Here is a 72,089-nt window from a genome sequence, read left to right as displayed (position 1 = left end):
TATCTTCTAGTACTTTTATGACTTTGTACATATATAGTATATGTATCTATCTAGAATTCATTTTAGTAAAATAATTAATAAAAAGGTTTAAGTATATATATTTTTTCTCCAAAACTCTTTTATTACTGTCTTGAATTGATATCCTTTTCAAATTTTGTAAAATTCACATTCACTTGGGACCTTTCTGAATTCACTATTCTTCTTCATTATTTTGTTCTTGTTTTTGAGTAAACTATCTTTTTAAAAAAATTTATTTATTTATTTTTGGCTGTGTTGGGTCTTTGTTGCTGCACGTGGGCTCTCTCTAGTTGAGGAGAGTGGAGGCTACTCTTCATTATGGTTCATGGGCTTCTCATTGCAGTGGCTTCTCTTGTTGTGGAGCACAGGCTCTAGGCATGCAGGCTTCAGTAGTTGTGGCATGTGAGCTCAGTAGTTGTGGTACACAGACTTAGTTGCTCCACAGCAATGTGGGATCTTCCTGGAGCAGGGCCCAAACCCGTGTCCCTTGCATTGGCTGGCGGATTCTTAACCACTGCGCCACCAGGGAAGTCCCCTTGACTAAAGTATTTTTAAGTTTAGAAAGCCTTCCATCCCTGACCAGATTTTTAAAAATTATGTCTATTTTCTTTTGTATTTATTATTTTATTATATTTACCTCTTCAATCCAGTGGAAATTTATTTTGAAACATTTAAGATTTCCTAAGCATTCCTCTTATTAATGTGCTGGTCCAACTTTTATTACTCTAGAGATGAAAGGTACCAAGTCCATCAAGTATTTTTCTTCCTCAGACTTTTCTTAACAGAATATATTTAGCAGGAATTCTTAACAGTTTCTTGTGCATGATCAGTCCATAGCCTTTATTCCAAAACTTAACACAGTATTTTGTTTCCATCTGTTATAAGGATGTTGTAATGGTCATCTAAATGTGATGGGTCTTCAGGTAATCAGGATCGAGGGGGAGGTTGCCAGGGCATCTGTGCTTATACGGCTGTTTGGCTTAGAATTCTGGTTGAAGACATTTTGAAAAAGTTACTCTTTTTAAATTCACCAAAAATTTCAATGTGGAACAATCTATTAATATATAATATTTATATAAACATTGTTAATTGAAATATTAAATGTTATTTTATTCTGTTGATTTTTATTTTATAAGTATAAATATAGTATATTTATTTTATTTCTATTGTATTATGTTCATATAAATATTAAATTAATATATGGATCAAACCTCAGGGCTCGTCATCTACAAAAGACACAAAAACTGCTTTTCAATCAAAGGAATATTCAAATCCTAAATTCTAGGATTGCTGTCTCATTTATGTCTTTTTGAATAGTATTTCCCACTCCCATAAGAGGTGTTGGAGGGATGGAGGTACACATTTCTACTCTTTGTCTCTGCTTTTCCTTGGCTTCCTTCAACCCACTTGTCTTTAGTTATGTCATTTTCCATGAGGGAGCCAATGTGCAGTGCAAGTGACTGTATTTGAACTCCTTTGGATTGGCCTTGCGTACAAATGGACCCAACGATTCCTGGCATGTAGAAGTCACCCATTCACTCACTGGCAAACTAGGTCATTCATTCATTCAAAAAGTTCTTGTTAAACATCTACCATGTCAGACACAGCACTCAGTATTGAGGATAAGACAGTGAATTAAACACACTCCCTACCTGCAAGCAACTCTCAGTTTATCCCCCTCCCCCCGCAAGAAAAAACCCAGCAAGCAAGCAGGCAATTACCATACAATAAATTAAAAGGCAAATCAGGAGTAAGCAAAGTGAAGAGTGAAGTCAGGCAAGGCATCCCTGAGAGAGTGATATCAATGCTGAGCCTAGAAAAGTAAGGGGGACTTAGTGAGGTAAACTGTGTGTGGGGGAGGGAGGCGGGGCAGGTGTTGTTATAATAGTCTTCCAAGCACCAGTTAAGGCTAAAGAAAAATAAATATTTATTACTTTATTTTCAGTCCTAATCATTCAAATAGTAAAGATCCTTACAACTATTTGCAATTCATGTTTCAGGCTGTTATGTCTAGAAGCTATGATTCTTTACTCATCATATATTTAAAATCACTCCGGGAAGAAGAAAGAGGATTTAAGGGAAGTGCTAGACACTGAAAAGGCATTTAATCCTTACAACATTTCTGTTATGAGGACAATGTTATTATCCTTACTTTATAGATGACTCAATCAAACTCAGAAAGCCAAAGACCAACTATCTTGTAAATACCACAGTCAAACTTTGAATACAGGTCTGTCTGGTAAACCTCAAAACCCCATGCTTTTCCTCCCATACCACACTAATGTCGTTTTGTAATTTTAGATGGTGACCTGGTGCCCTATCCCAGATTCTAGGGATAATTTTATTGCAGTCTTCTTTATTTCATTTAATAGATAAATGAAGACAAAGAACTAAGTAACATTGTTCTTCTATATCATAGCTTAGCACCTCAATTTTAATATAATGAAATGTAGTTTAGGAAATGGGAAAAGAAAAGTTTTCCTGAAATATAGGATAAATTTTAAACAATTTTTAAGAGTCCCTATGATGTGTCTTCTGTGGAATTTACCTCTCTTTCTGAAAAATTATTCACTAAAAGTGATTCAAACATGAGATAGACCTTCTGTAAGTCTGTGCTTCTGCATTCATAAATTAAAGCTGGCTTTAGCTACGTTAGCAGAAACCTGAGTACAGTAACTTGTTTAAACAGTAGGAGGTTTTTATTTTTCTCCAGTAATTAGACATCAGCAAGTAGTCCAAGGTTGGTTTCAGTGCTCAAGTGAGTCACTGAAAGCTCAGGATCATTCTAGCTTCTATGATTGCAAAATGGCTTTTGCACTTTTGGACACTGAGGCTAAATTCCAGCAGAAGCAGAGAAATAGACCTAAAGCTGGTGCCAGCTGAATCTATTCCCTCTTATCAGGAGAACAGTTACTTTTCCAGAAGCCCCAATTAATGGACTTCCATGTATGTCATAAAGCCATTAGAAGCCACAAGACAGACTGGGAAATCAAGCTTTTCAACTGAGCAAAGTACTGTCTATATATTATTAGGTTCTCTTGATTAGGAAGAAAGGAAAAACACATATGATACACTCTGAAATCAGCACTGAGAAAATCAGCTACACAATCCCAGCAATGCGATGGTCCTAAAGCAAAACTCAGTCATAAAAAACGTTGATTTCATTATCATTATGAAATCTATTAGAAGCTAAGAAGAAAACACATTATGAATATCTTAAATAAGACATTAGATATTATTAAATATATTTAATAAGTATTAATAAGAGTGTATATCATTATAACACTGTTAAGAGTTTGCTTTTATGCTTTTTTTTAATGAAAGCATGAAAGACATTATAATTAGAGGAAAGAGCATGGGTCCACTCTGTTCCTTCCTAACTATCTGACCTTAGGACATTCATGTAGTCTTTTCTCTCAGGCAAGTGCAATTTCATTGCCTATAAAATGATACCAGATCAATAAAATGAGCAATAGAATTAAACCAGCATTTCACAGAAAAGGAAACATGACAGGTCAATAAACCAATGAAGGAATGCTCATCTTAGTTATCAGGATAATGTAAATTAAAATCACAGTGAGCCATCACTTTGCACCCATAAGGCTGGCTAAAGTTAAAATCTGGCAATATCAAGTATTGACAGTGACATAGAGCAGGATTGTCAAACTCCATCTCATGGGCCAAATCTGGCCTGCCACCTCCCTTTGTACAACCCATGAGTCAAGATGGTTTTTACATGTTTTAATGAAAAGTGTAAAAAAAGACTATTAGCCTTTCATGGAAAATAGTTGCTCAATTTTGCTACTTGGTGCTAAAGCCTAAAATATTTACTACGTGGCTCTTGACGGAAAAAGTTTGCTGACTCCTGCTACGGAACATAAGAAAATAATTCCCTTATACTGCTGGTAAGAGTGAAAATGACACAACCACTTCGGAAAACAATATTGTGTTATCTAGTAAGATAAATAGGTGCAAACCCCAGGACCTAGCAGTACCCTGGAGAAACACTTGCCTACTTGAATGACACTGTGTACAACTGGGAAAAAAAAATAGAACAAATCCAAATGTCTACCAACCACAGAATGGTAGAATAAAGTGGAGTACAACACGCAGTGAGTACTGCTGTTGACACCAACATGGGTGACTGTCACAAAGAAGGCAGCAAGCAAAAATTCTAGTGTAGTTCTGTCTACTAAAAACAGGTGAGAAACATTTAATTTTAAAATTTCTAGCAGCCATATTAGAAACAAGAAACTGGTGAAATTAACTTTAACCATATATTTCATTCAACCTAATATATCCACAGTTATTATTTCAACATGTAGTCAATATAAAACAACATGTAGTCAATATAAAACAATATAAAAAATATGGCCACTTGCTGTCATATTGAACAGCACCATTTGAGAAGATGCAAACAGTAAATTCTATTTATAGTCCATCATCCAAAGTAAGCAAAAGTAAATTTTGTATTATATAGGGATATATGATATGTGGTAAAACTACAAAGAAAAGTGATGGAGTGATAAACCCAATATCCAGATGGTTGTGATGTCTGGGGTGGAGGGACTGAGATGGAGGGCTGGTTCTGGGGGACTCAAAGGTGCTGATAATATTCTATCTTGTAAGTTTGATGGTGGGTGCATGGATGCTTGTTTTTTTTAATTAAATATATGTCATAATGATTATTTTGCCACTATTCAATTTTTCATAAAAATTTAAAAATAAACCCCTGTATCAGGTGCTTGCCTCAGAGAGAAGTTCTAATACAATCCCTTGTGCAAAAACTTTTTGATCAGTAGAACAGAATGTACACAGAGACAAGTTGGTATCTATTATTGTTTCTTATAATTTTATAATTGGAAGGTCCATATGTGCAGAAGCTGCCACAAGGTAGAGACTTTAAATAGAGGGAACTGAGCAATACAAGAGAATGTAAACTGTTAGTTGATACCCACAGAAGAGGAGAAATGGAAAAAAAATCAATGAGGGAGAAAGAAATCTGCATAAGTGGCAACAGAGACATGTGGAAGTCTTGAAGGGTGACCAGCTGTTGCATCTCTGAGATTTGTCAAAAAAAGACTTGTGGGGGAGAGTCAATTGACAGGAAGCTGTCATGGAGGGCTGGGAGGGAATGGGGAGGTGATATCCTCAGGGGTGGGATGGAGAGCAGTAAACTATACTGGGAAAGAGCCCAAGGCAGATGCAGTACTGGAAGCCCGTCCTAATCTGCTGCACAAACTGTCTACACACACAGAGTTGCAATTGGCAGCAGGAGCACGTTCTTGGCAGAGTTAATGCGGCTTCTGTTTCTGGCTCTGCCACTCTCCTGTCTTACCATCTTCAGTAACTGGCTCTGCCACTCTCCTGTCTTACCATCTTCAGTAACTGGTTTGAGGCAGAGGAGCTGAGCTCTCTGCAGTGCATTTCTTTCGCTATTAAGATGCAGGGATGAGAAAACCAGAGGGTGCACAGCCCTGTAATAGGAGCAGAGAGCTGTGTGGATACCAGGTGGGCCCCTTCCAGAACCTGTCTCTGTGTGGGCAGGGGCAGGAGCCATAGTCAGGGATTCGGGCCTGCCAAGGTCTTCCCAAATAATTTGCCATGGAAGTATTCCAAAGGGGGTAGAAAATGGTGTCCCTTTGGAAGATCACATGTTCATACAGCTACTAACCCCGCAGAAACTTGGTTAAATTTCATTTCAGGCTGTGATTTGAGAGAACACTGGAAGACATGTTAAAAGAGAAGAAATAAAAATATTTTTTTGATGGTCACTATTACCTGCACATGATAAAGAGTCCTTAAAAATCTGTGCAAAGGTGCCTGCAGACAGTGTTGCGGGTTCCTTGGGAATATTAGTCAGAGAATCTGCAAAGCAACTGACACCACAGTTTAGTGTTAAGCCCTCTTTGACAAGCTCATATCTGCCATGTCGTCTGCTTCTTGAGTTTCTCACAGAGGAAAGCCACTGATTAAGGCAGGCACTCAGCAAAAATGAGTTGATAGAAACGCCTACATAAGCGTGAGCCAACATGCACTGTCACCTGGCATATTTGATAAGCCCCACTGCACACCACCAGGAAGTGGCTTAAGATGTATGATTTCACTCAACCTTCAGAACACACCTGAGAGAGAAACCACTTGCTCCATTTCAAAGATGAGGAGACTGGCCTCAGAGAGGAGTGTCTTGCCCCCAATAAGATGCTGAGCTGGGACTCGAACTCTTTTTTTTTTTTTTAATTTTTATTGGAGTATATTTGATTTACAATGTTGTGTTAGTTTCAGGTGTACAGCAAAAATTATTTTTATTTATTTTTATTCTTTTGGCTGTGCCGCATGTGGGATCTTAGTTTCCCAACCAGGGATTGAACCCATGCCCCCTGCAGTGGAAGCACGGAGTCTTAACCACTGGACTGCCAGAGTTCCTTCAAACTCTTTTTAATCCATCGTATTTCAAAGTTCACACTTGTCTCACTGCATCATGCTATCTAACTCAATTTATTGAACACGAGCTTAGTGCAGGTTATTACATACACTTAACTCTTACAGTCATCCCGAAGGAAATGTACTTGTAATATTATCCTTATTTTGTAGGAAGGATGAGAGGGGTTATTTTTAAAAGCTGGTTCTCTATAGAGGCAAAGACAATTATTAATAATAATGCACTTACTGAAGAACTTACAACATGGCAGGTGATAGTCTAAGCACTTTAGCATGCATTTATGTATTCATCCCCAGAACAATTTTTTTGAGATAGGTATGGTTATTATTTCCACTTCTCAAATAAGGAGAAAGAAGTATAGAGAGGTTAAGTGACTTATCCAACATCATCCAGCTAGTGAAAAGAAGAACTGGAAATCAAACTTTAATGGTCAAACTCCATTAGCCAAAGTCCAAACCACACCACCATACCTAATATGTGCCAAGTGACCCTTGATGCTTGAATTGAAGGAAAAGACCCTACATAATTACTCTTCCCTTTACCTCCTTCCACACATACTCTCTTTTCCTAAACCCATCTATGTACTGTGAAGGGACACAGGAGAATTAGAAGAGAAGTAAACAGGGCCCACAGGTTTGATTTCTCTGTGTCCCTTCTTCCTCAGATGATTGGTCTAAGGCAATCACAACAATTTTAATTCTGACAAATGAAATGTAAGAGGAAGTCTGTTGGGTTGCTCCTGAGAAAGGATTCTGCTCTATCCATAAAAAGTCACTCTTTTTTTCTGTATATAGTTATATCTGCATGTGATGCGTGGGACTGTGATAAACATCTTGTTACCAGACTGAGAATGAAAACAGCCCTGAGGATGGTAGAGCCAAGAGATGGAAAGAATCTGGATCTTGATGACATTCTTGAACCACTGAAATAACCAGGAGGGCCTGCCCTACCTCAGGACTTCTCTTATGGGAAATAATAATTGTCCTTATTGTTGAGCTATGTTGAGAAGGGCTGCCTGTTATTTGCAGCCTAAAACATCCTGACTGAAACAAAGGCTATTCTCAAGTAGATGGTAGAGTCTGGAATGATAAATTTGGCTAGAAGGAAGATCATCCTTAATGTAAATTGGAGCAATCTGCCTCAGGCATTATGGATCTCCCTATCACATTAGTGTGTGAACAGGGGCTAGGCTACTGTGTGTAGAACAAATACATTAATTAATATAGGAGGTTGGACCAAATTATCTTAAAGGCGTCCAACTCTAGGTTATCTTCCATAAGCAATATAAATAAAATCTGCAAGTTTTTTATAATTTAGAGTTGCCAGAAACAAGCATACATTTTTAAGAATTAGGAAAAGCCATATGTCATAATTTTAAGACAGCCGGTTTTTATATTCATATATTAACAAATAATCTAAATAAATAAGCTATGGAGTCCTGTTCTGATGAGTCACTGAGGATCTTATTAAGTTAATCTGAGAGCAGTAGGATTTCCCAGGTCAGTGAAATGTCTTTCCTCCCCTTTCCTCCACTTTATCTTCCTACCAAAATCCCTTTTTAAAATACTGGTTGCTGTGTCTTAACTCCTTCCTTTTTCTTCTTGGCAAAGCAAAGCTAAACTCCAGACATCCTTCTTTCCTGAACCCAAGCACTTATCTGCCTTCCGCACACATATACACATACGTGCCGATTACTATCTGCATATTAGAATAATACAGATTGGATTCCATACTAGAATAATAGCCTCAGGCCTGAAAAGGCACATGAATCTGGTCTACTCACATCACATATTTCATATTTGGATCATCTGTATAACCTCCCAAGCCTAATTTGCCTATCTTTAGGCAACACCTACTTCTTCATCTGGTACCCTGATCCATTTTAAAAGTTCTGTGACTGTGAGAACATGCTTCCCAAGATTGACCAGAAATCTGTAGTTCTTTTTTTTTTTTTTTTCTCCCTTCATTGGTCCCAGTTCTTTTACCTGAAAGGCCACATAGAACAAGAACTCTCTCTCACATGACAGGCTTGGATGTGAGGTGTAGAAAGAAAAGTTCTTTTCTGTCCCCTTAAATGTTTACTTCTTCCAGATGAATATCACTAATTCCTTCTATCATACATCAGAGGACATTGTTTTAAATTTTCCTTTTTTTCCTATGATCACAGTCTAGTTTATAACAAAATCCTCCTGAAAGTGTGGTGTCCAAGGCTGAACACAAAGTTTGTCCTGAGCTCAATTTCTAGATACTTGGGATATATTTTGTGTTGGAATTTGTGTGACACGAAGGCAAATTCCTGCTGTGTGTTTGGCTGGCATCGGTTGAGTTCAGCCAATGAAAGGCACTGGAGGGAAATCAGAGTGTAGAAGGACTCTGTGGGTGCCCCATCTAGATCCCATTCATGGGCAGGGCTCCCACAGAGCTCTGTGAGGATTGGCTTCTCATGACTCATTGCTGCTCCTTTCTCCAGAGCTTCATCCTTGGCTGCATGAAAAGTCATCTAGTATAAGAGCTTCCACCCCACCCAGTGGTTACCCAACTTCCACTATCTGGCTGACATAGAAGCCTGTGTCTCAAGGTGGGATCAACTCTCATGTTCTACATCAGAGTGAAGCTAGATTCCAGCATATCCTTCAACTCCTCTCCAGCCTCATTCTACTTCCCATACTCTCTTTCTCCTGAGAGCATGCCTTCAATAACTCAAGAGTATCCAGATCACTGTATTAGGCTCTACTTCTAAGAAAAAAGTGTTTCGTCTCTGTTTCCACCCTGCCTCAGTGCCACCTCCCAGGCAGAAGTGGTATCTCCCCACCCCAGCCCTCACTGGGATCAGGACTCCAGCTCTCACTAGGATCAGTATTTCCATTTTCTCCCCTTGTCCATTCTGCCCTGGAGGTGATAATGGTTTCTTTATGTTGCTATTCTCTGGGTCCCTTATACCTCTTGTTTGTTTCTTTAACCCTGCCCACATCTCTGCAAGCAGTCTTATTAGATTCCGTTCATTGGAACCATCTATGGTGAAATGGCTTCCAGCTGGAATCCTGCCTGATACAGCTGGCCAGTGCCCATTCATCTGAAGGAGTCCTTTTGTGATATATTACAAAATAAGGTTCTCCTCAATTGTTCTTCTTTAATTATAAGGTAAGTCTATTTCTCCACTTTTTAAATCTAGGCTGGCCTTGTGACTTTCTCCGGCCAATGAGAGGTTAGCAAACATGATGCAAGCTGGGACTTGAAAAGTGCTTGCTTGCACACTAGGGCTTACCCCGTACTATTCTTGGGAACTCTGTGATCACCACGATGTGAACATTGTAAGCTAGTCTGCTGGATGACAAAAGACATGTAGGCCAGTCACCACATCATTCCAGCCTTCAGCCTGCCAACTGCTAGATAAGTGGGTAAGGCTATTCTGAACTATCTAACTACTGACCAACCTACTAGCTGAGGGCAGATGCACAGGCAGGTATCAGCCGTGCTTGGTCCAGACTGGAAGAACCACCCTGCTGAGCCATAGACTCAGGGCCTAAATAAATGGCTATTGTTGTTTTAAAATCACTATTTTTAGGGGTTGTGTGTAAGGTAGCAAATCTAACTGATACATCTTTGGCTGATACCAAATAAATCTTAAAGCTGAACACACTATGGTTATATCTTTTATTACTATTTTATTTATTAAGCTAATATATGTCTAAAGTTTTAGCATTACACACTTTGTTACATAGTGCCTCGTCTGATTCTCTAAACTATGCTTACATATAACCAACAGACAGCATTCAGCTGTTGTCAGCAACCCCAGGGTCTTCCTCAACTACAGAATCACCTCATCTAAGGTCACACCCTTCCCAGGATACTTCACATCTAGTGACTGAGCAAATTAGGAGCATATAGTAGGTCAGATCCTTCTGTACTCACAAAGGACAACTTCAACAGGCAATATTTATTCTGGAGCTGGGTTGACTTAGGCCTTTAGTCATTTTAGCAAAACAACCATTATGAACAAATGATCAACCTAATGTTACGTATAAAAAAACACTGGAAGGATATATACCAAAATGTTAATTTCTCACATCATAACTTTATATCATTTCCCCCCCACCCCGTGTACAACATTCCATTCAACCTGACCTCCTTTTTCTTTCCCACCAAGCTTCTTTCTGTCTCCTAGCATACAATAATAGAGCCAGGAAGCTCTATCCATGACTCTTTTTATGGCTGTCTCATTCTCATCTTCAAATTTCACTCAGATGGAAGTTACCTTAGAACCCCATCCTGTACCTTATCTAATGTACTATTACTTTCCAAAACACCACCTTATTTATTCTTTTCACACTTTTTAATCACAATTTATAATTGACTTGTTTCTTTATTTACATAGTTTCTTTCTCTCCACTGAAACAAACTCCACAAAAGCAACAATTTTATCTGTCTAATTTATTGCTGATGCCCAGTGCCTAGCAAAGCATTGGTACAGAGTAGGTATTCAGTGAATACTTTTGCAAGAGAAAGCTTTTTGTCTGGTCGGATTTTAGTTAATTACATTCTTTTGGAGGATATTCTATGTTCTTCAAATTTTCTAAAATGGGTAAATGTTATTTTTATAATCCAGAACAACAAACATTTTAAATGATATTGAATGAGCAAATAAAAAGCATGAGATCCTGCTCTCAAAAAAAAAAAAGTTTTCTGAATGTTATTTAAGGAGAAATTTGTACACTTGGAAGGAAAAGAAACCATTATGCCTTGTGGCTTGTGCTGTGCCCAATTGGAATGACAGGGGCAGTTACATCCTATCTTCTAATTTCATGACTGCATGTCAGCTCCTATGAGTCTTGATTGGGGGGCAGGCAAATAGTTTGGAGAAGTAAAGATTCTGTTGCTTAATATTTCTTTCTTATATATACTTTGGCAAAAAGAGTTTCCCAAAACTGGGAAAACCACTAACAACTGAAGGGTCTTCTCTCCTTTTATTGAATTAATCAGACAAAGTCAGTGTTTATCCATTCTCAAAGGACAGCTTCAAGAACCGATTTAAACTTTATGATGAAGTGAGTTTTTCGTTGTGACCCACACAAAGGAAACAAGGCTAATATTCACTGGGTGCCTATGCCATGGTATTTTTGCTAATCATTTAAAATATTGTTCTACATTTTACATATATGTTTCCTGACTTGGAGCAATTAAGTTATTACCTGTAATAACATAGCTAGCAGCCAGGATCAGAAAATGAAACTCTCTTAGACTTCACAGTTTGTATTGTATCCATTGCACTTTTCTCCTCTATGGAAGGAAGATCAGTCTACTGTTGATGATTTGGAAAGTTTTAACAAGCCACTTCAAGAGTTTTCATCTCACTTTGAAAACTTTATCTGAATTTTCCACCGAAGACCTCAACATATGGACACAGTTGAGGTGCTATACATTTGGTCATTCCTCTATTCTCCAATTTCATATCTCTTTAAAAAAACCCTACTTCTGTAATTAACTGTATTCATGCACCATGGCATAAAAATTGTATTCATGCACCAGCCTGCAAACATTTTAGCCATCACTGAGTATTTATAGATGCTTGTTAATTAAAATTGTCCTCAGATGAGATTTAATGTACTCATGATCCACATTTTCCTGTGAGTTCTAAGACTTTCTGATTGAAAAAAATAGAAGATAGAAGGGCTTTTTGGAAAGGCACCATCAATGACTTGAAGTTGCAATTAGCATAAAAAGCCAAATGAACACAGTATAATTGCCATCATAGAGAATCTTGGTGGGGGTAAACCTCATATGATACTAAAAGCATTTATTAATGATGACAAAAACCTCTTGATTTGACAGAAAATGCCATTTGCTTCATAGGGCCATCTTGCCAGCTGAAATTTGTTGAGTGAAATTTCATCTAAGCATAATGGGACTTGGTTGGAACCCAAAGTTAAAATGGGAATGTGGGTTTGGGAAACAGGTTTTGTCTGAGATTTCAGACACAACACTGGGGCAGACAGTCAAACCAGCCCTGGGAGTTCATTTGAGAAGCTACTGGAATGTCATAAATCTGCTGAGCTCCAGAAACAAGGCAGAGTCAGGAACCAGGAGTAAGTGAGAACTGAAGACAAAAATCTGAGGATCTGGCACAAAACCAATACCTGCTGAGTTTTCCTTAGGTGTTTGCCACTGCTTTAGCCAGATTTCATTGGCCTAGTTATGTGGTAGGACAAGGTAAAACCTCATTGCTAGAGAAACCCCATTGCTTGTAAAAGGTGACTGGTAGGAAGTCTTCAAAACATCAGATCTTGTCTCCCTTTGCTTTTAGGTTCTGTGTGGCCTGGTCCTTCCTACCTCTCCAGCTTTATCCTGAACCTTATTCTCCCCTTCACTCTCTATTTCAACCACAGTGCTCCCAACTTCTACTTCTTTCCACTCTCAAAGGAAGACTATCACAGTCTTCCTTCCCTACTTCATCTACTTAACTCCTCATCTGTTCTTTGATTTCAGTTCACGTTACTATCTTCTATTCAATGCAAGAGACCATGTTAATCCAGGAAGCCTTTGCTTCTATTCAAAACACACAAAAATATGGCAGATAAAATACAACAATTCTTTTAATAATGCATGCTTAAGATTGTACTCCCCTCTGTAATTGTAAGAAACAAGGAGGAGACTCAAAGCCATGGCCTCAAGTAGGAGCTAAAGCCCAACAGCTCATGGGTGGATCAGAACTCCATATTCATCTGAAGTGCTGGGATTGCTTCCACTTCCTTCTCTCTTCCTCCTTCCCTTTCCTTCCCTTTTTGAACAGTTCACTCCTGTAAGTATGAGATGGGAACCCAGCAGGTAAGATAAATATGCTTGGTAAAGAAGAGATTGACATGGTGAGCCAGAGAGGGGGATTTGAGCCCAAGAAGAGTGAGGGGTGTATTTGACCATGGCTGTTGAATCCTGAAAGGGTGAAGAGGGTGTCATGTGAGGAGGCTGATTCTGCATAGGGATTCAGAGCATGAGCCAGGTGAGGATGGCTTCTACATTTGGGAATGGCCTGTGTAGAGGGTCCGAAGTTAAGCAGGGTAAAGAAGTCATCTCAGTTGGGGGCAGGGGTAGGCTGCTATAGGGTGTTCAAGCCCAAGTAGGCTAGGAAGGACATATGCATTGGGGGGAACCCAGAATAGGGAGCTGGAATCCAAGTGTGGTGAGGGTACACACAAGGGTACAGCCTGGGGTGCGATGTCAGAGCCCAGGGTACAGCCTGGGGTGTGATGTCAGAGCCCAGGCATGATGAGGAGGGTGTTTCTTTAAAAAGTCAGCCTTGCATGGAGTGTCAGAGCCTGAGTGGGGTGAGCCTCCATGCAGAGGGTTGGTCTAGTGCTGAGTATCAGACCCTGAATGCATCCATATGGGAAGGATGCCTGGTTTGGGGTATTAGAGACAAGCATAGTAAGGAGAATGGGAGGAGAGGACAGCCAAGGAAAGTGTTGGAGTCTGTGCATACTGAGGAGCGTTTCCACACACTGGGAGAGTGTGACACAGGTTTCAGAATAAGGTGAGGGTAAGGAGAAGATTCAAGTGAATGGGAGGCAGCAGAAACCCAGAACAGGTTGTTGAACCCATGGTGGGTAAGAAGGACCTCTGCATGGAGAGGGAGAGGTCCATGGCAATGGGAGACTGGTAGCAACAGATGAATTGGTTAAATAAGAAAATATGTCATTTCATGTGTAGAACATTATACTTCTAGTTAATGTTATAAATCAATGTTACCTCCATAAAAAATAAAATGTTTGCTCAAAAAAATACAATTATTTATTTTGCTTGATGGAAAAAAAGAAAAGAAAATATGTTAAGGATAATGGAAGCCAGATAACTCACTGTTGGAGAAGAGAGTTCCAAACACAGACAGTAGTAAAATAGAATGGGACATTTATTGTTGGATTGGATTGGATTTATCAGTGTGAATTCATAGTTTTCAATATGTACAGACAGATAATAATAGATATGTAAAAAGCATTCAAATTTATCATTTTAAGACATTTGGGCCAATAAAAGCAAATAAGAAAAGACAAAAATATATCAATAAAGAAAGGGTTAGGGTATTAGTGTCCTAGATGAGTCAGAGCTAGTACTGAGCTTACTGCCTAATGCTGGGAGCCAAGGTTTGCCTTGGCTCCAAGTTCATTGAATAGAAATTAGAAACATCTCAGCAACTATCCCAGAATTGTGGCTCCAAATGAGGCAAACCACCCCAAGCCTCAGAAGAAAGAGAATTACCTGTGAGATAACTGATCGTTAGTCCGCACTGTGCCTTGCCTTGTGGTCTCAATTCAGATAATACATGTACTAGGGGAACTTCAGATAGAGAAATAAAATACTAGTCATTCAAATCCCTTACAACACAATTACTACTGTATCTTCTATCCATCCACATCCCCTGTGGTTATCAAATCCTCCCTTGACAAGTCTGCACTCCCTCATTTCCTATACATAGTCCTATTTATTCAGATACTATGAGAAGCAATTTCTCAATTATTACTAGGTTCCAGTCATTATTGAACCTAAACACCTGGGAATTTAGATCCAATTAGAATTTCTGAAGGAAAGAATGAGTTTGGAATTCAGGATGTGGATTTGAAGATGTCAGTGGAAATTCCAGTGGACTTCTACTGACAGATGGAAAAGTGAGAGGATGGTGGCCAAGACTAGAGCTATAGGTTGTGGCAATATTCCAGAGAAGAAAATGGGGATGATGATGTTGACGACACTGCTGATGTTGATGGCAACAATGATGATAAATCTTTATTTTGTATTTTCCATGTGTAATCATTGTGCTAAATGACTCATGTGTACTATCTCATTTAATCTTCACATTAAATCTATAAGGGACACATGCCCCATTTTATAGATGGGGAAATTGAAGGACTGAGAAATTAGTAACTTTCTCAACTGTTCACAGTTGATAAGTAGTAGAACCAGTATTTGGATAGTCTGACTCTAGATTCTTATTCATAATTTTAAAGCATTTTGTATGTAATATTTTTACAGAACAAGCAGAGACGAAATTATCTAAGGGCCAAAGACTAGATTTGAGGAGGAGGGACAGAAAGAGGCACTAGCAAAAGAGACAAAGAAGGATAAAACGGGGTGACAGGAGGGGAACTGGGGAAGACAATGCTCAGAAGCTGAAGAAGGAATGATAAGAAGAAGGGTTGATCAAAAGTGAAAACCAGTGCCCCAATGGAGGTTTTAGGGAAAGTCCATAAGTTGGTTAATTAATACCAGAGATGATCTCAGAGATGCTCATTTCAGCATACAATTTCATGTATTTCAAATCAACTACTTACTGTCTACTCTCTCTTTCCTTCTTTTCATCTCCTAAAGCAGCTTCAAGTCAATACTTCAAATAAACCTTGGCCTGGAACTAAAATCTGCACTTTTTTGCTCCTTAGCTTCTTCCGTTAATATGAGGGTGGGGACGTGGGACTGAAATGTTGATATCCAAGTCCCAATTCCAGAATAACCCCTGAAAAAAAGCATTTTCTCTAAGCCCGTATGGCAAAGTATGTCACTGGAACAAGGCACATTTCCCACAGTGAAGGAAAATGGTTGACCGAGTCTCTCTCTCTCTCTCTCTCACACACACATGCACACTCACAAGAGAATGAAATACTCTTCCAGGTTCTTAAATATATTCAAGAAACATTGTGATTTATAGTTTGTTTCTAATTCTAATTGAAGTAATAATAATTCTGGCCTGAACTTTATGGAATTAATCACTTTCCTAATCTCTTTGACATAGTACAATTTCACACAAAGTAATGATTCCTCAGAATAGAATCTAGAATTTTTTAGAGTCCTACTCTTTCCCTTTATCTATACCAGGAATGAATTTGAGCTTCTCCGTAAGTTACAAGGAATGCATTATTACTAGGGATCTCTAAACAGCGTTAGGATCCTTATCTTCAGTAGGATTCTTTGGAGTGATTTTTGAATTTTGGCAAAATTAGCCTTGGTCTTGACTGCCTCTGCCATTCATTTAGCTTTCACTACACACAGTCTCAGGAAGAAGGGGGAAACAGGCAAATGACCTTCAAAGATAGGGCAGTCCTGGTTAAGTTGGCAAATTAGTTACCATCCAGAAGAGGCCACATAGAGAAACAAAACCTGGACTCAGAGCCAAAATTTCACATGTCAAGACTTTCCTGCCATGCTATCCCACACGTCATGTGCTGGTCCATTCACCTGCAATCACCAGATGGTACTGCATTTGCTTAATTATCTCTCTTGTCCACTGGACTGTGGGTTCCATGATGATGAGGACTATGCCTGTTTTTCTTAGCGTTAATTTCCAGCCCCAACACAGTACCCAGCTCTCATTTAGAACCCTAGGCTTCCATGAAACACACTTAAACCAGGCCTCAAAAAGATTTACCCAGAAATGGCGTGAAATTACTTTAACCAACTGTGTAGCCTTTGGCAAGAAGCATTATCTTCTCTGAATGTACCTCTTCTTATAAAAAGAGGCCATTGGGCTTCCCTGGTGGCGCAGTGGTTGAGAGTCTGCCTGCCGATGCAGGGGACATGGGTTCGTACCCTGGTCCGGGAAGATCCCACATGCTGCGGAGCGGCTGGGCCCGTGAGCCATGGCCGCTGAGCCTGCGCATCCGGAGCCTGTGCTCCGCAATGGGAGAGGCCACAACAGTGAGAGGCCCGCGTACCACAAAAAAAAAAAAAAAAAAAAGAGGCCATTGATATGGACCCAACTATTTCAAAGGGTTGTGGTGAGATTCAATCTAGTGTGAGTGAAAGAGCAATAGATTTTTCAAACATGCTACACAAATGAGAAGTCTTATTACCCCTTTTGTCAGAATGCTTAACAGAGGATGTAGGCATTCACCAAATAATTATATCCAGCATCCTTTAAAGTTCACTCCAACTGTAAGATCCTATGATTCTATAATTCTAACAATCACTTCAATATTTTTGTAGTTACACATGCCTAGGTGCTCCTACTGAAGCATGAAAAGGAAACATCTTAAAACATTTCTTTACGTTAACTAAAAATTTCCCTCTCTGATGTAAATTTATCTCTAGGATTGTAACCCAGAGCTAAACCAGCTAGACTATTAATATTGAACATTTTACTAATTCTAAACCTCACATATGTAATAATGACAGGCTTTAATATAGTATATCATAATTCATAAAGTATTTTAACTTATGTTATCTCATTTAGTTTTCTAACACCCATTATAACTGTTTATATTTTACAGTTGAGAGAAATGAGAGTCTTATATGCAATGTTATTTCCCTGGAATTGTGTTGAAAAGTGGCAGGAAGAGGCAGTATCAGGCATTTACTTTTGAAACATCACCACTGATAATATTGATATATGTGCAGATTAGATTCAGAAAGTCCACTTCTCCCCACTACTTCTCAGGTTAAAAGTTTCTATTGCTGCTGTAACAGATTACCATAAACTTAGTGACTAAAAACAACACAAATTTTTTATCTTATAGTTCTAGAGGTCAGAAGTCTAAAGTGTTTCTTCTGGAGACTTAGAAGAAAATCTGTTCCCTTTCCTTTTCCAATATGAAGAAAATCTGTTCCCTTTCCTTTTCCAATATTAGAGGCTGCCTACATTCCTTGGCTTGTGGCCCCATCAAAGCCAGAAGCATAACAGCCCATATCCTCTCTTACCTCCTGCTTTCCTCTTAATAAGTATCCTGTGATTATATCTGGCCCGCCCAATAGTTCAGTATAACACCCCATCTCAAGATCCTAAACTTACACTTGCAAAGTATATTCTGCCATGTAAGGTAACATCTTCGCAGGGTCTGGGGCCTAAGATGTGAATATCTCTGGGAGGGAGAGAGTTATTCAACATTCCACAGGTTAACCTTACAAACTCACTTTCTTTACCCTCAAATGAGTTGCTCAAAAAGTAGACACAACCAGGAATGTTTAGCAGCAGAGTGTCATGGGTAGGATTTGTCTTGAGGATATAACAGCTTGTTTTTAAACTCATTTGTTTTCTATTTGAAGACCTTGGTATTATCATTTATCTCTTTTAAGTTTTAATTTTCTCTCCAGAAAAAAAGATATTAAAAAAGGCTATTATAATCCACCGGCACCTAACAAAAACTCAAGTTATTAAGAACCTATTATGCTGGCTTATTTTGGGTGATAGCTGCATTTATGGTCTAATCTTCCGACTGACTGCAAGGTACTGGTTTTCCTATCTTAATGAATAATTGAGCCCCAGAGAGGTGAGGAAATTTGTTGAAGCTAACAGCAGGAGAAGAGCGTGGAGTTGAACCCAGGTCTGTCTCATTCCAAAACTCCTATTTTTCTCATAATTTCAGGTTGCCTTCCTCAAAAGACTGTGGGAGAAACCAATGAGGCCATGTATGTGGCAATATTTTCACACTGTAAGTGCTACTGAGCTGAAAGGTATTATTATTATTACTGCAGGTAACAGACTTTCTTCTGGCATCTCTACGATTGTGCCTGCCAACATCATAACTCTGTATATGTTTTGCATACTTCCAAAAATGATATTATTTGAAGAGTAAAGTCTGTCTTCTTATGTCATTAAGTTAATGTTTTTTCATTTAAAATCAACTTTAGAAAGCTTTCCAAATATGGTATTAAATAAGCTCAAACCTCTTAACCACAGGAATATCCCCTGAGAATTCCTAGCCCTGGGCAGCTACAATTAGGACTGGAATGGAGAAAAATGACACCAGACAGAAATGGGGTTTCTTCAATCCTTGCGTTCTGCATGCTCCCTGATTTTTCTCCTCTGAATCACTTTCTTTGTTTCTACAGATGGTAATCTCCCTCTATTGGGGCTGTGTGGACCAACTCACTCCAGTCCATGCATGTGTACAGGTTAGCACCTTGCTGGCTTTTAATGCCCCCTGAGCAAGCAAAGCTTCTCTATGTCAATTCACATTGCTTTCAATACTTAAGAAAAAAATATTCTGCCCTCTATAACATATCACCTCAAGACATAATGTTGATACCTGATTAATATTTTTCTCTCTAAAATAGGATACCATAGAGACATCACTAATGATGGCCAAACACTATTACTTTAAAAGAGCAAAAGGGAGATGGGTCGTGCATAACGGGGAATAAACACAAATCCTAAATGATAAGCAGTTGAAATGCTTATATATTATTTTCATGTATCCGCCTTTTAGCTCATTTTGCTTCCTCTGCCTGAAATATCTTTCTTCACTCTCGCCTGTTCATTCTTCACGACTTATATCAATAATCCACTTGCGATTTTGTAACCTAATAACTTATACTACTGATAAATTTTGAGTATGCATATTTATTTTATTCTGAAAGCAAGCATTAGGTTTGTGGATCAAATACTAGGCTTACTATTATTTACGGCAATAACTCTATTGGTTCCTTTTGCCCCATTCTTCCCCTTAGGGCAAGGTGATGAGAGCAAATGTCACAGTGCATGTATATAGAGAGGAATCCCAAAATTATGAATCTGGGAACTCGTATAGGAACCACTGCACAGTTTCCCTGCTTTTCTTTTGAGAGAGGGAGAGAAAACATTCTTTATTAGTATAAACAAATAACTCTCTGGAAAAGATCTCAAAGTTGTTACAACCCTTTGGAATGTAACCAAATTGTTCCTGGTTGTATCCTCCTTTGAAACTTAAACACCTAGATCCAGTTGACATAAACCTCTGTCTGTGGATTATCTCACTATTTTATGATGGCTACTCAGTCTTCCTTCACCCAGGCCACAAGTAGGTTTTTGTTGAGAAAGTATATGATCATGTAGAAACAAAAATATTTACCTGGTTTCCTCTTAACTATCATTCCCATGTCCCCCAAGAACAGTTGGTCACCCTTCCTCAGTGTCACCTCACGTTCCCATAACATTTTTTGATCTACCTAGAATTGGTCCCCAGTCCAAATACAGTTCCTGGCATAAAACAAATGATAAGTTAGAGTTTATTAAATAAATGAACAAATATTTACTGAGCAATCGTATTGTGTAAAAGGCAATCTGATAGAGAATTTCAAAGGCCGAGCACTTTTCAAACTGTTACTCTTACAATAGTACTTTGAGGTAGAGCCACTTGTCTTATTTTTCCCCACGGGAAAATTGATACTTAGAGAGGTAAGGGAATATTCCGAGCTCACACAGCCAGTCAGTGATGGAGCTGGGATCTAAACTCAGATCGGTCTTGCCCAGCAGCTCTTGTTTTTAACTATGACTCCATGATAGGCTCCCAAGAAACAATTCAACGCTTTAAACATGATTGGGTTCCCTAGAAACAGTCTAATATGGAGATTCTTATGCAAATGACTTATTGAAGGGCTTAGTCTCAGGAGAAAGGGAATGTGAGGACCAAGTAGGCAGGGGTCAGGGGTGGGGAGCCAAGGGTGTGCTCTCAACTGAAATCTAGCTTCGGCCTGATCCTATGGTGAGCTCTGGAGCATGAATTACACTACAGAGTTAGCCCCATCTTCAGGCAAGGGGCCAGCCTTCCACAGCCCCATGTCAATCATTCATTTCCTGTAGTAGTACCCGGTATGAGGGGGCACAATGTCCTAGGATCCAAGGGCATTTCTCCAGGGAGGGGGACAGCTCTGTGCTGTTAGCAAACAGTCACAGAACCAGCGGATGGTTGTGTTGGCCTCATAAAGAGGACCCAGGTAGGGTACTAAGAGCATCCTTCCTGGAGGAGCTAAGATGCAATGGTTACACCTCTTTGTGGATGGGGCTATCGTCTTTTGGCTTTGACTGGATGTGTACTCCAGCTGCCAAATGAGTATTGGCTGTCTTTCCTCTGGGTCAGCACAGCCTCTAGCTTTAAACTAAATTGGTTGTTTTTGCAAAAAAGGCTCTGGCTCTGAATCTTGCTGAAAATGTTGGGGCACTTTGGGCTCAGGTTGCCAAAATATGCACTTGGCACTTCTAGGTGAGGCATTCAAGGAGGGCTCCACCTGTACAGCCTCAGGAACCCACTGGAGCAGATTGCTTCTGGGAACGTGTTCCTCGGGCAGGAAATGGCAATTAAGCACCTGTTAACATATGTAATATCAAATGTCATTGTTCAGGTCAATAAGCAATTTTCAATCATCTGTTTAGTTTTCTTATGTAAATATCTGGGCATCAGGCAGCCCTTTAATTCATTTATAAACTAGGGAATTATCAGCTTACAACCTAAAATTTAAATTATATGTAAATCGCTAATATGTATTGAATGAATATTCTGTGTGGGGTGTCTTGCCCCTTTTAAGCATTGCTTTTATATTACAACACTTCTGTAAAGTAGATATTGTTACCTTTTGGCAGATGAAGAAACTGAAGTACAGAGAAGTGAAATAATTAGTCTGATGTCACACAGATAATGAACCCAGATTTAAAATCGGGTCTATTTTTTCAATTACATACACATATGTTAACCCCCGAAGTACAAAAAAGTTTGCTTTCGTTATGTGTTCATCAAATCTTAGATTAGATCCTATTTGACTGTTTTCGAAACTCTGCCTGGTGGTTTTTGACAATTTTTAACGCAAGAAGTATCCAAAATATTTCAGGCCTGCGCCCCATCCTCCATGCAGCAGTCAGGGTGAAATTTTAAAAACCTGATCTGATCCTCTCACCCCCTGTTTATAACCCTTTGGTGGTTCCCACTCCATTGAGTATGAAATCCACACAATTCACACAGCCTGCCAGGCACCCAGTGGGTTGGACCCTGACGGTCTCCCCAGCCCATCTCATGCCATCCACAGCTTGTTGCCCAGTCCAGCCACACTCATCTCCTTCCATATGCCTGCTGTTTCCTCCCCCTGTACCACTTTCTATCTCAATCCTTAATTCACCCTCTTCCTTTGCATCTCTTCTCATATCCCGTCTCCTCAGGGAGGCTTTTTCTGATCTCTCAAATTTAAGTGTTTTATAGTCTCACAGAAATAGTATCTTTCCTTCTTATCACTTACTGATTCATTCTTTCACAAATAATAATTTGATTAATGCTTTATTTCTACCACTGGACTGTAAGCTTGAGGCAGGCATCATATTTCTTGTGCCTACTTCCGTATTGCCAGTATCTAGAGTTGAGTAAACAACATAAAGCATGTTGTTGAATGAACAAATAAAGGAATGAATTAGTGAATGGATCCCCCCATCCCACCTCCTCTACTCTGTCATACCATATGGTTCAATCCTGATATAAGGGTCCAAGTCTTTTTTCTGTTGATTTGTATTGGGCTAGCCAAAAAGTTCATTCAGGTTTTTCATGTTAGGGAAAAACCTGAACCAACTTTTTGGCCAACCCAATATATAATGCCTAAAATAGCATTATGGGACAGGCTGGCATGGCATGCTGCTCCATGGGGAATAACACAGAGAGTCTTTTCCTTTGCAGAGCAGAAACGGTAAGCTGACCAACTCCCTAAGGCCTTAGGTCCCATGCACCACAGCTACTGTACAGGAGTTCCTTTCTGTAGCAGGAAATTTCAGATTCATTGGAGCCAGCTCAAAGAAATACAAAGGATCTAGGTATTGGAGCCCTGTTGTGTTAGTTAAATCATCTTGGGAAAGTTGCTTAACTGTTCATGCCCTCAGTTTCCTCAACTGTAATGTGAAATTATGGATCTGAAAGCAATGTGCCTACCAGACAAGGGATGATCATAACTAGAAACACAGAACCTTAGGTCAGGAAGATGTAGCCCAGGGGATTTCATACTGTGCTCTGCAGAATCCTAAGAGGCACAGGTGTCTAAGTGGCCACTGGAGGTAAAATGAGGGTAATAGGGCAAGAAACCAAGTAGGGTTCTTTTGGGGTCCTTGCTGCCCTTTCAATAAAAGCAGACCCATTTTAATCTGCTTTACATATCAAGGTTCCAAAGAGCATTTCATTTGAAAATATGTTTTAGTTGTTAAAAAAACAAAGTTTGAAAACCCCTTATCTAATCTTACAATCCCATTTTACAGGTGAAAAAACCAAACCCAGGGAAATCTCATACAGCTGGTCAATCCAGTTCCAAGACTTATTTGCCTATCATCTCCTCCTCATTACATGCTTAGGCTTTGTAGTAAATTTTTCCTAAAGCATATAGATCATTTTGCAAAATTCCCTTTGCTACTCTAAGTTTAGTAAATCAGGAGGCTGGGCTTCTTGTCTCAAGTATATAACTAACTGGCTAGAAAGCTTTAAGCAACATACAACTATTCTGATTTCAAGTTTCCTGTCTGAAAAGTGACGATAACAATACGTGGACTGCCTCGTGGAGAGTGGTTGTGAGGAACAGATAATGGTAAAATGCAAAATTACTTTGACTACTATAAAACATCATCTATCTTTGAGCCTAAAACAATGCTCTATTGTCACCATTTAATAAATGTTTATTGGGCTTCCCTGATGGCGCAGTGGTTGAGGGTCCGCCTGCCAATGCCGGGGACACGGGTTCGTGCCCCAGTCCGGGAAGATTCCACATGCCACGGAATGGCTGGGCCCGAGAGCCATGGCCGCTGAGCCTGCGCGTCCGGAGCCTGTGCTCCACAACTGGAGAGGCCACAACAGTGAGAGGCCCGCGTATGGCAAAATAAATAAATAAATAGATAGATAAATAAATAAATAAATGTTTATTGAAGAAAGAAAAGAAAAGCAAGGAGGGAGGGAAAGAAAGAAAGAAGGCAGACAGGTTTCATTCTATTCCTATCTCATTGATGGTAAATTTCTAATCTCATAAAAGTGGAAACACTCATAAAACGCAATTGCCACATTTCTCCGTGATGAAGGGAGACTCACAATCCCTGACTTTAGTCTTGTGGGGCCCAGATTCCACACGACTGATTCCAGCCCTGAAATGGTTTGCTTCACAGTCTGGCTGAATGAATGCAATGCCCAAGCCCTGGAATAGGAAACCCAAAATGTGGTTCAATGAAACCTAAAATGTGTTTTGCCCCCAGACCTTTTCCTTTTATCTTTCAAGACCCATGTAATTTAAAGGAAATTGAAGAAGTGTGGGACAGATTCCACTCCTTCCCCACATCTCCCCATCCACTGTACCCATTAACTTCAAAGGAATTTAGCCTGGAAGGAAGCAAATGTGGGTGTAGAAAGGCATAAGATGTTGTGGTTCTTTGAGAGCAGGGGTGGGGGGATGGGAAATGTCCAAGTTCTTCAGCCACCAAAACCACAGCGTATGGGGCATTTCTTTTCATTGAATGTGTCATGTGCAGAGTGGCTCTCTGAAGATGCAATTCACTCTCACATCCTCAAGTACGCTTCCTATACCTCCCAGACCCTAGGGTTTCCAGTGGCCTAAACTGCCTCCCCCACCCCTGCCCTCACTCTGACTCTTCTTAGATGTGTCCACGTGACTGCCAACATATCAAAAACCAAATCCATCATTTCTTCTTCCCCTACAACCAATATATAACTAACAATGTTATCACCATCCTTCTTCTCATTAACCTATAATTCTTAGACCCATCCTTTACTCTTCTCCCTTGCTTTACCTCCATTTCCAATCAATTAAGTAATTTTCTTCTTATTCTTTATGGTCTCATTTTCCCTCTATGTTCATTTCCTATGTAGTGCTGTTGCTGCAACTTTATCTCATGCTCTGTTATCTCGAATATGAACTGCTACAGTAGCATGGATAATATTTACTTAGACCAAGATTTCTCAAACTTAGAACTATTGAAATTTTGGACTGAATAATTGCTTGTTGAGGAGTAAGGAGAGGGGTGTTCTGTGCCTTATAGTTTGTTTAACAATATCCCTAGCTTTTATCCACTAGATGCCAATAACACTCCTCCCCCTACCCCTGCCCTGTGATGACACCCAAAAATGTTTCCAGACATTGCCAACTGTCCCCAGAAGGGAAAAATCTCCCTGATTGAAAACCACTGTTTTAAATCAAGAATGTCAGATACTCACCATACATGTCATCCTTCTTGAGATTATGGGGCAAACTTGTGACCAATCAAGATATTTTATCCTGTCTTAATCTAGCCTCTCTGCTCATCAAGATCAAGGACTATGTATTTTTATTACTCCACCTCCAGTGCCTACCTAACATCCTGACTGGCACTTAAAAGGCCCTTGGAGTATACTTTTGAAAGAAAGAAATGAATGAATCCATCACTCCTTGCTCCACACCACCATTAGGTGTTAAAGAATTCCACAGGCCAAGGCTCTCAGTGTCTCCTGAGAGACATTTATCACCACCTGGAATGCTCTTATCACCAACTGCATGTATTTATTGGGTTGCCTTTAAGGACATAATTATGTTTTAGGGGTTTTGTAGGACTTATGATTTATATGTTATTCATTTAATCATGTGAGTAGTGTTATCTCCAATTTACAGATAAGGAAAGCAAGTTTCAGAGATTTGCCCAAATGGGGCAGAACCAGGATGCAATTTGAGGCTTCAACAGCATATGGCTCTTGATACTTATTTCTCTTTTCCTATCCTTCTAGTCTCTACTTAGTTCTCTGAGAAAATTCTCTCTTAAACCCAGGTTCTTTGCAGAAATAAAACATGAGTGGTTAACAGGAGCTCTAGGGCAAGAACTGGTATTCTTTGCCCCATCAACCACAGCTCACTGCTCAGCCCAAGTGTTCTATGCAAGAAAGGGGAAGAGCTTGCCTTCTGGGACAAGTTTTATACCATCTGAAAGCCAGTCGAATTTAGTTTAAAGTATTAGAACTTAACATCACAAACTAAAAGAACAATCTAAGTGTGCAGGGTCAGGGGCATAAGATGACCTTTCTTCCACACAAAAAAGCTATCAGCAGTGAGAGCCCAACTTCCAAAGACCAGGAGAGCAATATGTACATATCCATGAACACCTGGTCATGAACCCAGGAAGGAAAGGAAAAAGGAAGAGATGGAAGGAAAAAAAAAAAAAGCAATAAAAGTGTAAGGAAGAAGTTATATAGGCTAATATTGGGAAGGGGGTGGCTTATGGAATGTAGAATTCAAATGATCTATGTTATTTCCATCTTAGGCATCATTGTTAATTTTAAGCATGGGAAAGAATAGTCATTCTTTAAAGGACAGGCAGACTTTTAATATTACCTTCACAGAACTACACTCATAGAAGTAAAACATTATTAAAAGAGATGGCTAGAGAGAACCAGAGCTCATCTGAACAACTTGCTAAATTTTTAGATCAGGAAATTGAGGTCCCAGTAAAGAAAAATAACCCCAAGAGACATATGACAAATGAATAGCAGGGACAAGAACCCATGCTCCTAGTACTTTGCACAATGTTCTTTCTATATATTCACCCAGATTCTTCTGCCATTTTGTGACACCCCTCCCTTCCATGAATTACCACTGGAGGCTGATTATGGAAATTATACAGGCACCTGGAAACATGAAAGTTTGGCTACCCTCTCTAGAACATTTATTCTGCATGTGAGTCAGCGCAGAAAATAGTTTGCACTTCATTTATTCATGTGCTAATTTTGAATTAAGTTGCACTACATAAATTCTCCTGAAAAATGATGCAATTAAGCCTGGACTGTTTGAGAAGGACAACAACATGTGACTGTGATTATAATGGCAAAACATCTTGGTAACACACTGACTTATTAGTACAGTAATTAGTGTTGGTGCAATTCATACTGAATAGTCCATAAAACAAATAATGCAACTTAAAATCCTGAAAAAGAGTCATAATTTTCAAGTGAACAATCTTTGTATATCTTGCCTGTGGCATCAACAATTTGGGCCAAATTGTTTCAGCCACTGCATATAAAAAGGTCTGCCTCCCTCTTTTTTTTTTTTTTAAATTCTTTATTGGAGTATAATTGCTTTACAATGGTGTGTTAGTTTCTCCTTTATAACAAAGTGAATCAGTTATACATATACATATGTTCCCATATCTCTTCTCTCTTGCCTCTCCCTCCCTCCCACCCTCCCTATCCCACCCCTCTAGGTGGTCACAAACCAGCTAGCTGATCTCCCTGTGCTATGCGGCTACTTCCCACTAGCTATCTATTTTACGTTCGGTAGTGTATATATGTCCATGCCACTCTCTCTTTGTCACAGCTTACCCTTCCGCCTCCCCATACCCTCAAGTCCATTCTCTAGTAGGTCTGTGTCTTTATTCCTGTCTTACCCCTAGGTTCTTCATGACTTCTTTTTCTTTTTTTCTTAGATTCCATATATATGTGTTAGCATACGGTATTTGTCTTTCTCTTTCTGACTTACTTCACTCTGTATGACAGACTCTAGGTCCATCCACCTCACTACAAATAACTCAATTTCATTTCTTTTTATGGCTGAGTAATATTCCATTGTATACATGTGTCACATCTTCTTTATCCATTCATCTGTTGATGGACACTTAGGTTGCTTCCATGTCCTGGCTATTGTAAATAGAGCTGCAATGAACATTTTGGTACATGACTCTTTTTGAAATATGGTTTTCTCAGGGTATATGCCCAGGAGTGGGATTGCTGGGTCGTATGGTAGTTCTATTTGTAGTTTTTTAAGGAACCTCCATACTGTTCTCCATAGTGGCGGTATCAATTTACATTCCCACCAACAGTGCAAGAGTGTTCCCTTTTCTCCACACCCTCTCCAGCATTTATTGTTTCTACATTTGTTTATGATGGCCATTCTGACTGGTGTGAGATGATATCTCATTGTAGTTTTGATTTGCATTTCTCTAATGATTAATGATGTTGAGCATTCTTTCATGTGTTTGTTGGCAGTCTGTATATCTTCTTTGGAGAAATGTCTATTTAGGTCTTCTGCCCATTTTTGGATTAGGTTGTTTGTTTTTTTGATATTGAGCTGCTTGTAAGTTTTGGAGATTAATCCTTTGTCAGTTGCTTCATTTGCAAATATTTTCTCCCATTCTGAGGGTTGTCTTTTGGTCTTGTTTATGGTTTCCTTTGCTGTGCAAAAGCGTTTAAGTTTCATTATAGATCAATGGAACAGGATAGAAAGCCCAGAGATAAACCCACACACATATGGTCACCTTACCTTTGGTAAAGGAGGCAAGAATATACAGTGGAGAAAAGACAGCCCCTTCATTAGGTGGTGCTGGGAAAACTGGACAGGTACATGTAAAAGTATGAAATTAGAATACTCCCTAACACCATACACAAAAATAAACTCAAAATGGATTAAAGATCTAAATGTAAGGCCAGACACTATCAAACTCTTAGAGGAAAACATAGGCAGAATACTCTGACATAACTCACTGCAAGATCCTTTTTGACTCACCTCCTAGAGAAATGGAAATAAAAAACAAAAACAAATGGGACCTAATGAAACTTAAAAGCTTTTGCGTGCCTCCCTCTTGAGTGCAGATTATTGGAAAAATCTTCAACTTCTGGCAAAATACATAATTAGTGTATAAAATCTGGCAAATTAGAGCAAAATTAACTCTGTTAGGGACCAATTATGTAAATACTAAAAAGTGAGTGAACATTAGCTGCATAATCTTGGATTCTGGAGTAAGTTGGGCCAACAGCAGTCATTAAAAAACACAAAACTAAAACTATCAGTCCCATAATAGTACATCCTAGAACTGGATGAAATCCTGAGACATTGTTTTTACTGATCTCCTAACTTCAAACAGTAAGGTTTTACAATTCTGTTTTATGAATAAATTAACTTCTTCCCAGAAAACCCCAATAAGTAGAATCACAGAAAATGGGTTCCTAAAATGAGGAGGTATCTTAGTTCCCATCCAAATTCCATCTTTATCCAGTACATTAATTTACCTCAAACATCTCCTGGAATCTTAGGATCATGTCTTTTACAATCTTACCAAGAGATAGAAATGTTTCATCTAAAATACTGGTTAAGAGAAGTCTAAGGGTAGAACACTAGAAAACTTCCTCTGGACTGTCTTTGGCTGGTAGAACACTAGAAAACTTCCTCTGGACTGTCTTTGGCTGGTTATCAACATACTTGAAGTGATAGGTAACTCATATACATTCAACAGCAAGTAATAGCAAGTAACTTGTACCTTGGGCAGGTGCTGAGAAGGGGAAGGAAACCAGGTTAGCACAGAGCTGAGGTGGTCCTGCACAGGGCAGGATTCTTCTTTGAATGGATTCAACAAGAGTCAGTGTCACATGGTCAATGAGGTATAAAAGTTCAGGCTTTGTCTTCTCTCATTGTGATATCCATGGAAATCAAGAATATGAGCAGATTCTTAAAGTCACAAAGATGGTCTCACCATGATCTCAGATAGGAAATGTTTTGTGACACTGTCCCAGCCAGTGTCCTAGGCACATAGAAAGCAGTGTTTGTGCGGGTACTAGAAAGGGTTAGGCAGTATGTGACAATCCTGTGAGTGGTCTGGGGATCATATCAGGCAGTGTCTGAGGCCATGGCTAGAGGTAGAAATTCCCCTTAACTATAATGGGACCAGGAAAGCATGCATTCCAGAAAGGATCAATAGTTTGTCAAAGGTCACACAGATAGAAATGAGCTAAGCCAAGATTTGAACCCATTCAGTTAGCTGTAGAAGTTCTACTTTATAGGCTCTTGCACATACTGTTTATACTACAGCTGCCTCTTAAAATGAGTAAGATAAATTCTAATTCTAACCTGCTTGTGAGTGTGAGCCTACTATGACGTGGTCTGTTTTGGTTAAGGATAATTCAGATAACAGAAGGGCTTACCCCATGATTGGAATCATCGGTCCATAACTGTAAGGAGTTGGGGACAATAGGAAACTGACAAAAAGATTCACTCAACCTATGACTAATAGAGTCAAGAGAAGCCACCCTTCCTGTCCCCATCATGCTATATGGATCTCATGAAGATCTTGTTGATATCCAAGTGTACTTTTCTATGTACTTCTGGTCTGGCAGTCTACTAGTGCTCAAAACAAACTCAGAGTCATAGGTATAAAATTCTATCTTTGCCTCATGTTCTTGGTGACCACTTGGGCACTCCATTCTCCCTACTCTGAGCCTCAGTTTCATCATCTGGAAAATGGCAATAAAAAGATTTGATATGAATATATCCACTGTTAAATGAGAAACCATTTGCAAAGCATGAACATGAGGATTGGAATGATGACTATCCAATTATCATTAGTTTTGTGACCTAGGCTAGAGATTTAACTTCTCTCCCTTCAGTTTCCACTTCCATGGACTGAAAATCATAATGGAACCTACTTCTTAGGGTTTGTATAAAGCTTAAACACATTAATCTATGTAAAATGCTTATAAAGCTTTACAAAATATGCCAGGTACATGACAACAATTGTTGTAAATTATTATTATTATTCTTAGCAGAGTGCTTACTTGCTTTGCTTTCTCTTTCCCTCTCCTTTCTTCATTAAACAAGAAAATAAAGTTAGTGAGAGTCTGGAATTTGTTGAATCCTTATAAAACTTCTAGATAGAGCAGTTTGATTTTCTTTGGGTGTGCTCTGCATCACTTTCTTTATATCAAATGTGTGTAGTTACAAGATGCTCAGGAATACACACTGTGGCTTAATATATCATTTGCAAAGAGAATAAAGTTACTTGGAGTCAGGTTGTGTGTCTGGAGTCCAAATTCCAGCTCTTCCACTAAATTGCGTTATGATCTAGAGCAATTCTCTTACTTGTTCTGACCCATCTTGGGAAAAATAGTGTGTATATTTTACACTGCTCCATAATCACAATGGAATGCTCTTTTAAATCAGTGATAACCAAGTCTGAATCTTACTGCTGCCGCGTACTAGCCATGAGATCATGGTAGGTTACTCAACCCCTCTAACTCTCAATGTCTTATCTGCAAATCCTTGAGAATACTGTCTGCTTCAAGAGGAGCATGAGAGAGTTAAGTGAGCTCAGGTAGTAGGATGTGCTTAGCTTTGTACTTGGCTCATGGGAGGGACCCTCAAGCTAAAGTATATGTTTAAGTGCATATCATACACCAAAGTAACTCTGTATATATTTATTTATTTATTTACTTTTTATTTTTTAACTCTTTATATTTTGATTCAATACTAAATATCCCTTGGTCTCATTTTAAAACTTTGGGCATGTGTATTGTTAGGGGCAGAGTGATAGTGTGATTGTTCGCTAGGCCTTGATGCACCTTTTCAGTATGTTCCCGGGTCGTTTATTCTACTAGCAATGATCTTGTTCAGCAAAATATCTACTAGTCAGTTTCTGGGTAGAATTAATGCAAGATAATAGGAGATCCAAATAGGAAATCCTCTGTGAAGACCTCTCTGAATATATCATCATAATTAAACCTCTTCCACCTTCTTACTGAGCCTTTTACTTTCCTCCTACAACTTACAATGGGTGTATCTGTTTGTAGGACTGTCTCACCCTCAGAGCTGTGAGATCCTTGAGGCTAGTAGGGGCTGACTTTTTTAGTTTTGTATCCCCAATATCTATAATAAGTCCAGTGTCTAACACAGAGTGGGTGCTTAATAAATATTCAATAAATAAATTAATATAAAAACCCTTCCCTCCTTCTAGTCCCTCCTCCACTGTCAGACAAATAGGTACCCTTGATGTTACATGGATTCTCTAAAAGGCTATGGCCATTATGATTGAGTTAGGGAATTATTGGAAGACACATTTTATAACTCTTGCCATAATTAATGTGACAAGAAATAATAACTGACTTAGTAATGTAATCAAATCAGAATGTATTTGATTTGATCTGTCAAGTTGTTATTCATATCTCTAATCCTTCTAGTCAGAGCTTTCAACATGTAATTATTTCTGAAAGCAATGAAGTCAGTCATAGTCCCTGTCAGGCTTGAAGGGAAGAAATGAAGCACTGTTGGATCCTTCATCCATTCTGTAAAGCTGGAAGGGTGGGGAGATGTGCCTTTTGCCCAACCAAATGGGAAAATGCACATACCCTTCATACACATATGCTCTACCCATTTGTGTGGTGTTTAATAAGCTACAGTGTCATCAGCCCAGTTCTTCAAAGCATAAAAAGTCATTCTTTAATGTACATACAATGCCCATAAAGATGGAAAGAGTGGTCAGCTTCTTTGGACAGCTTCTAAAAGTGCAAAGGAACTTCCCACGAGAGCTGGGATATTCATATATATTAATTTTCTTCCTCAAAAAATATCTGCCTATCATCTCCATCTTAAGAGGAAGGACTAAGGCTCAAAATATTAGGAAGTTAAGCCAAAATAACACGTTTAGTTTCAGGGATAGATTCCTAAGACATGCCTCTGTCCTGAGAATCCATACTCTACTGTCAGACTGAACATTAACATTTATATAAATACCTTGAGCTTATCTGCCTTAGTCTATTGGCTAACTGCTCGTTTTGCTTGAAGAATTTTTGAAATAGAGAGCTTGTATTTACAGAGATCCCCTCCTAAAAAAGAATAATGTACTGTAATAACATCAGCATAAGCATTCATTCAACTTATTCAACAAATATTGACACCCTGACCATTTGTAAGGTACTGAAGATACATAAATTAAAAACACAGCCTTTCCCTGTAAGAGTTCAGTGACTAAGAATTTTGACAGAGAATAATTATTGCCCTGATGGAAATATGTGAAGGCAGCATATGAGAAAAACTGTTCAGGGAAGGTTTCCTAGAGAAAGTGATGGTTGAACCAAGTCTTAAAGAAAAAAGTTGGACTTTTCCAGGAAGACAAGCAAACTGGGCATCGCAAGCAAAAGGAATAGTATGTGCAAAGGCCCAGAGGTATGAGGTGTACAGAATAGCTGGATCATAGGGTAAAGCCAGACAGAAGATGGTTAACTAGAGAAGACAGATTAGAATTGCAAAACGACAAGAAATTTGTTTTGCTGGAACAAAAGAATCTGAACATCTCAAGTTTTCTCCTATCCTTCGAAAAATTTTCTGATAAATACTTGAAACCTGTTTTGATATTTTTGCATTACTATGGCTGAAGTTTCTAGGCATGCTCAAAAATAATAATAAAATTCTCACCCATAGTATTAAATTCTAATATTATGTTCTTAATTTGCTTAACTGTCCTAGGATTACTTCAAATGGATACATTTTATTGTATATAAGTTATATCTCAATAAAGTTGACTGAAAAAAAAACAGGAATTAGCCTGAATTAGTTGGTGAAATCTGAGATAATTTACTCATCAAAAAATGAATAACTGAATGAAAAAGGAATCCATTAGTTCATAGTGATGTTAAGATATATAAATAAAAATAGTACACTGTACATAAAGACTTTGAGGGGATTAAATGAAATAATACATGTAAATCCTCTAGGACAGCTCTTGCCTATGTTGTAACTGTATGATACACAGTAGCTAAATGAGGGATATGCAGTAAATTGAGGATTTCATTAGTGCTCTCCTAAAGCTAATGAAATAAAATCAGTTCATCAACTTATTACACACATTCCTCCCTCCTCAGTCAGCTTCAGTTTGCTTCTCTTGCAGGTGAGTTGAAGCAAAGCATACCTCCCCTTTCTTCATCCTTTATCTGATGTGCTTTTTATATTAGCGGAGGCTGGGGTACATCATCAGGTTTGCCTATTGTGATGATCTTTAGACTTTTCACCAAATACTTCTTGTTCTCCTTCCAAGCCCACAATAGGATTTCACTTCCCTACCCCCTTGAAGTTACAGGTGGCTTCCTTCATCCAGGCACTAGGAGCAGAAGTGATGTGTGTCATCTGTGGACAGACACTTTAAGATCCAGTGTTCTAACTCACCACATCTCCTTTTCCTGTGGTGGTGACTGTGGATGCTCGTGTCAAGATGGATCCCTGAATGATTACAAGGATTCTACTGTCAACGTCTATCGGACACATACCTGGAGTGTGAAATAACCATTTGGTTTTAATCCACTGAGATTTGAGGATTGTTTCTTATTGCACATAACCTAGCCTATCCTAATTGACACCCATGTTAGCTTGCACAGGGCTCAACAGAGTGGATGATCAATCAAAGTCTAATGAGTTGAACTAATTTCCTTGCAAAGACCTAGGAAGATCTCATCACCAGGAAGATCTCAGGCTGAATTTGCCTATCTTTGAGTTGAAGCAAATTTGCCTCCCCTTCAATTGTCTCTTGTGATGTATTAGACAAATGCTTCTAATTTTTTATCACCATTTTCTCTGCCTTCCTTGAGGAGAGAGGGAAATATTTCCCTCCTAATTTTCTACATCCTGTTGCAAAGAGTAGTTTTCCTAATGACACACTGGGTAGCAGAGACTACAGAGAAAAGACTTCTCACTGAAGAAGAGCTTTCTCCTCCTCTTCCAAGAAAAGCTCTGTAAGAATCAAAAACTGGAACCTAGAATTTATTCTTAATAATGAAGGAAAGTGACACTTCCTACCATTAAATGGCAGAAACAGTTTTCCTACAAAAATGTTGCCTGTTAAAAATATCACATGCAATGTCTCAATGGCATAGATATTGCCATCTCTAGTCACTCGGCATGGGAAGGAGTAAGAGTTGGTTGTCATAAACCGTAACATCACACCTCTCCCTGCTTCAGTTCTGGGTTAGTCCACTCCACAGATGCTCCAGGCAGAGGAGAAGGGAATCCGTGTGCTTGCCTTCTCCTTAGTTCCTTGCTTCACCAAGTGCCCAGTTTCCAGCAGCAAAAGTCATTGGCAGAACTTTGGCTTCTACTGTCCTCTAGCTTCTCTACTTGCCAATCTTGAGTCCAAATGAAGATTTTCTTTTCTCTGTGAGGTGGCCAGAAACTGACAAAAACTATCTCATCTTGGCATGGTCTATTTTTCTTTAGAATGGAAACCACAAAGGCCTTTGATATTCCTTTGATATTAAAAGCTTCTCTTTTCTTTTATTTTTTAACTTTAATATTATATATTGGAGTATAGTTGATTAACATTGTTGTTTTAGTTTCAGTTGTACAACAAAGTGATTCAGTTATACATATACATGTATCTATTTTTCTTCAAATTCTTTTCCCAATTAGGTTGTTACATAATATTGAGCAGAGTTCCCTGTGCTATACTGTAGGTCCTTGTTGGTTATCCATTTTAAATACAGCATCGTGTACATGTCAATCCCAACTCCCTATCAATATAACTCCCCCCCCACACCCTTCCACCCTGGTAACCATAAGTTCGTTCTCTCAAATGAACTTGTTTACAAAACAGAAACAGATTCACAGACTTAGAGAAGCTTCACTTTTCTTGATGGCTGGCTACCCCACCTCTCCTTTTCTCTCTTCCTCTTCACAGTGGCAAAACATCCCAACTCAAAAATTCCATCCCATTATATCCCAACTCATTATTCAGATTCTGTGTCGATGGCATGCAGATTTTGTTTCTGAAGATAGAGTCACTCCACCAAATACTGCACAACATAGAAGCTGGCACAGCTTACTGATGGACACTCAGTTAATGCTATTCCAATGAACAAATAATATAATCAAAGGATATGAGTCTAAAATGTAAAGTACCTGAGGATAGGTGCAATGACTTATATGCTTTTATACTCCCAACATTTAGCATCCTGCTTGCCACATAATAGGACTTAAGAAACAACTGTATGGTTAACAGCATAGGGTTTGGAGTAATATTCCTGATTCACTTTTTAGTTTTACCACTTAATAGCTGAGTGTCACTGAAAAAAATTACTTAACGTATTTAAGTCTCAGTTTCCTCATTAGTAAAATAAGACTGTTATAAGAGTTAAATGAGATAATATGTACCCAATTCTTAGGATAGAGTAAGCTCTCAATAAAGACTATTCATGGAGTTTCACACCTCAATAGCTTAGTCTCCTTATTAATATTGCCTAAGCTTCTAAAATTTCTACTGTTTCAAAAGCATATGCTCCTGCACCTGGCAATTTAGATATTCATGTGATCCAGGGTGTCAGATCCTTAATCATAAGGAGCTTATGGGAGACTTCCCAGTTCTTCAACCTGGTGAATTCATTTAAGAAATTATGTCTATCATACAAAAGAAGGTCAGATATGCAGAGGTTTCTGTTTTAAAACCATAGCCTGGAGAATGGGAGGAAAAGGATGTGTGTCAGGAATACATCACAGCTGATTGCCTCAAGCATGCAGGTGGGCCAGCAATGTCTACAAAAGTGGTTTTGCCTTTTACAAAGAAGAAAATGAAGTCACAGCATTCCACAGGAAGATTCAGAGTCATCATTAGTGGTATGAATAATTTATCAGCAGCTCCCTAACCAGATCATAACACTTTTGTTGTCTGCTCAAAGAGCAGAGAGGCTGTTCAACAACAACAAATTAGTTGCCCCCCAAAAAAACCCATTTCTCTCACTCTTGAACTTGCCTTTTCTGAAAATTGCAGATGTATCAAGGTACCAGTTGAGCCAAAGAACACAGAGTAGATTTTTGTTCAAAAAAGAAAAAAAAAACAGGGAAAAGAATCCAAAACAATGTATTTAATACATTTTGAAGGATCATTTCCTTTCCCTTGTTTCCCTAAAATCATCCAAAACCATTCCATGTTGAATATGTTTTCCAAGCACAAAATTGTGTTTCTGAATATGATAGAAGACTGATAGCCATGAGGCTTAAGGATGAGTATAAGAATGAATGCGGTTTCTAATCTTCTGAAGCTCCAGCTCCAGCAGCAGCTCTGTTATGGCCAAATGTGAAAAAGTACCAGTGTTCAGGCACTGAGCCTGGCTTCTTGGAAGACCAGTTAAAATAGTAAGTGTTCGGTGCAAGCCAACATGAAAATCAAAGCCATACCTGGAAGCAAAGCAGAGTTGAGGTTGTTCCTTCGGAATTATTATGTGTTTGAAATGAAAACTTTTCAGAAGGCTGGAATGGTTCCTTTAAGTCACTTGACCTCTTAAACACAAAACTCTTTTTTTCCCCCTTAGAGAAGAAGGGTGAGAAGGAAGGGATAGAAAGACATTTGAAAGGTCAGAGAAGGCCTTACAAGTAACTGTCCTAGAGCAATCCCTGCAGAGGAAAAGAGAGTTACCATGCAGAAAATCTCCCTACTAACTCTCCCCACTAGGCTGCCCTTCACAGATGTTTCTGACTTTGCTAGATAGCAACTCCCAGCTCCCCAGATTCCAAGTGAGAAAGTAGGAAAAGTAATTGGTTGCTATTAGATATGCATTCTGAAGTAGAAAGAAATGTGGGCAGTGAGGAATTTCTGGCCTGGATTAGAGGTTCCATGGTAATTAAACAATAATGACAAAGAAGATTCCAATAACATATTTGGAACCCAAAGGGTGGGTTATAAACTCAAATGGGTAACGTGCTTCTTTCAGGCTATCTCAGGAAAACATGCTATGCTTTCTATAAAGGGTTCTTCTTCCCTGGAATAGACAATCATTACTGAATGTATCGATATACTTTCAATCATAGAAACATTTGTTGAGTGGACATGGTGTGTTAGGCCCCGTGCTAGAGGCAGGATGCATTGATTTGACTAACACCCCTTGTCTGGCCTTGCTGCACTCAGAATATTCCAATTTCTCATATTTTTAGGAGGTGCTATGATACTTTTCAAAGAGAAATAGATAATCCCACAAGAAATACTTCTTCCAGGTAGAGTTTATTGTCTTTCAACACTTCCTGAGATCCTTCTGGATTCTTTGGATTAAGTTGTAGCATGAAGATTTGTTAGACTGCCATGATCATGGCAAAATTGGGTGGGAAATACAGAGAGTTCCCATATAGCTCCTCCTCCCACAGACCTAGTACTTGTTTTTAAATAAAAATCCTAGCTTTGCAAAGATGTGACATCATCAGAAGGAATGTAGTCTGATCTGATATTGAAACTCTGAACTATCCAGAGCTAGTAACTCACATGGTCTCTGAAAGATGTTGAGTATCACTGGGTTTTTCTTGAAAAAATTTTAAAAGGCCTTTATGAATTAGCTGCAGCACCCTGGGGTGCCTCAGCACACAGTTTGGGAAATGCAGGCTTAACGTATTTCGTCCTAGGAATGGCATTCTAAACATAGAAGTCTAAGATGAAGTGGAGAGCTAATGGGGATTAGAATGGGATATAATTATTGGCATTGTGACATTGGCCATGCGACTGAACTCTCTGAGCCACAGTGCCCTCTCTAAGAAATGGAAAAACCTTCCTTATTTTATAAGGTTATAATGCTGGTTAAGAGATAACATTTGGAGGCTTGCTCCAAGGCTTGCTGTCTCTATTATTGGGTGCACTATAACAGGTGAAAGAAAGGGATGGTTGATGGAGCAAGTACAGTCCCCAAAAAGACCAAAATCTGCATGATCAAAGTAGAATAGATGCGTCAGAGTCAGACTAACCCTGCAATAACAATTACAACACCAAAGTAAAAACAACAACAGCAAGGTATGTAGTGACTTTCTAATTATCTGGGAGTCAGTATAGTGTAGTATAGTCTGACCACTTATATAAGTTAGAATCCTAGTTACTTAACCAATTTGTGCCTTATTTAATAAGCACACCTGGCTCATGTCAAGCACTTAGCATATTACTTGGCACATAGTAAGTGCTCAATAAATGTTAACAGTCATTAGTATGTGCTAGATGCTCACCTGGCCCTTACATAACTTCATTCTACACTCACAACTACATTTTGTGATTTGTACTATTGTGTTTTCTTAAACTTCACCTTTGAAGTCCTCAAAGCTGCTAAGAGTCATGGAGTAAGCCCTAAATCTGAGATATTTCTATTATATTATTCTAAATGAAATCAGAGCCCTTGATTTTTTAATTATTATGTGTACTGTAATGTTTCTGAAATCAAGGGCTAAAATCCAAGTATGAATGAAGTCACAAGAAAAATCTCAGTTGCACATTACTGATTTCAGGCTCTTAAGGTAATAAAACAGGCCAACTTATTGAGGGCAGTGGAAAGGAAGAACTCAGTGACACCAACCACTCACTTTCACCTTCTGAAAGAGCTTACTCCTTTAGTCTGACTGGTCCCACTCAGGTCAATGTAGCTGCTGATGGATATGGTGCTGCGGGTGCATCAACGACCCTGGCTTAAACCCTACTATGCCCTCATCTTTTGCTACTTTTCCTTGTAAGACAATTGGTAACACAATTTTGTTTGAGATGGACCATGAATATTACAGGCATAGTTTTTAATGATTGGATTTATTTTACCAACTGCTCAAATTACTTGAGAATATATTTTAAAAACTTAATACTCTATGCCTCTCTCCTTCACCAGCTCCAGCCCCCTGATATAACTAATGTTATCAAGTTGGTGTGTTTTCCTCGACAATCTTATTTATTTATTTACTTACTTACTTATTTATTTATTTATTATTTATGGCTGTTTTGTGTCTCCGTTGCTGCACACAGGCTTTCTCTAGTTGCAGCGAGTGGGAGCTACTCATCATTGCGGTGCGTGGGCTTGTCATTGCGGTGGCTTCTTTTGTTGCAGAGCACAGGCTCTAGACATGCAGGCTTCAGTAGTTGTGGCCCTCAGGCTCTACAGCACAGGCTAAGTAGTTGTGGTGCACAGGCTTATTTGCTCCACAACATATGAGATCTTCCCGGACCACGGGTTGAACCCGTGTCCTCTGCACTGGCAGGTGGATTCTTAACCACTGCACCACCAGGGAAGTCCCATTCCTCAACAATTTTTTCCAAACTCATATGAACAAATACATATCCTTAGTTATAGGATTTTATTTTAAAATAGGACCATATTATTTATATTACTCTGTAACTTCCTTTTTTTCCTTCAAAACTATCATGGACATTCCTCCATATCAATTTGGATAAATCCAAAATATTCTTTTTTTCTTAACACTTATTAGTAGTTGATATTATATATTTATTTGCTTATGTTTTTATCTATCCCATTAGGCTATAAACTTCATGCTATTGGCAAATGTGTATTTTGTTTACTGCTGAATACCCAGTGTCTAGAACCATGCCTGACACATGACTGGTGTTCAATTAATATTTGCTTAATTGAACTAATAAACTAATGAATGTGTACACTCAGCCTTCATGTGCAAGAACTGAAGTAGTCCCTCTATAAATCCTTCCTTCCTATCACTCTCCCAGAAATACATTATTGCTCCATCTTTGAGCCCCCAAAGCTATTGATTCTATGGGTTTTTGAGCAGAACAGGTGAGATAATATATCCCTAAGAACAATCTTGGAGCATGGAACATGGAAAACATTCAATAAACTGGTAGTTACATTAAGTCATTTTTATTCTATACATTTATGAGATTGGTATTACTGTGATTTCAACTCTAGAGTTGGAAAAACTGAAAGCCAGAAAAACTGAGTAATTTACTTGAGGCTTGGTAAATGGCAGAAGCAGGATTGAAGACTAGTTCTGTCTGATTATAAAGCCCACATTCCTAGTTAATACATTTTCAGTTTCCCTGCCATTTTCCAATTAAAAGAAATACACTGTGTGGCTGAGACTACTTCTCAAAACTTGTCCATTGTCCTCTTGGACACATGGGATGACTATGTTCTCAGCCTCCCACAAAATCTGATGTGGCCATGTGACCAACTTCTGGTGAATGGAATGTCACTTGAAGTGATCCTCACCACTTGCAGGCCTAGGAATAAAAATCTTCCATGTGACGTTCTCTCTCTACCCTGTGTCTTCAGCCCAGATGCAAGAATTCAGCAGAAGACTCCAATACTTAAGGCATCTAAGATGATGAAGCGAGAAAATTGAGGGATTATGGATCCCCAGATCACTGAATGGAAGATCTTTCATGGAATATCTGCATTAACTGTTAAATTATCAAGAAGTAAACTTCTATTGGGTTAACCCATTAACATTATTGGATAGTTATCATTAGTTGCCTTCCCTAACTAGTCATTTTCAAAGAAGGTTCTCCATATATGGCCTTTGTTCTCCTCTCTAGTATCCTCTTTCACCATTACTCACCTATACCTCAAGTAGAATAAATTATTTGCAGTTCCTCAAACACCTTACTCTTTTTCCTTTATAATCTCCCTCTCTTCATGGATAAATCCTCCTTATTCTCTGAAATCAATTTATATGTCATCTCTTCTAGGAAGTCTTACTTAACAACACTGGGATAGGTGCCTTTTTCTCACAGGACCTTCTAGCACTTACCTTCCCCATTCCCCTGAACTGCTTCTATTCAGGCTCCCATCCTCTCTCATTACTGCTCTGCTTATCCTTTAGCTGAACTACAGAGCCAATATCATATTACCTCTAAACAAAACTCATGAATGATAATTGCATACCAGAATCCCAAATCCAAAGTACTGACTTTTCAAGGCTACATCATCAATGACAGTAACCATAGCTAATATTTCTGAGTGCCTGTTAAGTGCCATGCACCATTCTGGTGCTTTATGTGTATTTAATCATTTAATATTCACAACTCTATGAAATAAGAATTATCTTCCTCATTTTACTCTTGAGACAAAATGAGATTCAGGGTGATGAAGTGATTGGCCAAGGACACAGAAATAGGAAAAAGCTGTTCTTTCTCCCCGACATGACTAGAAACCCTCATATTCTTCCTGGAACTCACTGGAGTCTATCAATCCCTTCACAATTTGCCAATGGGTTTAGGAGGATGAGCATCCCTTGTTGGGTTTCCAAGTTTAAATACTAATTCCAAGTCCCCCTCCCAACTTCTATTTGGTCCAATAATTAGATTAATATCCCTCCTAAACCCAAAGGTTAGATATGTCTAGAACTGATTATAAGTTCTATGAAAAGAGGGACCACCTTTATTTTCTTCACTGTTGTATTCTGCCTGGCAAAATATTCAATAAATACTTGCTAAGTAAATGAATTAATGATAGTACAAATGCCAGTGACAGCAGAGAACATCCCAGGTTTGAGATTACCCAGTACAGAATGACAACTGAAACTATTTGTTTCCAGTTCATTACTCACTGGAGGAAAGGAAGCTGGAAAAAAATTAGATGAAAGCTATCAGGAAAAAAGTAAATATATTTGCAAGCTGTGATGAATGGTATGGACTCCAGGTAACTTTGGAAGAATAAATAACATTGTTGTCTCTAAAGTACATAAGCAGATTATGTGCAAGTGTATTTTGTGCAAGACAAGCACTGGATTTCTAGATAAAGAAAGAGTTTTAAGTTCTGATGATGAATAGTTCAGTGTCATCATCCCAGCAAGGTCACCTGCCTGCAGTTACATAAAGTATTATCAGACGAGAGACATCTCTATAAGGAATGTGGCCTTTTTATACTCTCCTGAACACCTCTTAAATGAATGAAGGAAGGAAGAGTGAAAGAATTAAGATTTTTCATCTTGGTGAGTACAGTGATGTGTAAGCTAAGTACCACCTTTTATTCAGTAAAATGTAAAGCATATCGTGTTATTTTTAGCTATCCTCCAGAAGTTGTCTTAACCTAGGGCATTTTAGACACCCCTAGAAATATGGAGCTTGTGCTTCTTACCCTCAAACCTAAATGGTCTTTGGTGAACAAAGCCTGACATCTACCTGATGAAAAGAACATCAAAGGGACTCCATGCCTGGGATCCTAGAATTTTCATTCCTAGACTCCCCGGAACTTAATATTTCACCCAGATTCATATCTCTGTTCCATCTTCATCTTTTTACATCCTCTAAACTTCTTTTAAAATAGTCTTCCAGCTTGGTGTTTAGTTACTATATTTCATATAGATGACTACAATTCCAATCAAACTGATGTCAATAACAGAAGGGGTCTCCAGTTAAGAGTGAGCAGAAATCCTGGATTAGGAAGACATGGATGAAATCATTCTGGGAATCCCTGAAGCAGAATACTGCCAGAGGTAGTCCCCAGAATCACATGGGCCATGTGTAAAAGGAGCAAAACTCCCAGAACTGTGTTTGGTCTTCTGTGGGATTCTAGCCTCCAGGACTAAAGCAGGGCCAGGAGTGGAAGGTAAAATTCAGAAATTCAAAGCAGATGGCAGGTCAGGTCACTGGGACCCAAAGCTTGCAAAGGCACTATGCTTTCTTTCCTCCAGGCACTGGGCTCTGGGCATATGGCAACAAACTCTTTGCAGATATGGTCTACTGGTAGAGGCAGAGCTCCTAATGTATTACTTGTCCTGGCTCACATTGTTTTTAGAGCTGAGATGAAACTCTACTTGAAAAGGACAAATCATTATTTTTCGTACTTGGATGGACTTAGGCATTTATTGTCAGCTCTTACTCAAAGTAGAGTTTTAATTTAGAAGCTCCACCCTCAGAGAAAGCTAATCAGATTTCACTAGAATAAAGCTATGAGGAATGATGAACATTTTGGAAAGCAACTTTACAACATGCATGTATTATGATCCTTAGAAATCTTTGCCTTAGCTTAGGTTTCCCTCAAAGCAGAGCTTGATAAGAGCGCAGGTGCAAAAAAGTGATTCCAGGGAACAGGAATAAGGGACTAGATAGAGTAAGATAGAGAAAGAGGAAAAGCCAGGCTCTAGGAGCAGTATCTATCATGACATCACCCTAGAGCAAATCTTTGGTCAAAGGTTGCCCTGGGGGGTGCTCTTTCCCCAACACTGTTGAGCTTCACATGTACACAGGTCAAATACCAGTCTCCTATAATTGAAGGAAGAAAAGCAAAAGTGTGCAGTACATTTAAGGTGAGATACTGTCAGCACAAAATGAGTTGAAGTATCCACAGAAAAGACCATCTCAGCCACAGATGCAGTGAGAGATCTGGCAGAGTGTATGTGAGGCAGAGCCCCAGAAGAACTGAATACAATCTTCTTTGCCATTAACACAGTAATCTGGGTCCACAGTATCTGTCCTAAGGAGTTATGGTAAAATATGAATAAAGATGATAAAGATGCTTGCCATAACACTATTAATACTAGAAAATAATTATAATAGACTTAAACAGGAGAAGTGTTAAGTATATTATGGTAAATATATTTGACTATTATGCAAAAATTAAAAATTATGTTTCTACAGAGTTGATAAGAGTATGGGAAGATGTTTCCAGTATAACATGAAGTTGTGAATAAAAAGATGTTAATTACAGATACAGAATGATCATACCATGTCAAAACAACCATGTATAGGAAAAGTATCCCCCAAATATCAAAATATGAAAGTAGTTATATTCAGGTCTTAGGACCATAGGTAAGAATTTTCCTCTATTTTTCTACAGGAGGCATACGAAGCGATCCAAATGGTTTGTTCCATCAAGTAGATTAGACATGGCTATTAATCCCTTCTTCTGGAGACTTGATCCCTAGAGATTATTAAATCCTGTGGCACTCCTGACTCAACTCAGACCCCAAACACTTGTTACAGCAGTCTTATCTTTTCCTAAGTCCTTTTCTTATAAAATTGTTTCTTGCTTGCTTCTCTTTGGGCTTTGGAAAACACTAAATTCCATTATTACTTCTGGTTACCTCCTACATATCCACCAAGTAGACTTTCCTGATCTGATCCCTGCCCCCTACCTTCCTGTCTGAGTTAGGTACCTCTCTTGTGTAGTTCTGTAAGACCCGGTACTCATCCTACCTGACCACTGATGCTGCTGCTTTGTTTTGCTTCTATATCTGTCTTGCTCACTGCTCCTAATGCTAAGCCCCATTACATGCATTATCTCCTCAATTGTCACAATTTTCCTATAGAATAGGTATTATTAACTCTATTTCATAAAGAGGATTCAGAAACTTGGAGAACTTTAAAAATCTGAATCAAGCTCAGAATCCAAGACAGTTTTTTTTTTTATTTTATTTTTATTTTTTGCGGTACGCGGGCCCCTTACTGCTGTGGCCTCTCCTGCCGCGGAGCACAGGCTCCGGACGCGCAGGCCCAGTGGCCATGGCCCACGTGCCCAGCCGCTCCACGGCACGTGGGATCCTCCAGGACCGGGGCACGAACCTGCGTCCCCCACACCGGCAGGTGGACTCCCAACACCTGCGCCACCAGAGAAGCCCCCAAGACAGTTTTGACTGCAAATCCATTTATAAACCCTTGTCTCCTGAGAGGGACAATAACCCAAACAACATAAAACAAAAGAATTCCGTTAATCCAGTGTTTGTTTTCTTGCATTTTGCTAAACCAGTGAATATTCTCTGACTTTTCATTGATATAAACAAATCTGATCATAAATATCTAACAATTTCTGTATTTAGTTCTAAATTAACAAAATCTCAATTATAGTTAAATGTCCAAAAACAGCTTAGCCAATAATAGGAGAAAATAGCTAAGTAAATAATGCACTTGATTAACCTATCAACAATTGTTTATAACATTTTAAAGATACAAAAATGTTTATATGATACTATCTGAAAATGTATATGCAATATATTTTAAACATATGCACACACATATACACATATAAAAACTAGAAGTACACAAAAATATTCACAGTTCTTTTATGGATGCTAGGATTATTGATTATTTTTATTTTTCTATATTTTTCAAGTATCTATAATTAAACTTATTATTTTTATAACTAGACAAATTAATTAAGCTTTGTTTTAAATTTATATATGTGATTTGTTATGTATAAATTTATGTGCAATATTTTGGTCCTAGGGCTAAGTTGGGTCAAGTTTAAAAAGTGAGACACAATGGTTACAAGCCATAGGTACAAGTTTGATTTATTTTATCTGGAGCAGAATATGAATGAACTAATGATACTGGAACAATTTCTAACCTAGTTTATGGATTCATAATGAACGTAAAGTAAGAAGGTAAAGTACCTCAATATCCCTTTCTCAGTGTATCCCGTCCAAAAGAATTTGTCGTCAAGAGATACAATCCTTTCTAGTAGACACAAATTAAGTGATGAATGATGGAAGGCACATTTTCAGCTGCAACTGCAAACTTCAATGGAGAAACTTTGAGCCAGAACAGGAAAAGGGTTTGGAAGTGCTTATGGACTCATCAGTGGTTTTCAACAATTCTAATGAGTGATGGTGAGTACCTCTATGACATTCCATGGAGGAACTAGGTAATTAACTTTTTATCTGAACAACATACACAAGATATATGTTATGGAAAGGTGGTTTCTGAGTTTTGCATTACAAAATTCAGCTATTGTAGAGTCTTAACTCAATTACAAAACGTAGACTAGACTAGAATTTGGAAGAGGACATCTTGTCTTGCTCTGGAAGCACTTTTACTCTGAAAAATAAATCAGTAAATTTTATTTATGGTTTTGGAATCCACTTTTAATTTTGCATTTATTCCAAGAAAATAGTGTTCAGCAAACAAAGAAACAGCAACAAAGATCAAGGTGTCAAATACAGTTCAACCCATACTTGCAGATTGAGAAAATAATCAACAGAATCTAGAACTAAGGTGGTATAAATTAGAGTTCATAAGCCAAGGGCAACACACTTCTCTTCATAAAACCCACTAGCTCTCTATTTTCCACCTATTTTCAAGATGAAGGGTCATCTTTCATTCAGTTTGCATCAGAATGCAATGAAAGCATTTCAACAACCCATTGGTAGAAAATTGGGTATTTGAGCAAGGTAGATTAACTATTTTAAGAAAGCTTAGAATACTATTCTGGAACAAAGTTTTCAGGCATCAAGGAAGCCAGAGCTTTATTACTGAAGCTCAGCACCTGTGGATCTTAATCTGTTCAGGCTACATTATTCACTAACGTGCCAGTTGCAATTTAGACAGCTTAACCATCTAACTCCAGCAACACAATTTTGCTGCTATGTTTGTAGTGAGAAGAATTGGAGATATGAAGCCAGGGAAACTGGGTTCATATTCCAGCCTGACTCTCCATTATCTGTGTGACATTAAGTGAGTCTTCTAACCTCCTTAGATCCAATCTATGAAACCATCTACAAAATGGGGATCTCTAACTATTGGGAGAATAAAACGCAAATAGTTAGTTTAAACCTTTGGGAAATTATATATAAATCAAGGAAATAACCAGCAAATCTGAACCACATTAGAAATAAAAATTAAAATGACTGGAAGAAAATAGGACAAGATACCAACAACAATGGTTCCTTCAGATTTACAGGGTTATGGGTGGGATTTTTGGGTGCTGCTTTCTTTCTTTTCCTTTCTACTTTTGTGTATTTCTCTGGAAGTACAGAGTTTCCACAACAACCAGATGAATAGTCTGAGTAGGCAACACTGCTGAAATTATACATTCCCCCTCTTCCCTTCTGGTTACAAAAATACCGAGTGGCTCCATTTCTAAATTTCCCCAGTGGTCAGTCTTGGCATTAGATCAAACACCACAATGTTTTAGAAGGGTGTGAGAAAAGGAAAACACACTGCTAGAACTTAAGGGCTTTGGCAATCTGAACTTTGAGGTGAGTTTGGAGAGGATGATTTAAAATAAATGAGAAGAAAAGCCTGTGGCTTTTGGCAAGAGGCACATGAAGTACCACTGCAGGGAGCTCCCACCTCTGTGCCCCCACTCAGCACCATTAGGAAAGGGTGGATGTTTGCTTGCTTTGGCTTCAATATTTGTCTGTTTTTCAAACTATCCCATCCACTTGCAAATGAGCACCAGCTTGTTTCAGACCCCCAAAGGATAAAACATTTCAGAGTGAGGATTAAGCCCCAGTGCCACAGGGAGACGGGGTATTCTGGTCTCTAGGTAGATGTTTATAATGAAATTTTGAATTATTATGGGTGTTATCTTTGCTTTCCTTTCACTAATGTGAAATTCTCAGAAGATGCCTCCCCTCCTAAAGATACCTCCTCTTCTCAGTTGTGAAGACGACCTTCTCCGCAGTCCTTTGGGGTTTCCTGAGCTCTAGATAAAGGGGCCAGCTCATCCCCCAGCCATTTGCTGGAGGGCAAATGGCCCTTCACAGTCTTAAGAATCAGTCTTTTGTCTAAGGAAAAACCAGCCCAGCAACTGCCACCACTTCCATTGTTCTCCAGTGCTGAGTAGGTTTGTGGACAAGTTACCTCTGAGCAGATGGCAGTGCTGCCTTATGATGGTACTTCATGCGCCGCAAACCAATGAATCGCCGTTTGTGTGTTCACACTGTGCACTTCTTTGTACCTGGCACCATTTTCGTATATTTAATAGTGATGCCTGTGGATTTGTGCCTGGCTGGGAATCGTGGCTCAGTTTATGTCTTGTTCCAAATCTACCACATAAGAGCTTACCAGCTTTTTTCATAGGAGACAGGGAAATAGGCTTTTTACAGACTTTTCACAAAATAGCTCTAACATTTTTTGAAATAAAATATTGCATGAAATTCAAGATGTATGCCAAGTCAATGGAGAGGTGCAAGAATCCAGGAGTGACATTCTCAGCTGAGGGAAGAAATAATTAAAGAAGCAGAGAAAGAATGCCCACCCTTGAAATGCTGAGCTTCTCAGAATTCTACCCCAAACTTGCTTCTCTTCTTCCTATACATACTCTTTCTCTCAGCTCAATTCAATCACCCTATCTTTTCAAAGGCCTCCTTTACGCTAAACCTTTATGTTAAATATACATTCCAAGACCTAACCCATTTCCACATTTCCCATTTCCAGCTGCCCAGCTGATATTTCTGATAAGAAGGTACACAAAAGCTCGAAATCAATATGTACAAAACCATTATCTTCCTTCCTAAACGTTGCTTATTTTTCTGCCTTTTCTATGTAGTTTATATTATCTTCATCTCCGTACCCCAACTGTCAACATTAAAAATCTCAGTTGTCCATGATGTGTTTCTCCCAGCCAATCAACCATCAAGTCTTTGCACTGATACCACTGAAACTTCTCTCACATCATTTTTCTTCTTCCTGCTCACTAGTACTTCCCTTTCCTTGGCTTTCATCAGCTCTTTTCAGTTAGTACAAGAATCTCCTACATAGTCTCAGTTCATGCCCAAACTGCTACAAATATTATCTTTCTAAGACCACATCACTTCCTGTATAAAAAAATATCTAAGACTCCCATAGTTAATGGCAGGGTTCTCTAGGGCTGGATAGTCCAGACAAACCTGCAGACTAAAGTATAAACTCACACGCCATGCATACCAATCTGGTCTAGTTAACTCATCGTTCCTTAATTTTTAGTCAAACTCTCTCCCCACACTGCCTGGCCCCAAGTATCCCATCCCCACATGCAGGCCAACTTCATGTTCTTAAGACACGCTGCATTTTCACTCCTCTGTCTTCATGCATTCTGATTAATTTTCCTGGAAAATATAACCTTCCTCACAGACAGAATTAATTGCTTTCTCATTTACATTTCCACAAGAATTTATATGTTCTTATAGAATGCTTCATGCTGTATCTTTATTATTTGTGTCTGTCTCTCCTATAAGTTTTAATGCTTCAAGGACAAACAATGACCCTTACTTATCTTTATATCCCAGGCCATGTGCTGTGGTTGCCAGAGGGGAAGTGTTCCAGGACTATTCTCTGAATTAAGAAAGTGTCTTGTTGCTTGTGATGAATTAGAAAGCCACTTGACTAGGACTCCAAAACCATGAATCACTTACTAGTTGCTACCAGCACTGAAGTCACCTGAAAGACATGTAATAGGTCCAGAGAATCACAGTGAAATTCAAATAATTACCATAAGGCTTTGTCCTACAAAACCTGCCCTTGTAACTTAGGCTGAAGTTGTGAGGTTTGAAGACATTTTTGGACCTTGCCTAAGATTTAACCCATTTCTTCTGCCTTGAGCCTTGGGATCTCACAGAGGTAATAGATAATAAATGGATCCCATATCTAGAGACTGTTTGTTTATGGGCAATTTATTATTACCACTCCCCAACAAACACACACACACACACACACACACACACACATTTGCACTCCTAATATAAGTGCATCATTTTATATTTGGACTTTGACCCTTGTCTCTATTCCTTTCAAGGAGCCAAGATTGACTTAGACTATAACTCTGTTTTTTATTTTTCCAAGTATTTGAGGTCTCTCTTAGTAGGAGTTGCTGAGGCAGAACCAAGAGTAAAGAAGTGCAGCTTTCTGTGGAATGTCCTTTCCTACTCTGGGGGACCCGCATAAACTGAGGAACGGGGACATGAGAGTGGGAAGCACTGAAGGTGTTTATATGGCAGGTGATGTGGTCAGAGCTAAACACCAGCAAGATAAGAATAAAACCAATACGAAAAAATGCACTGGAGCATCAGCCTTGAGGCGGGCGACCAGAGAGGAACAAAGTTTGAGATCCTCGGTGAGAGGTCCTGAGGTCTTAGTTGGGAGGAGTGGCAATGCAGAAAGATGGGACAGGAAGGATGGTGGTGGCAGGATGAATAATAGAAGTTGAAATCATGGTAGCAATTATCAGTCATATTTAGGGGTTTTTTTGTTTGTTTGTTTTTTTTGCGGTACGCGGGCCTCTCACTGTTGTGGCCTCTCCCGTTGCGGAGCACAAGCTCCGGACGCGCAGGCTCAGCGGCCATGGCTCACGGGCCCAGCCGCTCCGCGGCATGTGGGATCTTCCCAGACCGGGGCACGAACCCGTGTCCCCTGCATCAGCAAGCGGACTCTCAACCACTGTGCCACCAGGGAAGCCCTTTCATATTTAGGTTTTATTGAGACTTGTAAAAGGCATAGTGTCAGTGCTTTATATCAATTAACTAATTGAAAACCTGGATAACCAATTTATGAGTTATTCCTCACATTTAATAGATTTAAAAATGAAGGCCTAGAGTGTGAGTGCCTTAGACAAGGTCACACTTATTAAGTGGCAGAAATGGGTCTTGAATTTGAATCTGACCATTTCTAGAGGTCCTGCTCTCATGCTTTGGAAGTAGGATGTACAAGACTTACTGAGCTTTGAAGGGGGTATAAGGAAGAAAGAAGACCCAAATGTATAATTTAAATATTTTACAGTTTGTTTTGTCAATTATACCTCAATAAAGTGGAAATATACATATATATATAATAGAATATTAATTTATGATTTTAACATTTTTCTTTCAAAAAAGAAAAGAAAAAAAAAGAGCCAAAGGTGAGTCATGAGATTTATCTCTAGTTAACTGAGAGCTTGGCCATCGCTTTAGTAGAAGTGGGGTCACAGATTTCCTGGTACCAATGTGTTTTGTGCTATGCAGGGTAAATTTGAAATCCCATGGGACATCTAGGGGGAAATATTCAATAGGCTCTTGCAAATGGAGGACCAAAGTCACACTGTCATTTTCTCAAATGCCCTGAGGACTAAATTTGGATTCCAAAAATGGGCATATGTATCTAACCTTCAAAGGAAGATAGATATAAGAGTAAAATCTCAGTGCTTAAGCACCATTTAAAATTCCTGAACACCCCAGATAATGCATTCCAGCTTCTTCTACTCTTGCTTTTAAGTGAAGAGTCCGTATATACTTTACATATTATAGCATATTTCCCGCACAGCCCTGGGCCTCCAAGTCAGTTCCTTTCCTTGTAAAGTAATTATTTAGACAGAATACCCTGACCAATAATTTGCATTTTCCCTGGAAAAGCATGTAAATTGGATACTACAGCATAAACTCATCTATTCTGATTTTTTAAAATACATCGATAGTGCATCTTCCTGGTTCCCCAGATTTTGTTATTGTTGTTTTTTAAAGTTGTTCTTCATTCATGTTTAAAGCAACATTAGTTAATATTTTTCATTCTCTATTTCATATATACCACTTCCTTTCTTTTCTTTTTTTTTTTTTAAGGAAGATACAGCTTTAAATAAGTAGGTTTGGTTGGCCAAGTTTCTTGTTGGTATACCATGGTAATCCTCTGGGTTACTAATTCTACTCTTGTAGAAAGATATACTAGTTTGAATACCCTTATGTGATATAAAGACTAGAAAAGAGAAAGTAAATATTTTCAAGTAAATATTTCCAAGAGATTCACTGATAAATGGAAACCAACCAGAGATTCAGAGAACTCCTCAAAAAAATTTTAGAATATGTAGGAAGAAGAAAAATAAGTGGGAGAGGGATAGATGGAAGGTTTAAGTTTACAGACACCTATAGATCCAGTATTATGTGAGTTTAATTAAAAAAATATTAGGCATCTGTCTATTATATACAAAATACTCTTCTCAGTACCATGCAGGATAAAAAGGGAGAAAAAAAGCCATATACCTCTGTCCTGAAAGAATTTTTATTCTAATACAACAGTAGACTAGGATTGGTAAACACATGGCACATGTTCCATTATTTTCTAATCCTTTTCCCATGACAGACATTACTAATCATTTATGGTATGGAGCTGGACAAGATCTCATTCTCCACCTCTTGATTGTAAGGCAATTATACTCCAATAAAGATATTAAAAAAAAAGAATCCTAAAATGAAAAAACAAAAAAGATCTCATTCTCCATTTCAATATTGTGATCCAGGCATTACCACCAGTCAATCTAATTTGGCACATGAAATAAAATCTATTTGTCACCTGGGGTTGGAGAGATGCATGCAAATTAACATCTGAGGCAGACTTTATTAAATGCTATACAGGGGATCAATATCATCTTTCAAGAAGAAAGTGGATGGGGGAGGTTAATTGGAAATGGTGGCTTTTAAGAAAGGCTCCACGGAGAAGGTGGCATTGAGCTGGACATTGAAGAATGAGTGTATCATTCATCCATTCATTTATTTGACAACAACTCACAAATCTCCTGGTATACCAGGCACTAGGCTGAGGGCTGAGCTCAGTGCTATATTTGATTCAAATCCCAGTTCTACTGCTGAGTTTCACTATAAAAATTTAGGAAAATCACTGAAACTTTATGGGCCTAAGTCTCCTCATCTGTTCAGTAAGGAGACAAGATGAGATGATAACTAACAGACTTCCTGGCTCTTTAAATTCTGTAATGCTGTGAAGATCACTCTGGCTAGAAACATGATAAGTGAGTAGCCACCACCCTTTTTTAGTATTTTCTAATTCAAATTATATTATAGTCTATTGATGTATCTAAAGTTTCTGCTTGAAGTCCAGGAGTGAGAAGGAAATGAATGAGGGAAAGATGGAGAACAAAGCATGTCCCTGTCCACTAAGGCTTCAGGGATGACAATGGAGGATTTTCTGCAGAGCAGTGTGTGGATAACTGCTTGTATTACTCATGGTAGGCTGAAGGAAGTATCCACAACCTTCCTTGCCTTAACAACAGGTGGGGCTTTGAACCATACAGTCACTCAGAGAACCCAGGATCCTTCTATCTTGTATCCTGACCATTAGAGCCTCAGGGTCCCCTGATGAACCCCCTATGTGCAGGCGCCTAAAAAGGAAGTTACCATGAGAAGGCACAGCTCTCCTAACTGCCTCATCTCAGATGTGACAGTGGTCACTGCCATTTTCATTTCTTTGGTGAGAATTTGCCTCATGACCACACTTAGAAGCAACAGGGATAGAATTATAATAAAGCTGAATGCCAGAGGAAAAGTAAACAGGTTTTGTGAATATTGGGCATTTTCTCCATCACACCCCTGTAACTGATAGGTGGTGGATAACCATTTTTGTCTCATCACTCACTCAAAATATCCATTCTCCCTCCTGTCAGTTTAGAGTGGAAAAAGATACTCTCAACATTGTAAAGGACAGAATTTCTTCATTGGTACTAGGACAATTCTCTAAACAGCCATGGTTGAGCAAAGCCTTCCCAGCATCTTTTTCTTCATAGATAAATGATCCAAGTCCCAAGATGGAGAACATTGGGACAGACAGAATAAAGGTCCACCAAAGATGTCCACGTCCTAATACCTGGAGCCTGTGTATATGTTATCTTACCTGGAAAATGGGGCTTTGAAGGTGTGATTAAATTCAGGATTTTGAAATGGGGAGATTATTCTGAGGTGAGCCCCATATAAGGGTCCGTATAAGTGAAAGAGGGCAGAGGAGAGTTAGAGAATATATGACGACAGAAGCAGAGGTCAGAGTGGTGTGATTTGAGAAAGAGCCAGCAAATAAAGGCTTTCAAAGAAGACCCCATGAGCCAAAGAATGTATGCAACCTCTAGAGCTGAAAAAGGCAAGGAAACATGTTAACACAGACCTGCCAACATGTTGATTTTAGTGCAGTGAAACCCAGAGGTCATGAGGTGACCTCAAGAACTGTAAGATAATAAATTTGTGTTGTTTTAAGCCACTAAGTCAGTGGCAATTTGTTACATCAGCAATAGAAAACTAATACGGAGACACAAGACCAAAATTGGTAATAGCTAATATTTACTCAGTGCACACTGTGTTCCAGGCATTTTTCTAAGCCTTACAATTGCTAACTCATTCAATTCTTAAAATAAACCTATGAGATACACACTATTATTAAGCCCATGAGGCAATGAGGAAGCTGGGGAATGGAGAGGCTAAGGACATTTCCCAAAGTCATACATCTAGTAAGTATTAGAACTAGGATAGCTTTCCATCACTGGGATCATATCATTAAAGAAAAAGTTGGATAAGATAGATTGACCAAGACACACACACACACACACACACACACCACAATATGTTGCAACTCCTTTCTTCAAGAGCCCAGGGGTTGAGACTGCTAATATTATTTTCAGTAAAGCTATAAAGAGGAAAAGCCAAACTACACTGGGGTTGGAGTCTATTTTTCTATTCCTCGAATCTGGTCTTGGCCATGTGACTTGATTTGACCAATGGGACATTAGTAAAAATGATGAGAGCAAAGCTTGAAAAGTGCTTGCACAGTGAAATTTACCCTATTGGTGCTTTTGGAACACAGCCACCAAAGGAAGAAGGCAGGGCTGGCTTAGTAGATGTTAGAACAGGTGGTCCAGTTGCCTCTATTACACTAGCCAAACTCCAGATATGTGAGTGAGGCCATCTGGGACCAACAAGCTGACTACAACCAGTCTTCTAGCTCAGGGGTCCCCAACCCCTGGGCCACAGACCAGTGCCAGTCTGCAGCCTGTTAGGAACTGGGCCGCACAGCAGGAGGTGAGCGACAGGCAAGAGCGAAGCTTCATCTGCAGCTCCCCATCGCTCGCATTACCACCTGGACCTTCCCCCACCCCCTGTCTGTGGAAAAGTTGTTTTCCACGAAACCGGTCCCCGGTGCCAAAAAGGTTGGGGACCGCTGCTCTAGCTGACCACAACCACATAAGTGAGCCTAGATAGGACCTGCAGAAGAACCACCCAGCTGAGCTCAGACCAAATTGCCAACCCCACAGAATCTCAAGTTAATAAATGATGAGTGTTTTTAGCCACCAAGTTTCAGAATAGCTCATCACACAGGAAAAAACTAACTCAAAATCAGGCCATTGGGAAGTTACAGCACTTTGGGAACCATATTCAATGCCTTATGCCATCTCCACTAAATCCTGACTGTATTCTAAGGGATTATGTGTTGGGCTTGATGATTGAACAAATTAACTACCCTGTGAGCCTCTTTACAAACTTTGTGAAAATAAAAGTAGCAATCTCAACCACTGTGCTCCTAAGCAAAAGGAAATGTACTACTTTTAACCAAAAAGATAACAGACGTCATAGGAATTTTATATGTAAGAAAAATTTTATCTATTTAACATTAACAACGTCTGCAGTTTTATGAAAATGCTTAGCATTTCTGTGAAGGTCTTAGTGTCTTTTAGCCATAGTTTTCCAGTTTCCACTTTAATATCTTTAAAACAAATAGAAACTTGGTTTCTTTTTCTTTCTTAAGAAAAAAATAATTGTTTGAACTATAACTCAGGACATCAGAAAGCAGTTTCTTTTAAAATATGGAAAAAGGTTTTTTTTAGGAGTAAGTATTAAAGAAGAATAACAAGACCCCAACAGAAAAGTCCCATAATTGTTGCTGCTACCTCAATCTAATTTATTATAGTGCATTTTTGACCCAAAGACAGTTCATCATCATACCCCAGATTTCTAAATGTTCAAAGTGAAAACTCATGATTGTAGAAACCACACCATTGCTGTTATTTAACAAACTCCATTCCATTTTTCAAAATAGTTTATGCATTCCTAGAGTCTCCAGAAAATGTTGTACCTTGCCTCTGATTTCACCTAGGGAAATTATACTTCCCTATTTTCCACAACCCTTCTAACGCCACTGTTCAAAAATCAAATTGTTTTTCTAGAAGTCACCAGTAACGTTTCACATTTTAAGCAACACAAAAAAAGAAGCATGGTTCTGGCTCATTCAGTGATTTATGACTAACCCCTTCTGAGCAATTCCTATTTATACACTCATTTGTCGTGTCTCTTGGTGATATATTTTTGGCAGCATCACTGGACACAATATAGAGTGTCCCATTTCTTCCTCTGAATCATAAGAAAACATTTAGCAGAAGTGAAATGATATTGCCTTTTAATTTTCTTGTAGAAATCTATGGTTTGTGTAACATGACTCAGTCCAGTTCTGATTAATGGGGATGCATTTTACTCTCTGCAACTGCCAAGTCCACAGGTATTAAAAGCTCTCACAATCCAAATACTGGAATTAAATGCAAAGCCCCGTGAGCTCAGAATTTACTGCTCTAAGGAAGAGATTACAAAGGAATTGGAAATAAATCCAGTGGTAAATTTAAAGAGGTTCCTGAGCTACTGTTTTCTCCTGAAATGGATTCCTTGTGACCCTGGTGGATAAGTTGCTTGGATAAGAGCCGACCCCAAACTAACCTTTGTATTAGCAACGATGTAAGCAATGACCCCCTGCAACTACGTGATTATCACATACAAGTTTGGAGGCTGATGTACTATATACAAGGTAGGATTATCCTGTTGGGACCATCAATGGTGAAGTCATGCTTAATGTCATTTACCCTCAGACAGGAAACCTGAACACAGAAACAGTTCCTCTCAAAGCATTGCCCTGACCACATTAGTATCTCTGCCCAAACTTTGATCATTCTCTGATGCTTATGAAAATAAATTCAAAGCCCCTAACTGGATGTAAAATTATCCCCCAGTATTGACATTCACAAACCCCATTTTCAGACAAGACATTTCCTATCCTTTTTCCTCCATCTGCTTTGTTCATCATGCTCCCCCTTACTGGAAAAAACATCTGTTATGTTTCAAGGCTCTCTGATGCTACTTCCTCAGTGACATGATCCACCTTCCCTCAGCTGGAACTGATGTCTTTATCCTTTTAAATGCTCTAGCATTTTTCGCACTTTTGTAGAACTACTAGTCAGCTCAGGCTGCCATAATGAAATACAATAGACTGGATACTATAAACGACAGAAATTTTTTCTCACAGTTGTAGAGATTAGAAGTCAAAGATCAGGGTTCTGGCTGATTCAGTTTCTCTTGAGAGTTCTCTTCCTCGTTTGCAGACAGAAGCCTTCTCACTGTGTCTTCACATGGCCCTTTCCTCAGTAGGTGTCTGCAAAGAGAGAGCAAGGTGTTTGGAGTCTCATAAAGACACTAATCCCATCAGATCAGAGCCCCACCCTTATGACCTCATTTAACCTTAACTACTAGCTTAGAGGCCCCATCTCTAAATACAGCCACACTGGGGGCTAGGGCCTCAACATATGAAATTTGGGAGGACACATTCAGCCCACAAGTACCTACTAATTATTCTTTTTAATTAATTCAAAAATATTTATTAAGCAACAATGCACCACTATACTATGTGCTGGGACTAGAAAGATGAATAAATAATAGTTCCTGATCTTAATAGTTCAAAAACTGGTAAAGGAAACAGGAATGTAAAATAATACTTACTATGATTACAATAAGGTTTAATTAGCATGATCAGTCATTATGGGCGTGCATATCTTATTTCCCCTTTTAAAACTTAAGCTACTTGAGCTAAGTGTAAGATACATCTCCTGAGAAAACATGGGTAGAGATTTGAGTCTTGATGAGATGCTTATCTCTACAGAGACTCTAGTTTAGTCTCTCAGGAATACATACCTTTTTTTCTGGATACTCCAGAAAAAAAACTCCCCTTTTTTTTTTAACGTCTTTATTGGGGTATAATTGCTTTACAATGGTGTGTTAGTTTCTGCTTTATAACAAAGTGAATCAGCTATACATATACATATATCCCCATATCCCCTCCCTCTTGCATCTCCCTCCCACCCTCCCTATCCCACTCCTCTAGGTGGTCACAAAGCACCGAGCTGATCTCCCTGTGCTATGCAGCTGCTTCTCACTAGCTATCTATTTTACATTTGGTAGTGTATATATGTCCATGACACTCTCTCACTCCCTTTTTATTATTATCACCATCCTCAGCTTAAATCCCTAGGTGGTTCCTCTACTGTGCAATGCTGGGTTAAATAACTGAAACCATTTTCATTCTGTTTTATATCCTGCCCCTCTATCATCTCAAGCAGAACTGGTCTAAATATCCACTCCAGGCAGTCTTCTAGCTGGGACTCCCCTTGTCATATTTGTCCTTCCAAGGGCAAAGGCTGTTCCCAGTATACCACTAGTACACCTCATCTTACCATGACCTTAGTCTGAGAGAGTGGATCCAAGTTTAAATATGCTTCTGTTGGAAGGTGCACTATACTGCCTATGGTGATTCCATTGTTCAACCTTTAAATATTTGTTTTGTTCTTCAAACATAACAGCTCCTCTTACCTAGGAAAATGATGATGGCCAGTGGTGGGGGATAAGTAGAGGGCAGCTATAGGCCTGGAGGTCTCCCTAGAGGTTAGAGAGGGTGACCCACACCAAGGCCTATCACTGATTTATGTCTACATATATCACAGCACCTAACCTAGGGCCTGGCCCATAGTAGGTGTTCAGACAATGCTTATTAAATGACTAAATGAAGTAATTACTGGCTTATTCCCTGCCAAAGAGTTTATTCACTTTCTTAGATGTGGTCATAAACAAACCATATAATCTAATGTTTGTAATTGGACTTGAAAATCACTGAACCAAATTCCCACTCATTCTCTTTCCATCTGAGTATCGTATACATAACTGGATAAAATCCATCCTCTGCAACGCACAGTAACCTTAGGGCTCCCAGAAGACTTCTTCAGACAACAAGACACCTGCTGCTTTACAGCTCACATTCAACAATAGCCCAGATTGCTATAACCAGCTACACAGGCTTCTAATCACCAAGCTTGTTGCAGCAACCGCGTCTCCAGCACATAAGCACCTCCAAATGGGGTGTTGATTGTATTGCATAATGCTTTCCAGAAAAGGATCAGTGCATCAGAAGTATGACAAGGACAGATTGTCCTGATCTTCATCTTAACCTCAGAGCTAACTGGCAAGCAGAATTCCACTAAATTTACCCATCTCTCAACAACTATTTATAGAGGTAGTTTGGTATGCTGAGGCCTACATTAACATTTTTCCCTAACATCTTATTAAAAGTTTTAAACACACATTAAATTTGACAAAATTTACTGTGAACACTCATATTTCTGCCACTTAAATTCTACAATTAACATTTCCTATACTGGCTTTATCACATATTACCAGTTACAGACTGAATGTGTTCCGTAAAAAATTATACTTTGTTTAAGCTCTAACTTCCAATGTGATTGTATTTGGAGACAGGGCCTTTGGGAGGTAATTAGGTTTAGATTAAGTCATGAGCATGGACCCTTCTGATGGGTTAGTGGCTTTATGAGAATAGGAGGAGAGAACTCATGCCCCAACCCTCCAAACACGGACAGCAAGAAAGTAGGCCGTCTGAAAGCCAGGAAGAGAGCTCTCATCTGAATTTACTGGCACCTTCATTATGGACTCTTGGCCTCTAGAACTGTGAGAAAATAAATATCTGTTGTTTAAGCTACTTATTCTGTAGTATTTTTCTTTGGTAACCTGAGTTAAAACAGATTTTGGTACCAAGAAGTAGGGAGCTGCTGTAACAGATACCTAAAATGTAGAAGCAGCTTTGGAAAGGAGTAACAGGTAAAAGCGGGAGCAGTTTTGAGGTGTGTGCTAAAAATATGGATGTTAAGGGTGATTCTGGTGAGAGCCCAGAAAGAAAAGAGCTGGAGAGAGAACTTCCAGCTTCTGAGAATGTATGAAAATCATGAGTAGGGTGTTGGTAGAATATGGGCATTAAAGGCCATTCTGGTGAGGTCTCTGACAGAAATAAGGAACACGTTATTGGAAGCTGGATGAAAGGTGATGCTTATTATGAAGTGGCAAAGAACTTGGCTAAATTTTGTTCATGTTCTAGTGTTTTGTGGAAGGTTGCACTTGAAAGCAAGGAGAGGAAATGGATTCTTCTAACCTAGAGCCTCCAGAAAGGATACAGAACTGTTACGTCTTGATTTTAGCTTAGTGAGATTCATGTCAGACTTCTCAACCACAGAACTGTGAAATAATAAGTATGTGTGGTTTTAAGCCAGTAAGGTTTTTGTCATTTGTTACAGCAGACATAGGAAATTAACACAGAGGTAGATATTCACATATTTGCATATATTCACATATTTGCATATATTCACATATTATTATGATGCTATGTGACGAGCCCTATGATGTAAGCAGGTACCCATCTATGTTAGAGCACGGTCAAGGAAGGATGTGAATCCTTCTCAATAGATGAACAAGAAAGAGTATATCATGCAGACAAGCAGGAAAGGATTTTTTTTCTAGACAGAAGGAACATTTCTGTAAAGTCCCAGAGACTTGAAGAAATGTAATATATTCTTGAAATGGTAAACTGTATGAAGAGTTATGGCAGTCATTTTTAATCCTTCCAAAGCCTCTCTTTTTCTAACAAATATTTTGTAGCTCCTCTTTATTACTCTGAAATAAAATACATAGTTATTATAACCTACTCCAGATGTATGCATATATTTATTTATGTACATATACCTATTATATATCTTATGTAAATTTATATTCATATATACAAATAGTCTTGATCATAATATAAGGGAGGAATAAAAGTAATTTATAATAAAATAATATATATTTCAATATAGAATTGCTTCTCAGCATGACTACCTCTGAATATATAATAAAGTAGCCATTTGCTTATATCTGTGCCTAGTTTCACAGTGAATGCAACAGGTGTAAGTGCAAAGTAACAGACATGTTATATTGGAAACTCAGATTCCATAAGTGCTGTTGTCATCAATGACAGTGTTTTCCAAAAACGGTGATAAAATATCCATACATTTCTGGAAAACCAAAGTATACTTTTTTCAATGTAAAACATAGTTGCATTTCCTAGAAAAATCAATGTAAAGTAAAATTATGTTTTAAAAAAAGGTGAGTTCAGGAGAAAGAACTTCGGGGAAAGATTATTTGCTCTTGAAATTAAAATGAGTGCATGAAGAGAAGCTTTCTGTCTGTGCCTCTGGCTCCTGAGAGACATGGTAGTGCTTGAACCTGCTGTGGACCTGAAATCATAGAGAGAGTGCTGAGGACAAAAGTCAGCATGAGTCTTTGGTGAGATCATTGAGCTGTTGAATTTAATAAACCCAAAAACTCCCTATGTTCAAAATTATAACATAAGATACATTCTTTTATTAGGTCAATTCTATTTTTTTCCCTATTACAGCCCAAAGCAATGCAATGTACCCACTGAGGATGTGAGTCTGTCACTGTGTCACAGGCTGATTAGGTGTAGCAGATGCTGTCAGTGGCCTATCCTTATCTTTCTCAGAGCTGTTATGAGAATATGATAAACTATGCAAAAAAAAAAAAAAACCTAAACATTTCTGGGCACATGTTCAGTTCTCCATAATTGATAGTCTTTGCTCATATTATACAAAAGATAAGCATAAGGTATATGAGCTGTATAGTAGACTCCTAGTGCTGCTGTAACTAATTACCATAAACTTAGTGGCTTAAAACAATGCAAATTGGGCTTCCCTGGTGGCGCAGTGGTTGAGAGTCCACCTGCCGATGCAGGGCACATGGGTTCGTGCCCCGGTCCGGGAAGATCCCACATGCCGCGGAATGGCTGGGCCCGTGAGCCATGGCCGCTGAGCCTGCGCGTCCGGAGCTTGTGCTCCGCAATGGGAGAGGCCACAACAGTAAGAGGCCCGCATATCGCAAAAAAAAAAAAAAAAATGCAAACTGATTATCTTACATTTCTGTAGTTCAGAAGTCCAAAACAAGTTTCACTAGGCTAAAACCAAGGTGTCAGGCAGGCTGCACTCCTTTCTGGAGGTTGTAGGAGAGAAGCTATCCCTTTGCCCCTTCTGGTTTCTAAAGGCTGCCCTTTCTCTATATTCCTTTCTCTATGTTCCTAGCCAGCAATCTCATCATTCTAACCCCTGCTCCAGTCATCACATCTCCTTCTCTGCCTCTGACTCCCCTGTGTCCCTCTTACAAGGACCCTAATGATTATATCTGGTCCACCAGGATAATCCAGGATATACTCCCATCTTAGGATCCGTGAATAATCACATCTGCAAAGTCACTTTTGCCATGTAAGGTGACACTCACGTAGGTCCTGCCTACCACACATTGGAAGAGAGTAATAGCTGGATTCAATGGTACCAGATGGTTAGAAGAGCATTTTGAAGAAAAGAATTAGGCGTTCTTCCTTATACATCTTAAGCTTTGTACCACCATAACAGTGCTGGCTTCAGGCACAGTTGGGTCCATGCACTCAAACAACATCAGGAATGTTTCCCTTTTTTTATCCCTTGACTCTGTTTTCCTCTGAGTTTTCTTCATTCTTGGGCAGGTAGGCAGGCAAGATGGCCATCAGCAGTACCAGGTACATATTCTAAGAGTTAAGGACCCCACAGAAAAGAGAAAAGTTTCTCTCGAGTAAAAACAGCCTTATTCCCCAATAGTTTTATCAAAAAACCAGGACCAGCTGACTCTGATAGGCCTGACAAAGTCCCTATGCTCATGCCCAGAGCCAGCATATGGGGCCAGTGCTAATCAAATCACAGAAACTAAGAGTGAAGTGTTTCTCCAAAAATAAATCAGGGCGTTGTGATCAGAGAAAGAAGGAATGGATGCTGAGTGGGCAAAACCAAAGATACTCTTCCTAACTCCCTTTATAATGGCTGGTAATCAGCCCTCTGGTGCCCCTTTTGGGTGGGAGTACCAGATATTTGTGTTTTTGTCTTCCTTGCTATGGTGAGCAAAGCCTCCTGGCAGTGACAAAGTGCTACACAGCCAAACTAAGTAGATTTAGAAAGAGAACAGAAGCAGATTTCATTCCCAAGCATGAGGAACCATCCTGCTCTTCCACAGATATGCCTAATCTCTTTTTTATTTTTGTAGAAAGAAGAGTGAATTTTATGTTTGCTGAGGGTCCAGGGAACCACTTGGAGGTTCCAGAAGCTCTGGCTCATAGACAGGTGTTCAAAAGCTAAGAAAGAAAAGTGAAGAGTTGCAAACCTGGGACTCTTTCCTAGAGTGACTTCATGGGTCTCAGGATACATATAGTTTAAGCAGAAGGCTATGGAGGCAGATGGCTTGGGTGGGAACCCAGCTTCATCGTTTTCCCACTCTGTGGAGCTTATTCTATTTCCCTAAACCTATTTTCCTCATCTGTGAAATATATATCATAATAGCACCTAACTTGTGTGATTAGTTCAAAAATTAAATGTTAGCTAGTGTATCAGGACTGCTGTGCAGAAAGTATTTTAGACATGGTCTAATTCCACCCACAAGCCTGAAAATGTTGACTCACCTGCCAAACATCACACAGATATAGGTGAACCAGTAAAGACTAGAATTCATTCCTTTCAGCAGCCACACTAGTGTAGGGTCAAATGCTGGAGTAACCATGAAACTAGCTCTCAAGAAGCTCTTACTATAGGCAAGTTACTCCACTGCATTGGGGATTTATAAGCATCATTTTATAAAAACTTCACAATAACTCTAAAACAATCCTTGCTGGAACATATGAGAAAACTGAAAGTAAGTGACATTAAACCGCTCAGTCCAAAGCACACAGTTTTAAATAGTAGAACCAAGTCTGCTGTTTTGGGTTTTTTAAAACATCTTTATTGGAATATAATTGCTTTATATTGTTGTGTTAGTTGCTGCTGTATAACAAGTTAATCAGCTATACGTATACATATATCCCCATATCCCCTCCCTCTTGTATCTCCCTCACACCCTATATACCCCACCCCTCTAGGTGGTCACAAACCACCTAGCTGATCTCCCTGTGATATGCGGCTGCTTCCCATTAGCTATCTATTTTACATTTGGTAGTGTATATATGTCAATGCCACTCTCTCACTTCGTCCCAGCTTACACTTCCCCCCTCCCCATGTCCTCAAGTCCATTCTCTACATCTGCATCTTTATTCCTATCCTACCCCTAGGTTCTTCAAAACCATATTTTTTTCTTAGTTTCCATATATATGTGTTAGCCTACGGTATTTAGTTTTTCTATTTCTGACATACTTCACTCTGTATGACAGACTCTAGGTCCATCCACCTCACTACAAATAACTCAATTTCATTTCTTTTTATGGCTAATATTCCATTGTATATATGTGTCACATCTTCTTTATCCACTCATCAGTCAATGGACACATAGGTTGCTCCCATGTCCTGGCTACTGTAAGTAGTGCTGCAATGAACAAAAACATAATTTTTGAATTATGGTTTTCTCGGGGTATATGCCCAGTAGTGGGATTGCTGGGTCATATGGTAGTTCTATATTTAGTTCTCTAAGGAACCTCCATACTGTTCTCCATAGCAGCTGTATCAATTCACATTCCCACCAACAGTGCAAGAGGGTTCCCTTTTCTCCACACCCTCTCCAGCATTTATTGTTTCTAGATTTTTTGAGGATGGCCATTCTGACCAGTGTGAGGTGATACCTAATTGTAGTTTTGCATTTCTCTAATGATTAATGATGTTGAGCATCCTTTAATGTGTTTGTTGGCAATCTGTTTATCTTCTTTGGAGAAATGTCTATTTAGATCTTCTGCCCATTTTGGGATTGGGCTGTTTTTCTGATATTGAGCTGCATGAGGGGCTTATATGTTATGGTCATTAATCCTTTGTCAGTTCCTTCATTTGCAAATATTTTCTCCCATTCTGAGGGCTGTCTTTTGGTCTTGTTTATGGTTTTCTTTGCTGTGCAAAAGCAAAAGTATCATTAGGTTCCACATGTTTATTTTTGGTTTTATTTCCATTCCTCTGGGAGGTGGGTCAAAAAGGATTGTGCTGTGATTTATGTCATAGAGTGTCCTGCCTATGTTTTCCTCTAAGAGTTTTATAGTGTCTGGCCTTACATTTAGGTCTTTAATCCATTTTGAGTTTATTTTTGTGTGTGGTGTTAGGGAGTGTTCTAATTCCTTTCTTTTACATGCAGCTGTCCAGTTTTCCCAGCACCACTTATTGAAGGGGCTGTCTTTTCTCCATTGTATATTCTTGCCTCCTTTATCAAAGATAAGTTGAGCATATGTGTGTGGGTTTACCTCTGTTTTCTATCCTGTTCCATTGATCTATATTTCTGTTTTTGTGCCAGTACCATACTGTCTTGATTACTGTAGCTTTGTAGTATAGTCTGAAGACAGAGAGACTGATTCCTTCAGCTCCGTTTTTCTTTCTCAAGATTGTTTTGGCTATTCGAGGTCTCCTGTGTTCCTATACAAATTGTGAAATGTTTTGCTCTAGTTCTGTGAAAAATGCCACTGGTAGTTTGATGGGGATTGCATTGAATCTGTAGATTGCTTTGGGGAGTATAGTCATTTTCACAATGTTGATTCTTCCAACCCAAGAACATGGTATATCTCTCCATCTGTTGGTACCATCTTTAATTTCTTTCATCAGTGTCTTATAGTTTTCTGCACACAGCTCTTTTGTCTCCTTTGGTAGGTTTATTCCTAGGTATTTTATTCTTTTTATTGAAATGGTAAATGGGAGTGTTTCCTTAATTTCCCTTTCAGATTTTTCATCATTAGTGTATAGGAATGTAAGAGATTTCTGTGCAATAATTTTGTATCCTGCTACTTTACCAAATTCATTGATTAGCTCTAGTAGTTTTCCGGTAGCATCTTTAGGATTCTCTATGTATAGTATCATGTCATCTGCAAACAGTGACAGCTTTACTTCTTTTCCGATTTGGATTCCTTTTATTTCTTTTTCTTCTCTGATTGCTGTGGCTAAAACTTCCAAAACTATGTTGAATTAGAGTGGTGAGAGTGGACAAACTTGTTTTGTTCCTGATCTTAGTGGAAATGGTTTCAGTTTTTCACCACTGAGAACGATGCTGGCTGTGGGTTTGCCATATATGGCCTTTATTATGCTGAGATAAGTTCTCTCTATGCCTACTTTCTGGAGGGTTTTTATCATAAATGGGTGTTGAATTTTGAAAGGAAAAAGAAAAGAAAAAGCTTTTTTGGCATCTATTGAGATGATCATATGGTTCTTCTCCTTCCATTTGTTAATATGGTGTATCACATTGATTGATTTGCATATATGGAAGAATCCTTGCATTCCTGGGACAAACCCAGTTGATCATGGCTTATGATCCTTTTAATGTGCTGCTGGATTCTGTTTGGTAGTGTTTTGTTGAGGATTTTTGCATCTATGTTCATCAGTGATATTGGCCTATAGTTTTTTTTGGTAACATCTTTCTCTGGTTTTGGTATCAGGGTGATGGTGGCCTTGTAGAATTAGTTTGGGAGTGTTTCTCTCTCTGCTATATTTTGGAAGAGTGTGAGAAGGATAGGTGTTAGCTCTTCTCTAAATGTTTGATAGAATTAGCCTGTGAAGCCACCAGGTCCTGGGCTTTTGTTTGTTGGAAGATTTTTAATCCCAGGGTCAATTTCAGTGCTTGTGATTGGTTGGTTTATATTTTCTATTTCTTCCTGGTTCAGTTTCAGAAGGTTGTGCTTTTCTAAGAATTTGTCCATTTCTTCCAGGTTGTCCATTTTATTGGCATATAGTTGCTTGTAGTAATCCCTCATGATCCTTTGTATTTCTGCAGTGTCAGTTGTTACTTCTCCTTTTTCATTTCTAATTCTGTTGATTTGAGTCTTCTCGCTTTTTTCTTAATGAGTCTGGCTAAAGGTTTATCAATTTTGTTTATCTTCTCAAAGCACCAGCTTTTAGTTTTATTGATCTTTGTTATCATTTCCTTCATTTCTTTTTCATTTATTTCTGATCTCATCTTTAAGATTTGTTTCCTTCTGCTAACTTTGGGATTTCTTTGTTCTTCTTTCTCTACTTGCTTTAGGTGTAAGGTTAGGTTGTTTATTTGAGACGTTTCTTGTTTCTTAAGGTAGGATTGTATTGCTATAAACTTCCCTCTTAGAACTGCTTTTGCTGCATCCCATAGGTTTTTGGACATAGTGTTTTCATTGTAATTTGTTTCTAGACATTTTTTGATTTCCTCTTTGATTGATTCAGTGATCTCTTGGTTATTTAGTAGTGTATTGTTTAGCCTCCATGTGTTTGTATATTTTACAGTTTTTATTTTCCTGTAATTGATATCTAGTCTCATAGCATTGTGGTCAGAAAAGGTACTTGATACAATTTGAATTTTCTTAAATTTACCAAGGCTTGATTTGTGACCCACGATATGATCTATCCTGGAGAATGTTCCATGAGTACTTTAGAAGAAAGTGTATTCTGTTGTTTTTGGATGGAATGTCCTATAAATATCAATTAAGTCCTTCTTGTTTAATGTATCATTTAAAGCTTGTGTTTCCTTATTTATTTTAATTTTGGATTATCTGTCTATTGGTGAAAGTGAGGTGTTAAAATCCCTTACTATGGTTGTGTTACTGTCAACTTCCTCTTTTATGGCTGTTAGCATTTGCCTTATGTATTGAGGTGCTCCTATGTTGGGTGCATGAATATTTACAACTGTATATCCTCTTCTTGGATTGATCCCTTGATCATTATGTAGTGTCCTTCTTTGTCTCTTCTAATCGTCTTTATTTTAAAGTCTATTTTGTCTGATATGAGAATTGCTACCCCTGCTTCCTTTTGATTTCCATTTGCATGGAATATCTTTTTCCATCCCCTCATTTTCAGTCTGTATGTGTCCCTAGGTCTGAAGTGGGTCCCTTGTAGACAGCATATATACAGGTCTTGTTTTTGTATCCATTCAGCCAGTCTATGTCTTTTGGTTGGAGCATTTAATCCATTTACATTTAAGGTAATTATCGATATGCATGTTCCTATTCCCATTTTCTTAATTGTTTTCAGTTTGTTATTGTAGGTCTTTTCCTTCTCTTGTGTTTCCTGCCTAGAGAAGTTCCTTTAGCAGTTGTTGTAGAGCTGGTTTGGTGGTGCTGAACTCTCTCAGCTTTTGCTTGTCTGTAAAGGTTTTAATTTCTCCATCAAATCTGAATGAGATCCTTCCTGGGTAGAGTAATTTTGATTGTAGGTTTTTCCCTTTCATCAATTTAAATATGTACTGCCACTCCCTTCTGGCCTGCAGAGTGTCTGCTGAAAGATCAGTTGTTAACCTTATGGAGATTCCCTTGTATGTTATTTGTTGCTTTTCCCTTGCTGATTTTAAAATTTTTTCTTTATGTTTAATTTTTGATAGTTTGATTAATATATATCTTGACATGTTTGTCCTTGTATTTATCCTGTATGGGAGTCTCTGTGCTTCCTGGACTTGATTGACTATTTCCTTTCCCATATTAGGGAAGTTTTCAACAATAATCTCTTCAAATATTTTCTCAGTCCCTTTCTTTTTCTCTTCCTCTTCTGGGACCTGTATAATTCTAATGTTGGGTTTTTTAATGTTGTTCCAGAGGTCTCTGAGACTCTCGTCAATTCTTTTCTTTCTTTTTTCTTTATTCTGCTCTGTGGCAGTTATTTCCACTCTTTTATCTTCCAGATCACTTATCTGTTCTTCTTCCTCTATTATTCTGCTATTGATTCCTTCTAGGGAATTTTTAATTTCATTTATTGTGTTGTTCATCATTGTTTGTTTGCTCTTTAGTTCTTCTAGATCCTTGTTAAATGTTTCTTGTATTTTCTCCATTCTATTTCCAAGATTTTGGACCCTCTTTACTATCATTATTCTGAATTCTTTTTCAGGTAGAATGCCTATTTCTTCTTCTTTTGTTGGTTTTGGTGGGTTTTTACCTTGCTCCTTCATCTGCTGCATATTTCTCTGTCTTCTCATTTTGCTTAACTTATTTAGTTTGGGGTCTCCTTTTCACAGTCTGCAGGTTCATAGTTCCCACTGTTTTTGGTATCTGCCCCCAGTGGGTAAGGTTGGTTCAATGGGTTGTCTAAGCTTCCTGGTGGAGGGGACTGGTGCCTGTGTTCTGTTGGATGAAGCAGGATCTTGTCTTTCTGGTGGGCAGGACCACATCTGGTGGTGTGTTTTGGGGTGTCTGTTACCTTATTATGATTTAGGCAGCCTCTGTAATGGGTGGGGTTGTGTTCCTGTCTTGCTAGTTGTTTGGCATGGGGTGTCCAGTACTGGAACTTTGCTGTTCATTGAGTGGAGGTGTGTCTTAGTGTTGAGGTGGAGATCTCTGGTAGAGCTCAAGCTGACTGATATTATGTGGTCCAGGAGGTCTGTGGTGGTCCAATGTCCTGAACTCATCTTTCCCACGTCAGAGGCTTAGGCCTGACCTCCAGCTGGAGCACCAAGACCCTGTCAGCCATGTGACCCAGAAGAAAAGTGAGAAAAACACAGAAAGAAAGGAAATAAAATAAAGTTATTAAAATAAAAAATTTAAAACATATTATTAAAATAAAAAAAGAAGAAAGCAACCAAGCCAATAAACAAATCCACCAGTGATAACAAGTGCTAAAAACTAAACTAAGATAACCATAGAAATCAGAAACTAGTCAGTTGCATACAGCAAACCCCAAGTCTACAGTTGTTCCCAAAGTTCACTACCTCAATTTTGGGATGATTCATTGTCTATTCAGGTATTCCACAGTTGCAGGGTACATCAAGTTGATTATGGAGATTTAATCCACTGCTCCTGAGGCTTCTGGGAGAGATTTCCCTTTCTCTTCTTTGTTCGCACAGCTCCTGGGGGTTCAGCTTTGGATTTGGCCCCACCTCTGCATGTAGGTCACCCTCTGGCCTCTTTTCTTTGCTCAGACAGGAGGGGGTTAAAAGAGCATCTGATTAGGGGCTCTGGCTCACTCATGCCAGGGGGAGGGAGGGGTAGAGAATGCAGGGTGAGCCTGCTGCAGCAGAGGCCAGCATGACATTGCAACAGCCTGAGGTGTGCCAGGTGTTCTCTCGGGGAAGTTGTCCCTGGATCACGGGACCCTGGCAGTGACGGGCTGCACAGGCTCCTGGGAGGGGAGGTGTGGTTAGTGACCTGTGCTTGTACACAGGCTTCTTGGTGGCTGTAGCAGCAGCCTAAGCATCTCACGCCCATCTCTGGTGTCCATGCTGATAGCCGCCGCTCACGCCCGTCTCTGGAGCTCGTTTAGGCGTGCTCTGAATCCCCTCTCCTTGTGCAAACCGAAACAATGGTCTCTTGACTCAGGCAGTTCCAGACTCTTTCTCGGACTCCCTCCTGGCTAGCCATGGTGCACTAGCCCCCTTCAGGCTGTGTTCACGCTGCCAACCCCAGTCCTCTCCCTGGGATCCAACCTCCGAAGCCGGAGCTTCAGCTCCCAGCCCCCGCCCATCCCGGCGGGTGAGCAGACAAGCCTCTCGGGCTGGTGAGTGCTGGTCAGAGCCAATCCTCTGTGCGGGAATCTCTCCACTTTGCCCTCCGCACCCCTGTTGCTGTGCTCTCCTCCGTGGCTCTGAAGCTTCCCCCCTGCCACCCCCCGTCTCCTCCAGTGAAGGGGCTTCCTAGTGTGTAGAAAATTTGCCTCCTTCATAGCTCCCTCGCAGAGGCGCAGGTCCCTCCCCTATTCTTTTGTCTCTGTTTTTTCTTTTTTCTTTTGCCCTACCCAGGTATGTGGGGAGTTTCTTGCCTTTTAGGAAGTCTGAGGTCTTCTGCCAGCATTCAGTAGGTGTTCTGTAGGAGTTGTTCCACATGTAGAAGTATTTTTGATGTATTTGTGGGGAGGAAGGTGCTCTCCATGTCTTACTCCTCCGCCATCTTGAAGGTCCTCTTCACCAAGTCTGATTTTAAGCCTCTGTACACTCTTACTGACCTTCCTCACTCAGTGCGAGCACAGTGGGGTAAAGATCAGGACAGGGATAAACAGATACCAACGAGCCATGTTGAAGGAAGATCCATAGTCAGAATTCCCAGCAGATGGAAGTTGGTGTTTGAACTCAGGTAACTTGTAGTTCAAGTGTATAGCCAAGATATATGGAAAACACGTATAAGGATGGAAAATACTTTGTGCTTTCTATATTCTGTGTAATGTTATGCAGCTTAGCTTATTTTATTAATAAAATCATTTCATTTACAGTAGTATTGGCTTGATTTTATACATGAGGAATCCAGGAAACTGAGAAAGCTTAGCAATTTTGGAATAGCTTAGCAATTTTCCCAGGACCAGCTTGCTAGTGAGCGGTAGATCCAGGATACAAACATAGGCCTAGATGCTTGATCAGGACTCCTTCCATCGAGTCACACAAAGAAAATCCCTAACCAAGTGCCCAGCCAGCAGCTGCACAGAGCTCATATACACAGCTCGGCAGGACTCACATGCCTGCAATTTTCTTCTTTCTTGCCTGTTACAGTCCTGGTGTTACCAGTGTATTTAATTCTTGCAATTTGCACTGTTTTTCACAATCTCTTCTCATTCCCTAAAAGTACTTTCTCAATAGCTATACTGTTTGTCATGAAACTAGGCCTAAAGGATGTGTGGAAATTAACCCACATGCTGCTAAACTGAGTTCAGAGAGCCCAACTGATGCAAAACGACTGGAACACGTCCCACAAGCAGGAGCCACCATGCAAGGAGCTGGTTCTTGTTCTTGACCTTTAATCAGCTCCCCTATAAGTCAGGGGTGGTGAGAGGGAAGCTTACTGGCCTTAGACAGTGTTCTCTGTTGCTTATTTGGTAAGAGGGAAATAAAAGTCCAGTGTACTCTGTTTCCCCTATGTATGTGCCATTGTCTGTAATACAGAGATGACTATGACCCAGACACTGTCCTCAAGAGATTCATA

Source organism: Lagenorhynchus albirostris, chromosome 2 (genome assembly GCF_949774975.1).
Source record: "Lagenorhynchus albirostris chromosome 2, mLagAlb1.1, whole genome shotgun sequence".
Lineage (NCBI taxonomy): Eukaryota > Metazoa > Chordata > Mammalia > Artiodactyla > Delphinidae > Lagenorhynchus > Lagenorhynchus albirostris.
This window is presented reverse-complemented; position numbering follows the sequence as displayed.